Raw genomic sequence first — 72,089 nt, 5'->3', positions numbered from 1 at the left:
TCTACTGTACAACACCACTGCAAATAGTGGCTGACTTTCATTGGAAGGTTATGTATTGGGTGCAATTGAGTGTCTGGAAATATACCTGGAAAGTTATGGAAACAGTATGGAACATCAAGGCTTTTTGAACAACTTAGCATGAAAAAAGGTTAAACAAGAATTTAAATCTCAATCCTACTATAGGTATTCAAATTCTACAGAAATATATTATTCTATTTTATATGCCATTTCTTGCATCTTACTGATCTACAGACAATAAGGGGTTGGGTAGCTGGATAAGGCTGATATTATATATGGCTACTAAATCAGACTGTAAAGGATTTTATCATGCTACTATAGAAGACCTGAAAACATATAAATGTTTTTTATAAAGTTGATTTGATTTATTTTTCTATACATTTATGTAATAAAGAATACAATAAGCTGTACATGGCTTTTACCTTGTTTAAATGTTTCAGTTGTGTTGGACCTTAAAGGGGTATTCTCATTTCAGCAAATTAATGTTATTGTTTGCACGATAAAAAATTATAAATATTTTCAATATCATTTCTGTATCAATTCCTCACAGTTTTCTGGATCTCTGCTTGCTGTCATTCTATAGAAAGCTTCTATGTTTACTTCCAGTGAATAGAAATCTGACCCTGGTCTCACAGGTGCACAGCTCGTTATTATCACAGAGAGTAATCACATCTATGCGTTATAACGAGCCGTGCACTTGTGTGACGATGGTCGGATTTCTGTCCAAGAAATAAACAGTGAAGTTTTCTTTAGATTGACAGCAAGCAGAGATCTAGAAAACAGTGAGGAATTGATACAGAAAGTACATGGGAAAACTGTATAACTTTTCAGTATACAAACAAAGGGTCAGATTTACTTACCCGGACCATTCGCTATCCAGCGGCGCGTTCTCTGCGGTGGATTCGGGTCTTCCGACGATTCACTAAGGCAGTTCCTCCGACGTCCACCAGGTGGCGCTGCTGCGCTGAAGTTCCCCGGAATGCACTGATCTACACCAAGCCGAACCAAGTGAAGGTAAGCGCGAGTCCCGCGACCCTTTTTCTTTTTAAATGTGGCGGTTTATCAGAATCCGTCGGGTTTTCGTTTATGCCACGCCCCACGATTTCTGCCGCGTGCATGCCAGCGCCGAGGCGCCACAATCCGATCGCGTGCGCCAAATTTCCAGGGCAATTCAGGGAAAATCGGCGCAAATCGGAAATATTCAGGTAACACGTCGGGAAAACGTGAATCAGGCCCTTAGTAAATGACCCCCAATAACATTTATTGCTGAATTGCTCTAAAACAAATAAAGGGTAGAACTCATGGGATACTTTAATCAAGGGTGACCTTTAATTGTGTCCTAAATCACAGGACTACGCAATGTAAACCTCATGTTGGATGTTGCAAAAATGAAAAATACACCTATGAATAAAACATCACCAATTGGAAATAACTTGCCCTGTACACAAACTATAAAGGTAGTAAAAACTCCACCATAGTAATATACATTTAGTAATTTGATTATTTTTGGTATGTAAAGGAAAGTTATAATCATGTATAACATTTATTAATACCATAGAATGAGAAAAGCCCCGGAACTTAATCCAATGCCATAAATTAACTTCGGTGCAATCAGTTAACCAATGCCATGAGTACATGTATAATTTTGTGCAGGCATTTGCCATCTGACAAGCATTTACAGGCAGCTAAACATCCATCAAGATCAGAGTTCAGCTTGTGCATTCATTGAACATTTTTTTAATCATAGGTACTGTAAAGATTGATGAATGATTTTTGTGTAAGGGAGATTCTATGAGCAGTATTTCATTTGTTTTCCGGATAGACAACCCATGGGAAACTATTTTTGCATTCTTTTCATCTTCTCAAAGGTAATTGTTAAAACATATTGAAAATCATGACAAAAAATATGGAAAAGGTCGGTGGTTACAATTGTTAGGAAAATTGCTTGGTACATAGATCAACATAATGATTGATCAGTCAGACTGTAGTAGTTTTTACTCAATACTGTACACATAGGCATACATTTATCAAAAACAGTGCAAACTGCACTAGGTGCACTATAGTGCAGAGGACGCCAGATTCATGAGTTGTGCCACACGTTCTTTATGAATCTGGCGCCCCCTGCACTGCTCTATCAGAGTGCATCAAATTTCTTTGGTGCACCTTTAACATAGAGTGTAAAACACAATTCTGGTCCGACTGAGCGCCAGAACGGCCATTTCAGTGCAGAATTTTCAGGTAAAGTTGCTCACCCGACAGAATTTTGTCCTTATTTTTTGGCGTAAAGTAAGCCAACTAATAGGAGGTGAAGAGTACGACTAGACAGATTTATCATCCAGTACCAGACACTTATATGAATCTGGTGCAAAATAGGACTGTCTGGTCTAACTCTACACTGTCTAACCTTTTTTTTTTATAAATCTGCCCCAATATTTGAAAATTACATTCCGGATACTTCAACAGAATTTGGCCAGTATTGGAGACCAGTACATGTATACAGTAGGTGGGTAAGAAGTTCTCCAGGGGACTTGTCCTAGTCTGTGATGCTGGAGCCCAAAGAGCCTCTGGTGATGACTCCAGGAGCACTTGTAGCTCATTTACATATTTTTGTAACCTTGATTTTTAGATAATTGGGCCAAACCTATATCACTTTGAAGTGTACCCGTGCTAAGGGGTTACATTGGGAACATCTCCCATATTAGACTCCAACGTTACACAAATTGGAGGCAAAATTACAGTAAAAATATTAGTCTTTATTGTCAAATTACTTTAAAACATATTTCACCATGAATTTATAGTACAGAAAATTGAATATATTGCACAACAAAAAGAGGGGAACAAAAAAGGATTAGGATGACAGGTGAGCAGTCAGTTTAGTTTAGCCAAAAAAGTATCAAGGACCTGACATGAATGCACTATTTCCTATTCAGTAACATATGTTAATTTTTTTTTAAATACAACCACTCAAGTGAGTTACAAAAGCAGCACATATAAAGACCAGTAAATAAGGGAAAGGGTCTTACCCATGTGGATTGGCTGAATTTGGTCAGGAAGCCCCAACTCACATATTGGGCCTTTTTTCCTCAGGGGGTATGCATATACATGTGTACACATATGTATAGGTTTTGCCATGTTTTTCTCACATAGGATTACAATGGAAATTATTTAATTTTTTCACATAAGGAAATATTTAAAATTATAATAATTGTTCTCATCTGATGGCAATAAGTGAAATGCAAATCACTATTTATACAGTCTCTACTCACCATCTTATCATGAATGGGAGCAATACAATTGTGCAGTCCCCTAATATGCCACATGGGAACTACATGTAGGTACAGTGCATGGTTCATTGCTGTATATTCAACTCCCAAACATTCTGCACTGTATTTACTTGCTATGATCACTATTATAGGATTCTTTCACATTTTTTTTCATTCACTGGGTTCAAGTTTTTATCTGTTAAGTACATGATTGAGCATGTCCTAGCAAGTGTATGTCCTGCAGAATATGCCTACTGAAGAACGCATAGCATCAAGTATGTTAGATAATTGTATTGCAGGAATCACAGGAGCCCTTTTTTTTCACTTTTTGCCAAAGATCATATCGGTGCAGCTGAAATAGTCAGACATTACAGTATTTAGTGGAGTATTACAGTAGTTCTGCCATACAGGGTAAGAGACTGTAGTGCTCACCTTAGTGTCACTGACCTTTCAGCTTAAAAAAAAGTCCAAAGTAAGTGACCTCTGACCTTCTTTCAATACATTTAGTTTCACACACATGTGCCTGTAGACATCTGTACTGGAAAGAGGACCGTTGATCAGCAGGTTGCAAACATAGCGAGAATCATTATAGTGTAAAGCTAGAGACTTTCAGATTAAACATTTCCAACTTTTATTTAGATTCAATTTTAAAACTTCCAGAAGTCATGGTACAATGGTTTAAAGTGCATGATAAGTTAATAAAAAAAACAGCTTATCTACGCATTTTGAACTCCACGTTCTTTCTCAAGCAAGCTCCAGAAAGAACATCCTTGAGAAAGAACATGCAATTAGATACACGTAGCTAAGCAGCTTTTTCCTTTTTATCCTCTTCTCATGCACTTTAAACCATTGTACCATGACTTGTGGATATTTTAAATGGAATCTAAATAAAAGTTGGATATGTTCTATTAGAAAGACGCTGGTCCCGTACTAGTCTTTTTAAAACCATTCAGATATGATTAGGTGGGTGGAGAGATGGACCCTTAGTTTACCTTTTGAAAGTAAGATGCAATTGTGGCTTTCTTAATATGATATAAACCTGCTCATGCATTAGATCATTAATCGAAAAATGTCAGGGTTTACAGTGTGGCTTTACATAGTTATGACACATTGGCGGCAACACGCCCCCTTTTCGTGATATGGGCCCTCTACGAGCCAATTACACCCCTTTTCAGGATGTACGGCATATGAACAGTCTAAGCAGCCAATAGATTTGCCTACTTATCCATTTTGCCCACCTGTTAATTTAACTGGGGTAAACTCAATGCTCTTACTTTCTAAATACATAAAAGGAAAGTAATTTAGTGGCGCCTCATCCAAAATAAACATTACCTTTGGGGTTGAGTTCTATTGCCCCAAGTGTGCCCTGACATTTTACCAGGCCATGCATGTGCATAATCAAAGTGCCTATTATTCTTTAATGCAGGAACAATGAACATAGATATATTCTGTAATAGTTGAAGTAGAAATGATTATCTGTTTGCCTGGACAGAGCTCTAGGAGATGCTATACCCTAAACACTGGAACCATATCATGATAGTAATGCATATCATTAATTTATTGTAATGTGCATAGAACACTGTTCAATGTTTCCTCGTACAGACAGAATCAGAGTGAACAGTGTGGTTTTACAATTTTATCAAGAATTGCATTCCATTTGGATTAAACTGCTCCGGTCAGATAGTGACCTTCTTGGCTGTCCAGTAGGGACTTGACTTAATTTTGGAATAGATTTGAAGTCACAGAGCTGAAATTTTCCTGGATTTAAGCTAAGCCCTCCTCTACCTCCTCAGCATGCTGAGGTCAGATCAGAAAATGAATCTAGATAATAAAATATTGTGTGAATGAAACTAAAATATTTTGCCTCAATATACATGACAAAACTCAAGAACTTGTGAGTATAGGGAGTATTTAGAGTTTTAGATAGTTAAATATATAACATCATTTTGTCTTTGTATTAAACCAAAATGAATGTAGGCTGTCTTACTAAGACATTGCTTCAGCTATAAAAAGCCATACAGGGCAACTTCTGCTTGTGGCGTTGACAAAGATGGCTGCATGGTGAGGAGATCCTCCGTGCCCTGGCCGCCCACCACTCCTATTTCTGCCACACAATCCTTACCTGCTGCTCCTTCTTAGGGGATCTCTCTTCTATAGGTTGTCTTTATAGGACAAATCCAGTCTACTGGTCAGACACACAAGCTGACCATGTAAAGAAATCATGAAATACATCCTAAGATAAAATACATCATAAGATAAATAGAGCATCTCTTCCTGATATCAATAAAGCTAGCCATTGTGTCTCCTAAATTAGCACTCTATTAAAGCTCGGCAGTTCATCAAGTGTGTATCTAGGTACTGCCATTCCGTTGGTTCGAAGATGAATTGCTATACGGTTCCCAGATACTTTTAAAACTGTTAAATCTGCATTCTGGACTCCCAGCTAGCTAGCTCCTCTAGGCGACATATGTTGTCAACTCGATCAATCCATCCTGAGATCGTGAGAAGCCATTTAGCAGGAATGACCAACTTTACTGCTTGGACTCGCTATGTAGTTAGATCATCTTTAGATGGTGGACCATGATCTATTTGGTAACTAAAGTGAGACAAAATCTGGCGCTAAGATGACCTGTTTACCTACAATATTACTTATTTGGGTTTGGAATTATGCCAAAAAGGGGAATAGTTTGGGGCATCTGCAGAATATATGACATAAAGTGCCTCCTCCATTACCAGATCTCAAACATTTGTCTGCATCAAGAAGTTTCTTTTGAACCAGCTCTATAGGTGGATAATACCAATGAGTCAATAGTTTGTAAGATTTCTCTCGCGTTATGACACATCTGAAGAATCTGTGTTACCGGAGGTGAATTTTCATGACATGTACCCCTGAAAGAGACATTCCCAGCTTCAAATGTAAGATGGGGTTGTTCCACGGCCCTGTGAGAGGATATAGTTATATAGTAGAGAAATAGACCCTTTACGTAAGGTATCTTTCTGAATCCACTTTTCAACTTACATATTATATATGTAACCTGCACAGTTTTTGCTCTTTCACAGATCTGAATGGTGTAATCTGGTCTGTACAAGTGGACAGGACCCAAGTTTATTGCAACAAGTACATGGATCCATTAACAAACTGGGACACATTTTCTTACCCGTCCGTACTTACCCATTTTTATCTCTTTTTACATGTCTATCATTACTTGCAATAGGCTAAAAAAAGAACTTGAAACCTACAACTACATAAATTTCATGTTACAAAAACCAAGCGATTTGTTACTATATTTAAGCAAGCAACGTTTTCACCCATGAACTCCACACATTCTACTTGCACCTTGTCTCTGTGTTTAGTTCTTTATCTCTTACCTAATGACATAATAAAAATGCGAAATACAAAATCCTTTTCGTTTTTTAGGAGAAAAACTAAACATATTTTTCCATGGCAACTGCAAAAACAATGAGTTGGAACACAAATGCATTATTCATAGAATTGTGCCTTTGCAGACAGATGGATTACTTCATGGATAAATAAATAAGGCACATATCCAGGAAATTCTGTTCCTGAAAAGTTCATGGTGATTTGTATGTGACCTCTTATTGACCTGACCCGCAAGATATACCTCTTCATTGGTTCTGTTTTGTGTTACTGACTTTTTTATCATTTTAACTAAATTGTATCAGCAGCTGTGTATCCCCAATGACATAATTACCCAGCATACAATGCTCTTAGCACCCGTCTATTTGCAAAACTTCATCATGGATATGTTCAAAATGAAACCTTGAACACCTTAAACACAAGTACATGTAGGAAATTTCATTTTTTGAAGAGTAACACATTTGGTCACTTGTATTATAGTTTCCAAACTCTTCTATTGACCCCTTATTCATTTTTTGATTTTGTTGCTTTAATGAACATCCCTATCATCTAAATCTGGACATTTTCTGAAAGTGACTAACTCGGCTTTCATGACCTAATAACCAAATCAATATTCTAGAAGAATAAAGTATTTCTATCTTAGACATCGCTGGGCTCTAGGGCATAGCAACCACAATTCTATAATTACATGAGATATGCGTATGTTAATGACATTAATTTCAACATTGCACTGGAATCAACTCATCTAGGCCAATTCAGAAGGCTGGGTTGGCATTGTTCATTGGTCAGACAAGTCTTATCACAGGTCCATCAGATAGAGCTGGAAACTATTGCAGGGCTGTGCAAAATGCATTTATATTCCAGGATTGTAGCTGCACTTGGATCAGTCTGGTGCACTGGATTTTGAGAGCTCTTCAATGAGTACAGCATTCACCCTGCCCCCTGAATAACTACTGTTGTCTTCAAATAGAAGCAGCTATAGATGGGGAATGGGCTGTGTAGCAGTACATTGAAGAGCTCTCCCACAACAGTGCACCAATACAGCTACCATCCTGGAATATAAATGTAATTCACTCTCCTGCTGCTTGTAGCCGCACACACAAAGATATGGCAACACAGATCTCCAGGAACACTACCTAACACTGTCTGCAGCTTTGTTTGGTATATTACTGACAGATTCTCTTCATGCAGCCAGGTATTCAACATATAGGTAATGCTTCCTTTGCCTGCCTTGATCCAAATCTTGTCCAATCTCAGACAACCCCTTTTGTATGCACATGATCATCCATTTACTCTACTGGGAGGCAAGATCTGATTCGTGGCTATGTGCTTCTTTTCCAGTGGGAGCCACTTGTTCATAGCATGTCACTCTAGTTAATGAACTGTAGCATGTAATAGCTCTGCTTATTAAAATCTGTTATACTGTTCTCATTGTTGTCTACACAGATTATAGAGAAATATTCAATTCTGATTTCCTTACGTTTTTAAAAACACAGATATTTATTTAAGCTTGTCCTTTAACAATAATGTAGCTTCAGGCAACATTTGCTGAAAAGTACTCTGCTGGTTGGGCTTCAAAATAGAAAATGTTTCCCCTCTATGTACAAGATAATACATAAGAGAAAAATAACCTACCTGGTAGAGATGAGCGGATCTGACACTCAAGTTCGGGTTAGGTCACCTAACATGGACATATTGCCGGATTCATTGGGCGAAGAGCAAATCTGACAAACTGGCATCCCTAGCAACTAGCCATGGCTATGATTGGTGAGAAACCCCTGGCCAGTCGTAGCCAGGGAAAGTTTTGCTGTTCGTCCACCGATCCGGCAATATGTCCTATGACGCAAAATTCCTTCTGAATATCAGAAATAATACCTGGCTAAATTAAAACCCAAGGCATAAGACCCCAACATTTTGCTCTATGGTATTGCATTTTTCAGAAAAATAAAGTAAGTGGTCTGTAACTATTTATGATGAATCTGTATAAAATAAAGTCTGAATAGTTTTCTCACAAGAGTCTAAGAACATTTAGACAGTGACCACATATTACATGTACCGTTATGTAAATGTAAAAATTAATGGACTCATGGTCTGTTGTAAAACCTCTTTCTACATGAAAGGAGGCTATGAACCTGAAATCAACCATAAAGATAACAATTACATTGCCAAGGAACCTATGATCAGTGCATATTCTATATGTTATGTAATATAAATGAAACTCTGCATTTTATCTTGGTCTTATTAGACATGACACTTGCAGCGCATGTTGAGGTATCACTGCCTGTACTTTCACATATTTTCACATGCAATTACACGGAAACCTCTTCCTGACTAATGGATGTCTTTACCCAGAATTACTCTCCACCAGATGGCTTCCACGCCTGAGATGTGTTCCCAGTGTTATCAGCTGCGCTCATTTCCATGTAATGTGGATCTGTAGGACAGCGCACACATTGGCCTGGATTACGGAGATGATGTAATTGTGTTGCATGCAGTAATGAATACTTTGCAGAGTCATCTAGCAATTTATAAGATAAAGCAATGAACTCATGCTGGAGAGGTATGCTCTATGTTGTCCAACTTGTCAGCATCAGAACTTCTAATGATTTGTTATGAGAATCATATTATCCATTAGGCTATCGAGAGCCCGTGCCTAGGGCATCCAGTCCGGAGTGTCCACAAGAGAAAAAAATCATCTTTTTTTTTTTACATTTAATCCAAAACAATACTGTTGCCACAACCTTACAATCCAGACAAGAGGTTAATGGTATTTAGAGTATAAAGGTGTGGGGACATAGAGGTTGATGTACTAAAGGAGTAGGGACACAGGGGTGTCATAATGGAAAGTGGTAGCATATGGGTTCATAGTACTTTCTTGTATGACAGAGGTCACTTCAGGATTTTAGCCTAAAAGCCACCAGACACTGGAGACTCCCATGTGCCTGACGGTGCCAAGTCAACATCCATGCAGGACACATGGCAAAGGAGGTCTGTAACCTGAGCAGCTATGTTCATCATAGGGATAGGGATAAGTCATATTTGTTGTAATTTCAAATGTGTGAATGTATAGAAGAGATATTTCAACCATATAGGGGGCATTATTTTGATATTTCCTGCAACAATTTAGCATCATAACTGTGTAGGGGAAATAATGTACACTATTATTGTAAAGAGAGAACTAAAGAAAGTTATTGGCCCACATTTATTAATCGTGAGGCTCACTGGACTACATGCAGTTTGCATTGGAACAATGAAGACTGGAGCACAGTCTTCATGAATCTGGCGCACGCGTAACGCAGTCAAAGTGCCTAAACTGTGCCAGTTTTTTTTTCATGCACTTAGTTTAATGGGCGTGCACCACAATTATGGCAGACCTGCCGACATAAACGTGGTGCGTAGTGCAAATCTGCACCAGAATGGCCATTAAGGTGCAGGGTATTGCATCGCAGCGGACACAATGCAGCAGCGACACAATACTGGTTAAAACGTAACATACATACGTGTGCATGTATTTATGTGCAAAGTACGCCAGAAAACTAGCGCAGGCCAGTTAATAAATGTGGCCCATTGTTTTATAAAGAGGAAGTAACTGTGCATTATATCAGATTGGGGTAATTTTTAAAATGTTTTTAGGCACTTTTGGGGCATTTTTACCATGGCTCTTATGCTGTTTACGGCAAAAAGAAGTCAATATTAATTCATTGGACACAAAAAGGACACTATTATTGCATGAGAAATCTTTAATAATTGATGTAACTAATAATAAGGGTACTTGTAGAAAGTTTAAGCAGCACACAAACGAAGGTGCAGGTGGGTGCAAGCTCGCTGAGAACAGGCTCCAGGTCCTTCAAATGTAATACACGAGAATTAAGCAGCACTCCAGGGTGTCAATAGTTAGGTGAAGAAAGTGAAAATGCTTTATTCCATGTTCAGAAGTACAACAAGGTACAGCAGCAACGTTTCGGCTCCAAGGAGCCTTTTTCAAGCCTCCAAGGAGCCTTTCAAGGCTTGAAAAAGGCTCCTTGGAGCCGAAACGTTGCTGCTGTACCTTGTTGTACTTCTGAACATGGAATAAAGCATTTTCACTTTCTTCACCTAACTATTGACGCACTGGAGTGCTGCTTAATTCTCGTGTAATAATAAGAGTAGGGTTGGAAAGTAAAAGTTCTCCTTACAGAGACTGCCAATTGTAGGCGTGTGGAGTCTTGTAGCTATTGATGCTCCACTAGGAGGATTCTTTTAGCTACCTTGACATCAAGCATGACCTATAAGAAGCCTTATTTTTATGATACAGGATTAAAACCAAACCAGTATATCTATTCCAGAACTGTCAACAGTTGGGAATATGTTCCTTTTGGAATAGATATACTCTTTTAGTTTTAATACCGATTCATGTCATAATAATAATTCTTTATTTATATAGCGCCTACACATTACGCAGCACTGCACAGAGCTTGCCACATGTCGATCACAATTTAATCAACCTGCCAGTATGTTTTGGAGTGTGGGAGGAAAACAGAGGACCTGGAGGAAACCCACGCAAACAGATCGAGAATATACAAAGTCTTTGCAGATGTTGATCTGGGTGGGACTTGTACCCAGGACCCATCCTGGAAAATGTTGCATATTATTTCCATTAATACCGTATATACTCGAGTATAAGCTGAGTTTTTTAGCACAAAAAATGTGCTGAAAAATCCTAACTCGGCTTATACTCGAGTCAAGAAAAAAAAACCAAACCGTGTACTCACCAACAGCCACCTCCCTCCCCCCCCCCCCCCCCCCGGCAGGTCCTCTTCAATTGATCGATGCTCCGGTATCTTCTGGGTGTCCCCATGACGTCCATTGTGATGTCAGCTGCTCTCTTACATTGGCACACAGTATGATGTCCGCAAGCGTCTGACGTCATGATCCCTGCGACGGACAGCGCCGGAACATGCAGAAGATACCGGGGCATCGATCGATAAAAGAGGAGGGCGTCGGAAGGTGTGTACACTGTTTGTTTTTTTGCAGGTTACATACTACAGGGGCAGGCAAGCTATATACTACAAGGGCTGGCAGGCTATATACTACAGGGGCTTGTAGGCTATACACTACAAGGGCGGGCAGGCTATATACTACACAGGCTGGCAGGATGTATACTACAGGGGGCTGGCAGGATGTATACTACAGGGAGCTGGTTGGCTATATACTATAGGGAGCTGGTTGGCTATATACTACAGGGGGCTGGCAGGCTATATACTACAGGGGACTGGCAGGCTATATACTACAGGGGGCTGGCAGGCTATATACTGGGGGGTAGGCAGGCTACGTACTACAGGGGCAGGCAGACTTCCCACCCTCCGCTTATACTCAAGTTAAAAGGTTTTCCCAGTTTTTTGTGTTAAAATGAGGGGTCTCGGCTTATACTCGAGTCTGCTTATACTCGAGTATATACGGTAATTAGGGTAACATGAATAATCTTGAGCCAACACATGTTTCTAGAGATTGGTAGAGACCCAAAATGTCTTGCAATCACAGCTTTTGCTTACTATCCGTGGCCTGCACATTCCCTGTTTATCACCTCTATATTCTAGTATATAATCACTGTATGGAGGTGTTTATGAAGATTGGTCGTATCACTGTGTAAATGCTATGTGCACAATGGTCATATAAAAGAATCAGAACAACTTATTTAGGTTACAAGAGAAGATTGATGTTTCTATTAAAATCTTACAGACAAAGCTTAGACATGTTGGTAGGACCATGTGGAACTTATCTGAAATTTAGCAACAAATTGCAAATGTGATTAACAATTTCTTCTGTTTAGAACTACTGGGCCAAACCTTAGAAAACTCTTTGTTGTTTTCCAGCTGTTAAAGGATGTGTGCCTATTGATGAAAGTTTACCAAAACAGCGGACTTAGCTGTAATTACACTGAGTCATACTGATTAAAGACATCTCCGAATAACCCCTTCAGAGCTCTCTAAGAATCTACTGAAACGTGTACTTCAGTCATAAAAAATGTATATGGAAATATGCTGTCATGTATTTATATGTATTCTCTGTACTAAGTCATGCATAAGTAAATGCTGAGACACACACATTTGGGATGCGACGGAGAGTGTAGTGGCAAGTCGTGGCCTCATGACAGACAAGTTAAAACAAGACCTTTTTCTCCATTTTATATAAAACTAATTACATAGGGCACTTCCTAAATAATATCCAATAGACTGTTATTACTCTGTTACCTCTGCAATCTACAGGTTTTGTAGATTGCATATACATATATATATTTTGGGTTTGTGCCGGGCTTTGTTAATTTTCACCCTTGTTATTTCATACTACTATTGTTGCAGGGCTGTCACTCTTTGACCTTTGCGGCGGGGTCTTGGTAGGATTTGGGTATTCCAGGATAAAATGCAGTCTCTGGACCCATATAATGTGGGTTGTTTCCACTTTGGATGTATTTTTAACCTCTTGTGCGTTTTGTGACATATATCTAATAAAATATTGAACTGGTGCTATGTATGGAGACGGCTAGGATGATTTAAACTTTGTCTCAGGATTCAAATTACAGTCATGAGACCCAGATTATAGACCTTGATTCTTATATTGGTCATTTTGACAGATCTCTTTTTACCTTGTATGTTTTATATAACATCGTGAAGTGTAATGGCTGTGATTTGGTCTCAAAATTAGAATTTGCAAGTTTGGAGTATTACTGTATGATGCACAGACTTCTGTGCACTGCATTGTGTTTGGTACATGGAACTGGACCAGCACACATCAATTAGCTAGCATTGACGTGGTGCAGAAGCCCTGATCAATATGCCCCGCTGTATATTTCCGGCTATCTTGTTTCATCAATTGTATGGTCAGTATATTGTATACAGTATCATGTAAACTACTGGAATTTGTTTACTGTGCTAAATCATTTACAAGTACTGTAAATCCAGATATCTTATGGTAATCTAAATGTAGTTTTTGGGCTTATTATCTTGTATTGTTATCTCCATGTTTTGTGCTGCACTCTTTTTTTTTGCGAATTGGGAGAGATTTATCATATAATGGCGTTATTTATGCCCCAGCATATGATGTTCCCCCGGCACCTGCCGGATTTATCAGGAGTCTCTGGTCACACCCCTTCATGCCCATACTCACTTAACATAGAGGTGGCGTAAAAAGGAAAATAGGTCAGCATAGGCCAGATTTCAGGCGTACAAGACCTGATAAATATGACCCATTGCATGGTACTGATACAGTACATTTACATATAATGGTCATATACAAGTTTTCTGTCCTGAGTTTGCACAATTTTTTTAGTGAAAACTGTTTGCCCATGTATTTATAAAGTGTCCGCACTATACTCATGTAGGACCCTGGACCACATTTATCATGCAGAGTCCGAGAGAATTGTGTAGCACGTTTTATGTTAAAGGTGCACCAAAAAAAAGGGGTGCAGGGGGAGTCAGATTCATGAAGAACAGGTGCAACAATTCCTGAATCTGACACCCTCTGCACACTACACAGGCAAATGGCACCTGGAACAGTTTTTGATAAATGTTGGCCATTGGGATAATAATGGCCATTTGAAAACATTTTTGGTATACTTTTTGCCTGGCTTACAAAAACTAGCGCAGGCAGTAAGTTGAGGTGCATGATCAGATTTAGTTGTTACAGGACAGGTTGCAAACATTTGACCTGCGAGTAATGCAATACTGCTTCACAATCCCGTACACAGTGATGTCCTCAGTTTGTTGGCATATACACTTCATGTAATGAAACTATGTTGGGTGGTTTTATCTTTTCAGATTTTATTTCCACTACGAAGCATAATGAAGGGTTTTCAAGTTAATTTGGATTCATGACATAAAAGTCATGTTAACCCAGCTGTTATGTTTATTGGCATAAATCCAGTGTCAGATGTACTGATGGATTGCAGCTAGCAAGTAATACTTTACATTCTCATCACTAATGTTTTGTTATTTCTATTGGACCATGGATAAGGGCATGTTCTCCTGATGGTCAAATACTTGCAAAATGCTAATCCAAGGGCAATTGGACGGGTTTATAAGTTCTTAAAGTGACTAGAAAAAGCTGGATTCTATTTAAAACCCTTATAAAAATTGAATTTACACATGTTTTATATAATATGCTAAGCCACCAACAATTATATTGTTTCATTTACATGCTATAAATAATATGTTATAAATAAAATGTTCTGGAAATGGGGGGGGGGGGGTGTAGAATTTTATGATCATATTACATTTCTGGCAGAGTGAGGTCAATTCTAGAAAAGCATAAGATGTCCCAACACTTGAGATGATTTTTGGCTAGAATGGAGGGTAATCTAATGCAGGGATAGGCAATACATTTTACATGAGAAATTGGAATCGTTTTAGAGGGCCAGACTAAGATACGCAGTTCTAGCCAATACCTAATACTCCCATTCATAATGCCGCTTCTCAATAAGCCTCCATTTATAGTGCCACCTCAGCCTATGTCTCCTTGTGCCCCCTTTTATAACGCCCCCTCTCCTTGTGCCCTCTCTTTTTTGTACTCCATTCCATCCTCCCCTTTTTATGTCAGTGTAGGTTTAATGAAGAACAAAATAACAACAGAACTCAACTTTCCTCTGATTTCTCTGCTTGTGGCTGTTTTCTGTTCTAGTCCTGACTTCGTTACGTTGCCGGTGCTGGGAGTGGTGTGGTGCTGTGCATAATGGCAGAACAAGAAAGTGTATTCTTGTATTGCTTGCCCGTATTGCCCCCCACTGCGCATGTGCAATCTACTTACGCAAGCGCAGTACACATCCAATTACTCTTCTTTAAACTGGAACTGGAAACATCGGGGGTGTAGTTAACATGTAAGACAGAGGAAACAAGTCACCCCTGGAGAAGCCACTGTAGCTATGATACTCATGGGGACTTTGTCCCCTCATTCCCTCCTTGGCTACCTTGCCTTTCCCTGGACCCAATTTCTGATAATTACAATTCTTTGGCACCTGTAGCTTTTTAATCCGCATACTTTTTGACTTATAGGTATTACTCATTGTTACTGCAGGGCACCCTTTACTTACCTTAGATAACTTTTTACATACAACAGTATCCTATAGGGCAGTGGTGGCGAACCTATGGCACGCGTGCCAGAGAGGGCACGCCGAGCCCTCTCTGTGGGCACGCGGACCATATCCCCTGCTGTCTATATATAAATCATTAGAACTGGCAGACAAGAAAAGCTGCCGATCGCCGAGAGCTCCAGTGATCTCTTTCACTGAAGGCTGCGTCTGACCTGCTCTGTGCTCATTAGTGCTGCCTAGAGACACAGGAGCAGGTCTGTGCCGCCCCTCCACCCTCTCCCCCTTCAGCCCGGGAACATGAGGAGAGAGAGAGAGAGAACAGCCGGAGCACGCAGCAGCCGGTGCCCCGTGAGTACAGAGGAGTGCAGCAGGAGGGCAGGAGCTGCTCTGTGTGTATTACACAGGCAGCAGGCAGGCAGCTTTGGGACACTGAACAACTGTAGGTGCTTATTGTTTAGTGTCCCAAACTGCCCTGTATGACACATGTCTGTGGCCACATATATACTGCCCCTGGTCCAGTTCTCCTGTCACTGTGCTATGCTGCCAGTGACCCTGGGGTGCACTACACTGCCCTCACTGACAGCATGGCACAGGTGCCCAGAGCTCTGGACCAAGGGCAGTATATATATGTATGTGTGTGTGGCCACAGACATCTGTCATGTGGTGATTTGATGGTAAATTCACCTGCCTGATTCCATGTAGATTTGCTGTTCAGTGCACCCACCCTCCACCCTACAACATACACATTACCCTACACCCCCCCTCCCGAATTCAAAAATCCTTCATATTGCCCCTGGATGGGGGTAGTGTTCCTCACTGGATGGGGGTAGTGATCCTCACTGGATGGAGGTAGTGATCCTCACTGGATGGGGGTAGTGATCCTCACTGGATGGAGGTAGTGATCCTCACTGGATGGGGGTAGTGTTCCTCACTGGATGGGGGTAGTGTTCCTCACTGGATGGGGGTAGTGTTCCTCACTGGATGGGGGTAGTGATCCTCACTGGATGGGGGTAGTGATCCTCACTGTATGGGGGTAGTATTCCTCACTGTATGGGGGTAGTGTTTCTCACTGGATGGGGGTAGTGTTTCTCACTGGATGGGGGTAGTATTCCTCACTGGATGGGGGTAGTGTTCCTCACTGGATGGGGGTAGTGTTTCTCACTGGATGGGGGTAGTGTTTCTCACTGGATGGGGGTAGTGTTTCTCACTGGATGGGGGTAGTGTTCTCTGCTGTACTTGCTCCTGCTTTGTGATATAATTAGTGATGTTGGACTTTCTGTGGTCTGTTTATTATCAGTATGGTGGTATTTATCTTGTTGTACTGGTAATGGTCATCATGTAGCAGTATTATATATCCCTTATAGAGTGGTATGGTGTGATTTTAGGCTAAATAGACGTGTTGGCACTTTGCGATGATTACATGGACTTTGGTTTGGAGTTTGGGCACTCGGTCTCTAAAAGGTTCGCCATCACTGCTATAGGGGCTGTCTGTGCATGTGTCGCAGATTCCAGGGCTTCCAGGGGGTTAACCACATGGAAAGCTGCCTAACAGGCAGTGTGTTGTATTGTGTTGTTTGTTACAGCTTTTTCAGCTTTCTTTAATTGTTTTTACTATTTTTGGCACTTGTTCCTTATTTTTCCATGAATTTTCCTCTGCATATTTGTATACCCCTGCTGCTGTCTTTTTGGGGATGTACATACCCTGGTATTTACTTTATTTTTCTCTGCTGTGCACAATTTAAACATCACTTTGTTTTTTGTTTGGTCCTATTACTCCATGCTCTGCCATGGTGACAGCTGTATGCTCCACTCTCCCTGCGGGTCTGGTTGCATACCCATGATGCATCAGCTTCCAGGGGGTCAGGCAGGGGAACTTAATCATGCTTTTGTGGCTAATTGCCCACGTCTGATCTAATGTATATTGGGGGGACGTGGGGAGTGTTCTACTGATTCTCCCCTGATAGCAGATGTCAGGAGATCAATATTTAATGGATGATAACTGTCCTATCATAAGAGTCTAAGAGTAAATTAATCATAAGAGTAAATTTCACCTCACTCCAAGTTCATTCCCCAGGTAGTGCTTTACTTAGTCCCTGGTCTATGTGCTACGACTTTTGATGTTTTCGTTGCTTCTTTTTATTCTGTCGCAAACCCACATAGCATAAGAACACTAGCAACAGATTTATCAAGGATGAATCTGATGGGCAGCGGAGCTCCAAAGTCAGACGTTAGACTGTTTCAAGGTGCTGGCCTAGTGATAAATTACCCCCATTGACTTATAATGAGATCCTTACAGACAAAAGGCATTTCATAATTTTCCAATTACATGCAGCAATCTCTGGAATAATTACTAATTATTGCCAGAGGGCAGAAGGCCACTATCCCGTTGCTGCATTGGGGTCACTTTACTTCCTTACCCTATTGTAAACAACTTTATGACTAATGCCGACTTTATAAAAACTTGGTGATAATCAGCTGGTTGGCGTCCTGTAACCCCAGTGACACAGGGAACTAAAATCTCATTCAGCAAAGTTTTTTCCAGTTATTCCATAAAGCAAAAGACTGTCAAAGTCTGTCTTGTAGCAATATGTTCTGCAGATTGGACTGATAAAATATATGAGGCTTTTCCAGTCTTGTTTGGCTTCTGATCATAGGAAAACAGGAAAATGGACAACCATAGATTGGAATTATACAGAGACACTAAATAAACAGAAGTAAGAGAGAGGCAGAATCCTGAGTGAGGTCTGCTGTATGGCAGGAAATGACGGCCACTCCTTGACAGCGTCTCCCTACACTATGAACAGTCTTTGATGTGATGTCACTTACTGTTCATTTATACTCAGCTAAGAACTGTTCTCTGCACTGAAATAATACAGAATTATCACCACATTTTCAAACGATTCTCTTGGGTGTTTCCCTGCCACAAAACGCAAAGGGAATAGTTCCAGTTCCATGTAGACAGAGAGTGCAGTAATCACATTCACAGCTGCGCTCTACACAGACACCTGGTATTTGCATATGTGCGTCTGGCTAGGAGTAACATACAAGCTGTTTTCTGAAAGATTTGGAAGAATTTGTCTACAGAGATAAAGACATTTCCTTTTTGCCATTCAACCCTAATGTAAATTAAAGAATTGAATATACAAGAGAAATAATGATTTTTTTTCACAATTTGAGTTTCAGAAGTTAAAATTGATCCTTTTTAATGTATTTATCCTGTCAATCTCTCAATGTAATAAAAATCAATAAAATAAAAACTAGGATCCTTTGGATAAATTACATCATGATGATATGGGGGCCAGTAATAGATGGCGGTGCCATGCATCACTACAGCTAAGGTGCCATACCATCCCTTCCCATATCAGGAGATGCATGTATATCAAATGTCAAGAAGGGATTTGTAAACAAAATCTACCCTCAAAATCCATCATGATAAGCCAGGGACACTTACTCATAAATCCAGGCACCGTGACTGTAGTAATCTTTTACTTGTTATCCATGGCCTCCTCCCTTCTAAAATCAACTTTTATAATTATGTTAATACCAGAGCCCCACTATCTCACCCTCCCTCTGCATGATTAAATATCACTGCAGCAGAAGAAGCACCCCCAGACCCCTCCTGGCTCATTACCATATTTTTTTACGTGATTTTAGATGGAAGGAGGCCGTTGATATATAAGAAGATTGCCACAGTCACTGTATGTGAATCTATGAATAAGTGTCCCTGGTTTATTATGTTTGATTGTGAGATTTCCTGAAACTGTATATTTTATAATTGTAGATCCAGACAAATTTTTTTGGCCCCAGTGACAATTGGAGTTTCACAATTTTTTGCTGTAATGTGACCAAGGATTATCAATAATGATTCATTACAGACACCTTGCAGCTAAACACCAGAAGTCACAGTTGGCAGAGGGGTCCGTTTTCAACTATGAGTCGTCTGTAAGTCGGGTGTCCTTAAGTAGGGGACTGCCTTTACTGCATTAAAGTGCACAACTTTAAGTAAATGTGTTGTTTTATTACGAGGTTACAGGACGTAATTGTATAGTATGTGTCTGTCGCTGGAGCATAGGATTGTGGTACTGCACCATGTATAAATGCTGAATGTTTACACAGAGTGAAGTTGCACAATACTACACGTCAGCCGCAGGTACATACTAGTCGGATGAGCGTGTTGACAGTCGCAGTGGGACGAAACACCCTGTAACACAGTAATTAAACGACACTTGCATTCATTTCAAGTTGTGCTGCAGCCTATGGTTAAAGGGGAACTGTCACCATCTCCAACAAGGCCAACTTTTAGCATCCTTTAATGGGTGCAATTACACTAGTTGTGGTACAATTTGGAATTTCCTACAGCCAGCCAATATTCCTGAGCAGTAGGCTCTCTATTGTCAGGGAGGCAGTTTTGGGCTAACAAAGAGATCATCAGACTACACACCTTACAGTATAGAGCCTAATTGTCATATTTGGTGCCATAATTAACATTGGTGGAGACTACAGAAAAAAAGATTCAGCCGTACCAGAATCAGTGCAACAGGATCCCTTAAAAGATTCAAACTTTTAAGGTTTTCACAACAATTTGCTCAGTCTTTAAAGCCTTGTTGAAAGCTGTCTATAATTTTTACACCCCCCCCCCCCCCACCACTTCTTTGGAACAGGAAAAAAAATAAAGGAAAACATCGTAAGGGTTTCCCCATTAGGATATGGCTAGTATGCACTGCCATATTGGGGGTCATTTACTAAGGGCTCTATTCGCGTTTTCCCAACGTGTTATCCGAATATTTCCGATTTGCGCCGACTGTACCTGAATTGCCCCGGGATTTTGGCGCACGTGATCGGATTGTGGCGCATCGGGCATGCACGCGATGGAAATCAGGGTGTGTGGCTGAACGAAAACCCAACGTATTCGGAAAAACCGCCGCATTTAAAAACGAAAATGTGTCGCTTGGGAAGCGCTTACCTTCACCTGGTCCAGCTCGGTGTATTCCGGCACGTTCAGATGATTTTGAGCGCAGCAGCGCCACCTGGTGGACGGCAGAGGAACTACCTTCATAAATCCTGTCCGGATCCGAATCCTGTTCAGAGAACGCGCCACTGGATCGCGAATGGGCCAGGTAAGTAAATCTACCCCATTGTGTTTCACATTTACTACGAAAACTTAATGAAAATAAATAAAACCCAGGTTTCTTTTGCCAAGTACAACATTGGGGTAAATATATTAAGTCCAGTGCTTTATTAGCCAGAATTATTAAGAGGTCCGGACTTTTTAATAATTGTGGCTCATTCCTTGTCCAGAGTTGACATTTTAGCTTTAAACCACGGCAGTTTTCCATTGCTGGTTATTGTGAATTTGGCCGCCCGATTTTTCCCCTTCCTTACTCGCCCTGGTCTGTGCACTTCTTGCCACAAATGTTAAAAAAGCCTTCATTATTTGTACCACTCATACAGCAGAACTTTACAATACAAGGGAAGATAGATAGTCCCTATCTAGTCATTGAAGACAACGGTTTGCTTTTCCAAAAATCTGCGTGTACAAATGTGAACATGTTCTATGTGACATCATTTTATGGCTCAACTGCACACAAAACTTATCAGAGATTTACTGCATGATACAATATTGGAAAGGAATTCTCTAGGTTTACACATGCAGTTGACAGGAGTTTTGTATTAGATTTATGCTGTAGAACAGGCTAATGGAATTATATATTAATGACTACGTGTTCTTATTAAGAAATGCTGCCAAAAGATGGCTAAAAAGTTAGGAATCAGTAATAACTTGTCTCTAGCTGTCCCCTTACACTTTATGTGAGCATCAAATAAACTGATTATATTTTGCTGCTCAAATATAAAAGAATATATCTGGCTGAAAGCCAGAATGATACTGTGATAATGTAAGGTATTTTAATGGAAAAATATATAAAACTGTTTACATAAAGGACATCTACCACCAGGATGAAATATTGTAAACCTAGCACACTGACATACTGGTGTGTGCCCCCTCTGGCAGGATCTGATCATCTTTTAGCTCTGATGCCCTGTTTTTTTTTTTAAAAAAAAAGCTTTTTGTAAACTTATGTAAATAAGCATAAGGTGCTTTTAGGCTCCATAGGTGTCAATGAAGCCTGGAGCCACTCAGGCACATTTGAATAATTTTTCTTAAAAAACAAGGGCATAAAAAGCTAAAAGAAGTGTGGATCCTGCCAGAGGGCACACATCAGTATGTGTGTACTTGGTACAGTACATAGTGTACTTGGTTTACAATCCTTCATCTTGGTGGTCGATTCCCTTTAATTTAATTTAACTATGTATAAAAAAATAAACTAATAACAGCTCTTCAATGATGGGTCTTGATAGCTCTCTCTTTTCATTTATGATTAGGGATGAACAAATCTGTTCATTGGTTCATAGATTCAATATGAATCAGCCATTTTTCAGAACTCAAAGCAAATCGGAAACTTTTCTGTTTTGATTCTGACAAATCTTTTAAAATATCTTCTAACTACAGCTGTCATTCATCCCAGGTCTTAAGTAGAGTGTGGGTGGGTGAGGGAAAGTGAAAAATTAAAGAAAATAGAAAGGGGTTATATAAAAATTTCTGGGACATTTGGAGTAACTTTTGGCTTTGAACGAATATATTTGGAACTGAAGCAAATCTTTTAATCTTTTAATTAGGACGGCACGGTGGCTGAGAGGGTAGCACTTCTGCCTTGCAGCGCTGGAGTCCTGGGTTCAAGTCCCACTCAGGTCAACATCTGCAAAGAGTTTTTATGTTCTCTCCATGTTTTCGTTGGTTTCCTCCCACACTCCAAAACATACTGGTAGGTTGTTTAGATTGTGATCCCCATGGAGACAGGGACCAACTTGGTAAGCTTTGTTCAGTGCTGCATAATCTGTGTGCGCTATATAAATAAAAAATTATTATTAATCTTTTACAAATCAAATATTGGAGCATTCATTTATCTCTGTTTATCATGATTGTACAAATGATATTTAATGCTATGTACCAAACCTTATTCCGGAAATGCTTCCAGTGCTCCATCAGTGAGTACAACACATTGCATGGTAAGTGGCTGCAAAAAAAAGTCCTGGCTGATTTCCTGTTGGACCTTTGTCTAAGGTTTATTAAATTTAGTGTAGATTTTGAATGACAGTGTATTTTTATGAAGGTATATATATATATGTATATATATATATATATATATATATATATATATATATATATATAGGTTTATATATATTATATTACAATATAGTTATATATAATATAATTTTACATTTTGTATATTCTCTCTATGTACTTTATATTTTACATAATAATATATTTTCTTTTAATGGTTATAACATTGCATCTGAAAAACAAGGTATGAGATTCATATATGCTATATATACAAGATACAAGATGGATATGCCCATGAAGAAGCTGACAAGGTGAAACTTGAGTCGGTTTGTGAGGAGTTGATGTTTTTAAAAAGTTTTGAAGGCCTTTTTAAACTATGTTGTGTAATAATGTTGTTTAAGCATAATAAATTAATTTAATGCTTAACTATGGGTTGAAACAGTTTTACACTATTATCTACAGTTTTACTTTGGAACAAGACCTACCCCTTGGGGAGGAACTCCTGAAGCAGAATGATTTTATCTGGAGGACCTCACCTGGGTGCTGCATGTGTGCTTGCTGGAGGAAACTGGAGGCTTAAAGTGACCTTCAGGAGTGTACTGATATGTTCTTTTGACTGAAATCTCTATTCTAGATTTGGGGAGCAGCGGTAAAGAGTTAAAGGATTATTTGTTTAACTTGTGTATTGTTTTGGATGTTTCAGTGGATACATTTTTATACATCTCTTATTAATGCTTTTAGTCTGTAATATGCTTTTCAACCTGTCTTTGCTTGACCCTGTGATTCTTATCTGTTCTCAGTCTCTTGAATTATCTGTTTGATCTATGGCTTGGATTTGTCAATCTGCTTGTAATGACTCGCTGCCTCCTCAGTTATGACCCATGGCTGATGCCTGGCCATCTTGACCTTCACTCTTCAGACACATCTGTCAATCAGTGAAAACCAAAAAGAACCAGAGCGGCAAACAACAATTGTTAGCATACAACTGATGAGGATCTTAAAAAGAATGTCTAACCATCCATGTGGAAAGTGGGTGACAATATAACTTTTTAAGGTACACCATCCTAAAGCTAAATAGTAACTAGCCACTTTGAAAGGCCGCCTTTAACTCTTGGGCTCCTGTAAAGTTTTATTATATGCAACTACAATTTGGTGGTGGATCTGTCATGTAAGATTGTATCATCATGTGTATTGATGGGAAAAAGTTGGGGCTCTCCAGATTTAAAAATTGCCAATCCATAGAATAAGTGATACATTTTGTATCAGTCCTCATTATTACACCAGACACTCTCACTGATTGGCTGCCTGATGCATTTGCAGTGCTTTGGTGAGCACTATCTACTCTTTGCTAGTCAATGATGACAGTCATTCAACATGCGGCCCATCAAGTGAATGTGACTCAACTTAAATACAAAGCACCACCGCCATACTTTTTTGTCAGCTGTTTATTTTCCAAGACAGAAAGAACCCCTTTAATAGTTTAGAAAAGATAGTAATTGATTGATACAGTATAGCATTCACCATTGCTGGGGCTTATGCTTTGAATACCATTCCCATGATATTTCTCATCATTGTAGCATTAAAGGGATTTGCTGGGATCGGGGTAATTTCAGTGTTCATGTTGGATGACAACATGAGCACAAAACCAACTAGTATTAAGCACAGTTTGCCCCTTAAGGAGCTACTCACGGTATAGTACCGGTCCACACAGTCTTTGAAAAAGTCCACAGAAATAGAGAAAATAATTTCACTATGACCGGAGCTCCAAATATTCTTCTTCTCCCTCGTTATTCTATCTTAGAACATCGATGAACAGCACCAATCTTCAGTTTCTCCTGCTGAAAGTATGTCACCATTCAGACTAGCACCATCGCACTCTCATCATCCTCCTTTAATTATATTTGTAGCTGGAAGAAAATATGCAGGCAGATGGTGTGGTACGTTCCAACAAAGTTAAAATTTATTTCAGTTCATCATACTCACAAGAGTCCATTAAAAATGTGCATATCACAAATTCACATAACGGGACGCTAGCTTTCTATCCACCCGACCCAGCGTTTCGCCGGCAAGGCTTCTTCCGGGGCGTTGCTGCAATTGGTGCTGTTCATCAATGTTTTAAGATAGAATAACGAGGGAGAAGAAGAATATTTGGAGCTCCGGTCATAGTGAAATTATTTTCTCTATTTCTGTCAATATTAAGCCTTGTCTCTGAACATTGAAACTTCATAGAGTTAAGGTCTATGCAAGCGGCACTATTATAGGTAAGTAATTATTCACTAGGATGATGATTTGGCTTCTGCATCATGACTACCTTTAGCGATGTCCATCTTTTTGTTCCTTTAACAATAAACTATATAAATTGTATTTGTCAGGGAAACACATACAGCAATGACCAGAGGTCCCTTTCTATTCCAAGGCTTCGGGGATATTTTAAGACCATATAATTTAGAAGCAGCGTGGTAAATGATCTACATTGTATTAAAGTAAAAAAATCCAGCTGTTAAAAACAATTCTGAATAAGTGAAATGGAGAAATGTTTTCCTCGGATTTGCTTTACACATATGGAAATAGTTTATTGTATGCTGATGGATATTAATGGATATAATTCATTTCAACAAATCTAAATATTGTTTCTAAGTGATATGCATTCATCAATGCGTGACGTCTACATTAAACTATGGACGTCTTTTTATTTAAAGGTACTATAGCCAGCCAGTGTCTCAACTTTCCTATACATCTCAGTATGTTGTACTTTGTACTTCACATAATTGTTTATTCTTCAGGTCATAAACCAAGACTGTAAGATTTGTTATTTTCTTAGAAATGTCCGCCACTAAGAAAATCCTGTAAAAGTGGTTACTTTGTTTCATTCCTATTTGGGTAATGTATCTGAAAATGCATTAGATTATTGTCAGCACAGAAAAGTAATGGAGAAAAAAAAATTCTATATGTTGTAAGAATTGTATTGACACGGCCATGCCCTTGAGAGTGCTGGGGCTTAGAATCACTTGTTATTGCAGGCAATAACTTGGCATAATTGTATTTTGTAATAAATTGTTATACGAAGCAAATACGTGTTATAATCCACAACGACCAATAAAAACTGAGCTGGTTAGCAGGTTAAAGCCTTATAAAAAAGAGTAAACAGAGTAACTGGAGGCCATTTTTTATGGTATGGTTAGTTTTCACACAATATTACAAAAACTCTCTCTAGCCCCTCAACTTGCTAAAACAAAAATAAATACATTAAAATAAATCAAATATCCCAGATCTCAGGTTCTGTTTCAGGGGTCACAACTTAAATTTAATAGGTATATTATTTAGTCAATTGGAAACTAAGTACTAGAGTTACAGTTTTATTTTTTAAAAAATAAAAATGTCTCCAAAATGCTGCGATCTGTGTATTTGAGCCAACTTTTCCCTAATGTTAAAAAAAAGATCAAAATTCTGACTATTTATGTTATCTATTGTTTTATTTACCCCATTTATTGTATATATACGTACTTCCGCTTATTGTAAAATAAACTTCTATAGAGAACATAAATTGCCTCTTTTAGTCACCTTCAAAAAAATGGATAAAAAGTGATCAAAGGATGTGTAGATTCCAAAATGATATAAATTCAAATCTCAGCTTGTCCTACAAAATAATTACTAATAATTACAAAAATACTATTTAACTTGGGTGATTCTCATGATTATATTGGCCAAACTAATAAAAGGAATTTGTCATTTGGATCATATAGTGAAAATTGTAAAAACTAATTCCATGTATTTTCATGTCAACTCCACCAGATTTAAAATTATTGTCTAGCTACTCAGAACATTGATTGTCACTCGTGATTCTATGTAGATAAGCCTCAAATCCTTGCTTTCTACATCAGTCTTAGGCATCAACATGTACACTATGGAATTTGTAAGCATATTTTCTACATCTAGAACACATCCTCATGTCTTTGGCTCATGCACATTACTGTGGATGCAATGGCCCTGTGCTGGAGAAGACAGTCCAGGCCCCAAAAGAATAGGACAGGTCCTATTCCTGCTCATATTGTACACAGTCTTTTAGAAGTGATATCAGCAGGGGTGCCCATCAATTACACACAGGATGAGCAAGTTCAGAACAAAAAATTAGCTTGGTGCTCTGCCAGGATTTCCTGGACCCAACTTTATATCACTGGACTGAACTCAGCATGTCAGTTCAGCAGTTCAAGGTTTCTTCTGGGTAATACTGTCAGTGCACAAAGCAAGTTTCTGGGAACAAACGCACTTGTTGGTAACAGGTCTGAAGTTGATCATGGTACAATAAACTCAAAAATATTAGCATTGCAAAAAAAAGAGTCCAATCCCACCAGATGAATGCCTAGAGGACCATATTATGACTTAAGAAGGGTATATGGACATAGGTTAGACCGCAGTCTGTGCACAGTAGACAGTCAGTCTTTATGAGAACATATATATTATGTAAGTTAAAAAACATCATAGGGAGTGGGGCTTATAAACCTTTGGGTGTGTGCTATATGAAATTAACTATAGTTTAAAAATTCTTCCAATTTTTACATATATATTATAGCTATAAAGTGAAAACTACAAAATGTGTAACTATGCAGTAAATTAATTTGCCAAAGCTGCAGGTTTTCATTAACTGTTCAGATGCCCCATTTCCCTCATTAGCCTACGTAATATAAACATAAAAGCTGTCAGGACAGTCTGCGGTTTCCTGTCTTTTTTATGTCAGTAAAAGTTCTAACAGAAGCCAAGAATAAAGAAAAATAGTTCGTAGAAAGAAACAAGGGCCTTTTATTCTTTACTTATCAGCAGCTGATACCAGTCAGTATCTTTCTTTTTCCTTTAGAGTTAAAATGAAAGATTTTGTTTTCAAGTTGCTATTAATCAGACAAATTTAGAACTAAAAAAATCATTTAATAGTAAATATATTGCATTCTATTTTTAGATGTGGAGGCATTTAAATTTCCAATTAAAGTTTTTAAAACTTAATGCAAACTTTCAACCCCACTACAACCAGGTTAGTGGACATAACTTGTTAATAAGGAAGTGTTAAAGCAGTATTCCAGGAGTCCACATAATTCATATACAAATGGGTCCTTAAAATATAAAGTTAGATGTAATTAGTTGTAAAATTTTCTACTGGCCTTTTAATCAGTCTGGCCGCTGGTCACATGTCCGCATCACATGTCCTGCACTTGCCTGGGCAGGTCATGTGATCACCACTATGTTTGTCTGTAGTTGGTTGGTCGCACTGCATCCAGTATGACCAGTGCTGTGGTGAGATGTCATCTCAGTAAGGTAATGTGCAGTGTTGGCAGTTACACATCATTACTATGGTAACAGAGCAGGACAGTCTGTTAGATCATCACTTGGGGCAGAACATAAGAGGGAGGAGGAGTTATTGAGAACTAAAGGACCATGGGACTTGTAGTTTCCAGTGGTGGCCATCTTGGTAATAACTCCACCTACTTTAGAGAGGCAATGAAATTTTGTGATTTATAAAATCAAACTATTTAAGCTCCATTTTGTGACTAATGACATTGAGTTTTGTTATTTTCATTTATTTATAGCATTATGGGTTTTTGCATCACATGTTCATAATCCCAGAATACCCCTTTGAAGACAACAAAATGAAAATAGCAGTTTATAGAGGACAAAAACATAATGTAATTATATGAGCAATAGAAGTTGTAGTAGAGTATAAACCTATTTCTCAGCTTGTAAAGTAGAGGGAATCCTAGAGGAGACTGAAAGGAGCTGTGTGGAGTTTATGCCGAAAGGTAGCCTACTGGTGTATGTAGAATAGCCATTCAGGTTATCTTGACCATGTGGATAGACCAGAGGGCAGCTTTTCACAAGTACACGTCTTCTGAAATCAAGGGGGCTAGAACCTTAGAGGACATGGGTAACATAACATAATGAGGTAGATTTTATTTCCCCTACAAAAAGGTTTTCTAAAAATCCTGGTGGGATTATCTGTGGTAGTACTTGGTCTATTGAAGAGTTCTTTTTGTGAGCCAAAATTTTATAATACCCCCCAATGGTTTGATTAACTTCATCTCATACATCCATGAGAATTTCATGGAAGAAATTTATTTACTGATGATCAAATTGACAATTTAAAGGACATTTATGAGGAAAATCTATGGCCTCCTTCCTTCTAAAATCAACTTTAAAATTATGCTGAAAACCCATAAGGACTCCTTGAGGTGTTACCCCTCGTTACTGCAGCTTTATCAGGCTGCTAAAGTTCGAACCCTTCCAAAGCACTTCCCCCGCTCTCTGCCTGATGCAATCTCACTGCAACAGAGGAAATTTTAGCACACAGTGGAAGGGGGAAGTGCTCCTTGCACATTATAACAGTCTGTGAAGCTGCAAGTTGGAGAAGCTCTGGTAACACCCCAGAAGTCCTTCAGACTCATTAGTATAATTTTAAAAGTTTATTTTAGAAGGATTCCATGGAAAACACAGATTACCACAGTCACAGTGTCTGCAGTGCAGGTTTATCATGCTTGATTTTGATGGTAGACTTCCTTTAATATGTCAGATTAATTTTTGCAGTAACTGGACAGAAATATGAGCCTTTCTGTTTTATTAGTTGGAATATTTTTTATTTTTTGAAGATTTTATTCTTATTTTCTGCCCATTATTTTGGGACTGCCATCTTCCCTAAGATAACTGGATGTTGACTGTCCATTGACTATAGAAATTAGCTGATGCAGGGCTGCAGCAATGTCGTTCGGACATGAGCCAGTGACCCTATGAAAAAGGCATAAGCAGTTTATTAACACTTCTGCCTTCTCCTCTCTTCACTGTATAGTGCTGAAGAAGTACTATGCAGTGAATAGCAGAGCCGGCATTGCTTCTGGCTCTATAGACCCAGTGGTCAGTTGATCACCAGGTCTTGAGGGGTTAATCAAAGCTCTGATCAGACATCAGTCTCCACAGGGGGTCATTTCCTCAATTCAACTGGGGCTCTTATAGGTCCAGGGCAAAACATGAAAGGGTATCAGCATTTTCACCCTGCTTGCCTTAAACTATACATCCTATATATTAAAATGGGCATCACACAATATGGAAATAATTTATCATGGTCATTTTGAATTGATTTATATATTTTAAAAAGGTACTATACATTACAAAAAATCCTTTTTTTGTAAAATTAACCCTCTGAAAAACTATAAATTAAAAAAAATCATCCTTTAAAAATTTAATGGCCAAAAAGTTATGGCCTTTAAACCACTACATACAAAAACTTGCCAAATGTGCCCAGGCCTCGTCATTAAGAGTCTGCTATATATTTTACATTCAAAAAATTAGATTACTATTAATCTCACAAAGTCTTTTGTTCCAAAATTGTGACATATTTAACTAATTTAAACAAAACTGATGTTGCAGTTAATTTCACATAGCTATGTACTGATTTCACTAAATGTCCCTCTTCCAGTTTGATTAGAGGTTTGTACCCCTTGAAAGAGGCTTCTGAGACTGATGGAAACAAGTAATGTATGCAAAAGGCTAAATCTTACTAACTGGAATTTCTAGTGTGCCCTTCAATTTTCTCTAGACTTTCAGGAGATACTGAGTGTTTCTGTATTGTGATTTACTGAAGCTTATTTCCCAGTTATTGGATTTCTTTAACGTGAAGCAGATGCTGTGGTCAGATAATATTTTGGTTTATTATTGCAAACGTTGACTTAAAAAAATGTATTTAAAAGTAATAAACACCTGTGTTTAAGAGCTGTGACAATATAATTTCTGTACACATAGAGTTCTGTTTATCCTAATCGCAGAAGGTTGGAATTTTATTAAATTAAATCCGATGTAAAATTGGACAATTTACAGAAAGAGGAAATATATCACCTATGGTGTTTATGCTGTAACCATGCTATCAATAACTTCCTGTGCTGATACATGCAACCTCTGCCCCATAGCAAGATATCTAGTTATACATTCCCGTTATCCATGCCCCAATAGGAGTTCCCACACTATATAAAATTTGGGAGTGGGACCAAACATATTTTACTGAAGTGAAACATCAGATCAGTATAAATCATATTCTTAAACAACTGTACTCTTTTTAGGCTTTTTAGGAAGCCCCTCTAATTCAACATAATGCTGGCTCCAGACTCTTGAAACACATTTTCTGTGTTTAATTAAACTCATTAAAGGAAGCATATACCACAACAATAGTGGAGGTTGCATAAGGACAATCTATTCTTTTTTAGTTGATCCAAATAAGCTGTTAGATGTGTTCACCCTTAAAGGGAACCCGTCACCACTATTTTCACAAATACAGGTAGTGGCAGGTTCCCATAGAGCTCTAGTAACTATCTGACACCCTGCTTTTAGCTAAAAATTGTCCCCCTCAGATCCCCATAAAATCAGAGTTATAATCTTGCCTGGTATCTATGCAGCTTTGGAGCGAGTCCATGGGGGCGTGGCCTAATGTCATGTGACCAGGGTGACATCATCAAAGGTCCTTGAGCTACTTAATATGAAAACTATACCCCTATGTACATATCTGACCACATAAAACCATCACAGCAGCCTCCATGGACTTCTACTCCTCTCCATGCAGGCTGCTGTGATTTCATTTGATAAAATATGCTGTGATTTCATAGTGTACAGTTCCTAATGCTACAAAAGCTATAGGACCTGCGATGATGTCACCCTGGTCACATGACATTATAGCAGCATACAGAGATAGGGATGGGGAGGAGCTGCTGGATTCAGCCCGAGGAGGCCACGCCCACCTGGACTACATGTAGCCATGCTTAGTTACCAGATAAAACTATAAAGTTGAATATATGGGAATCTCAGGGGCATAATTTTTAGCTACAAGCAGGGTGTCAGATAGTTATTAGAGCTCTATAGGAACCTGTCACTAGCTGTATTTGTGAAAATAGTGGTGACGGGTTCCCTTTAACCGAGATCGGATTTGGTAAGGACTATTATTTCCAATAACATTAATCATTCACTAAATCAAGTGTACTCATAAGACAATCAAAGAGCAGAACAAGGAAAAAAAGATGTGTGCCTGAGTGGGTGCAATGTCAAATAAAGTCTGGCCTTCTGTATGCAGTATGTAAATAGAAGAAGACAGCACATTAAAAAATAAGGTAAAAATCAGTGGGGTTAATCCGTATAAGGTTTGGGATCATAAAGTACCAAGCCTTTGTCAAACTTAGCTTGAGAGAGACTCACTATGATCATATTAACAAAAAAGAGCATACTGATCTGGACATGTCCAGAGAATGCAAGGAAAGATATGCATGTACTATTAAAATTGTGAACAAAAACTTTCTGGTTTACAGGAGGAGTATGCAATGGGCCCAGATTCCAGCATAATAAAAGCATGAATTACTTATGTCAAGGTCCCCAAGAGACAACTCCTTCTGCAGTTTGGGTCTAGCACTGCTTGTATTGTTGGGGGTCTACCACTGCTTGGATAGTTATCATTAGTCTACGATACATTAAGAAAACCATGCAAATGTTTCATTCAGGATACAAATGTGATTCACAATTATTTTACACAGGGCAGTAGTGGTGCTGCTGTTTGGGAATGGACAATAAGATAAAAAAGGGAAGGACAGTCTTGGACAGTGACCCATAAAGCTATACCCAACTGTTACAGGGCACAGATGTTACACCACTGTCCTAAAATATAGATATTGTGTCAGATTTAAGTATTCTACACTGTTTTGGTAACTCCCATACAGTATAGGGCAGTGATGGCAGAACATTTACTTACAGAGTGTCCAAACTACAACCAAAAGCCACTTTTATGCTGCAAAGTGCCAATATGACAATTTGAGCAGTAACTTATTGATCTCTGCTGTAACACAAGTTTCAATCGTATTGGTGTCCTGAGGACACCAATACAATAGAAAGCAAAAGACATTTGGATTGTAGCTTCCCTCCAGGGTCCCCTGAAGAGGAAGCAGGAGCTTCAACGATAATCCATCTCTGTCCACACCTTATGGCTCCTCCTGTAGTCCTAGCAGCCAGGTAGGTGTCACTTTAAAATAGCGCTGAGCATGGCGCGTCCTGGGCTGTCTTGGACCGCAGGAAGAAGCCTTGAGTCCTAGCTGGTAAATTCTGTGCTGGGTGCCCTGAGAAAGGGCTCCGAGTGCCACTTCTGCCACCCATGCCATAGGTTTGCCACCACTGGTAGGAAATAGTAGCTATGGAGCAGAGTAGCTCACACTAAACTAATTATTTATAAACTGGCTATATAGACAGAGAGAGAAATAGTGAAGAGGTGTATGCAGGTAGATAGGCTGACAGACAGATAGAGGCAGACTAAGTCTTATATGCATGGCCAGTATCTTATCTATAGATAGCGTTCAGTTTATATCTTAGAGAAAAGTAGGAACTGTATTTCTTCAGGTCTGTTCAGATGGTTTCGATTTGAAGAAAAAGCTTTAGGTGATTCATTTTCAAATCATAGATTGTAAAATATGTTTCATTTTCAAGTAATAATTTTCAAAGTCTATTTGAAGTCTGTCATGAGGTTCAGTGCAGAGTAACTGTGGACAGGAAAACAGGGCAAAGGGTTACAAACTCCCAGCTGTCATAGTATGTCAGGCGTATGGAGCTTCAGATCTGTTTTTATTGTCAAAGACTGAGTTTAGACCATAATTCTGAGAGACTCTAGAAACATCCATTTATTTTTATTTTATAACTCATATTGTAAGTTGAACATCTATGTGCACAGTTTACTGTATATTTTAGAACTTCCACAAAATTAATTTATTTAAAAATATCATATGTGAAAGTTCTCCATGAACATTTCCATATAAAGTCTACAAGAAAGCTATATTTCCTCACATAAATAATGGCATAAGGGCTTTGTTAATCTGCATTTGTTTTTATGTGATATAGAGATATATATTTTTAGCATATAAACAGGGGTGTAACAAGATGAGGCAGGGCAGACTTCTGAATGGGGTCCCCCTCACACATGTTAATACAATTACACACATTTATACACTTATACACACATTTCTATACTTGTATACACACATACAGTTGTACACTCATACACACTCATTTATGAACATGGATTTATACACATTTACTTACAGTATATACACATCAAATACACACAAATATAGGGGGTTATTTATCATGTGCTCGTGTGTCAGCGTACAATACCCCCACCGCCCATAAGGCACAGCCGGCTACATCAAGATGGGGTGGTGTTAAGATTTGGTTGAATGGGATAATGGGGGCAGGTGGCTATTCTAGTCATGTTGGTGCTGATTGTTTTGTTAAACATTTCAATGGCTACTGTAGAAGGAGTTATGAAACCTGGCAGAACAGCAGTTTTTTGGTGGTAGAGCTCGCTAAATCTGCTCAGTTGATTCATGAATGGGTGTGATTTGATAGCAGCAAATTTATTAAAACATCTATCATGCCAGACCAGGGGTCCCCAAACTTTTTACATAGGGGGTCGCTCACTGTCCCCCTCAGACCGTTGGAGGGCCGGACTTAAGTCTAAAAATAAATAGCGGTACATGTGACCGCATCCATAATATACTGGCACCCCCTCAATTAATTGTTTAATATACCGGTACTGCACCCCCTTGTGAACTATTTTATATATTGGCCCAATTAATTAATTAATATACTGGGACCTCCCTCTCTCCATTAATTATTGAATATGCCTCCCCCCCATTAATTACTAAACTGCCCCTCATAATTAATTATTTCCTATACCCGCACCATTAATTATTTCCTATGCTGCCCCTCATAATTAATTATTCCTATACTGCGCCTCATAATTAATTATTTCCTATTCTACCCCTCATAATTAATTATTTCCTATGCTGCCCCTCATAATTAATTATTTCCTATGCTGCCCCTCACAATTAATTATTTCCTATGCTGCCCCTCATAATTAATTATTCCTATACTGCGCCTCATAATTAATTATTTCCTATTCTACCCCTCATAATTAATTATTTCCTATGCTGCCCCTTATAATTAATTATTCCCTATTCTACCCCTCATAATTAATTATTTCCTATTCTGCCCCTCATAGTTATTTCCTATGCTGCCCCTCATAATTATTTCCTATGCTGCCCCTCATAATTAATTATTTCCTAAACTGCCCCTTATAATTAATTATTTCTTATTCTGCCCCTCATAATTAATTATTTCCTATTCTACCCCTCATAATTAATTATTTCCTATTCTGCCCCTCATAATTAATTATTTCCTAAGCTACCCCTTATAATTAATTATTTCCTAAGCTACCCCTTATAATTAATTATTTCCTAAGCTGCCCCTCATAACTAACTATACTAGCCCCCAGTCGCCACAATCTTTTTACTGCCCTTTAATAAAAACCCTGTACTCACCTAAGTCTTCTATCTTCTTGCCGCGTCCAGGCAGGAAGGGGTGCGCCGCCGCGCGATGACGCCGCGCAGCCTAGTTCATGGAGCGATGTGCGCCGGGGTTGTATTCCGGCCACATCGCTCCAGTAATAGTGCTCGAGCGGCCGTTTCCGGCCGCACCGAGCACTATACAGTGACGGGCAGGAGCTTCCTGTCCGGACGGACGGAGGCTCCTGCCCGACTGTTGCAGGCCGCGAGGGCCCGGCGCTGGCGCGCAAAGTGTTGGGGGCCGGATCGAAACGGTCCGCGGGCCGCATGTGGCCCGCGGGCCGTAGTTTGGGGAACCCTGTGCCAGACCTCTTCAAGTCAACATAGTGGAGAGCCAATCCTACCCTGGGCCTTTATAATAATTATTGCAATTTTGCTCTCATCTCTTCTTTTGATAGTACCACCGAGCAGGTAACGGCGATGAATAATACGCTCACAGTCGTGGATTCATAAAACATTCTCACAATCTTGTTGCAAATATTGAAGCACTTAAGCTTCCTTGGAAAATAAGATCTTGAAACAGCTTTTTTGACTACCTGTTCGCTGTTTTTAGCTCACTCCACTTTGTAATCAATTAGGACACCCAGGTACTTGTAAGTTCTGACTTGTTCAAAGGTTTGGCCTTTGATGTTGATGTTGGTCTGGAAGCTGTTTTTTTTTTTTCATAGGTCGATTATCATTTCCTTGGTTTTTTCAATGTTAAGGGTACGGTTATTGCCCTCACTCCATTCCAAAAAGGAACTGATGATTTCCCTGTAATTCTACGCTCCAAATGACACTTCCTCTTCATTCTTTGGGTCAAAATGATCACAGGGATACTGAATTAATAGAGGTTTTATTTGGTTTTAAAAAGCCAAAGAACATTTGAAAGGAGGGGAAAACACTCCACAAAATTCCAAAGGAGAATAAAATACAATGATGACACGAATCAAAACACCAATATGGAGAATAAAAACCCTACATGGGATACCACCCGCTCCAAGTGAAGGACCACCCCAAAATATATGTGTCAATTAAAGTATACAACATAAGCTCCCACCCAGATATAAATCAACACATATGTATATAAAGAGGCGTGTAGGGGGAGGAAAGGACTGGGATGTAAGCGAATACCACACTCACATCACAGGTAGAGTACAAAATATTGATAGGCGGCTGGGGGTTCTAGCACCCAACACACGTGTCAGAGGAAACTCCTTTGTCAGGGGCCACCCCAGACAGTAATCAGAGCATAAGAACATTTATTAAATGGCCAAAGCCACCTTAATGCATCTGATGGGCAGCTGAGCTCCAAATTCAGACATAGAACTAAGGAGTCCTAAGGAGCTGCCCAATGATAAATAACCGCCAGTCTATGTATGCTTCTTTCATAATGCTGTCTCTAACACTATGGCCTGATTTACTAATCTATTTAGATCTTGCTTGCTTAATATTCTTATGCTTCTATCATATTTCCAGTCACTTGTGACTTGCACAAAGCCCCCAGAGGAATATAAATTTGAACAAGCTGACATAGGTCTCTGCATAGCAGAATTCCTCAACAAATGAAAAAGACATGGCGTACAGTGAAGGCCTTTCATTTAGAGAGAGTTATCCACATACATATGTCATTGATTTTCTTATAGAACAGCAATGTCATGAAAGCCATACTGTTTTACCATCTTATGACTCATTTTAATGTAAAGCTGCGGATACTTTAGAATATGGCCCAGAATTATAATTATATTATGCTTGATAACATATGTCACAGGAGACTAAACCATCTTACCTGGCATGCTTCTTTGTTTCCCTTACAATGCTAGATTTTATTTTATCCCCTTCCATTGAAAACGGAATAAAGGGATTCAAAAGCCAAAGGCCATTTCTGAAGTTTTGACATGTAAGGGAAATAGACAAAACATGTTACAGACTGGCTAGAAGGTTTATTTTGAAGCTAAGACAAAGCAACTGAAAACTGGTAATTTCCTCAAAAAAGGATCTATTCAGATTTCATTCAGCTCAGATTCAGTTACTGAAGGAAATCTTCTATTTGATTTGATGCATTATGAACCAAACATACCTTGAGAATGCTGTAATTACAGTGGTTTTGCTCAAAAAACAATTGTAAAATTCAGGACCTTGGGAAAGCTGGGTGCAGATTGGCTGCCATACATAAACACATAACTTCCACATACACAGGAGCTGCCTCAACTGTTCAGACAGGACTAATCAACCTGAGCTGGATGACTCATACACAGCAGTAGGTGGATGGTGCAGCGATTGATTACTTCTGCCTGTCAGGAACAACACAGTGTTGACATATTCTTGGCTATTGCTTGGCAGGACAATGCTGAAGCAGTGCCAGGGCAGCCACAGGAGGGACAGGGCCTCATTATAATAGTTTTATAATAGTTTTTTCAGAAAAACCATTCAGATTATGTTAATACAAGATATGTTTCTGTATCAGTGTATCTACAGCATTCTCAAGTTATGTTTGGTTCATAATACATAAAAACAAAGTCAAAGATGACCTAGGAAGTCTCCTATAAAAAAAAAACAAGAGTATCACCTATTTCATAGCAAAACATAGATTTATTTGTAAAAACATAGATTTTATTTTTAAATAAAATAGAGTCAATTCAATTACTATTTTCTCATAACAAAAAGTTATATACCAATTTCCACAACGGTTGGAGCAAGATCAGCTCAACGAAGATTCATTGGATCAAATTTTGAATGATTTTTCTCATCTTCAGTCTGAATGATTGATGTGTATTGTTTAAAATCATCAACATTTTTGGGGAAAAATTTACATATCTACAACCACAGATTTATACAGAGGTCAACTTAAAGCAGATTTAAAACTGGACAATACTTACCGTATTTTCTGGACTATAAGACACACTTTTCCCCCCCAGAAAATGGGGAAAAAAACAGTGGTGCTTCTTATAGTCCGGATGTAGCTGCAGGAGGGAATGGAGGGCACCCCTGGCAGTAAGCGCAGCACTTCACAGTGAGGGCGCGTTCACACATTGCGTTTTGGTCGCGTTTTCATTGCGTTTGAAACGCATATACAACAGCTGATGAGAGGTAATTTGCCTAATTACATTACCGTTTACGTTTGTAAATGCAATGTTAACGCATGCGTTAACAAAATGCATACGTTAACGCGTTATTAACACATGTGTTAACATCGCGTTTACGATGCGTTTTGTAAACGGAAATGTTAACAGTGATGTAATTAGGCAAATCACCCCTCCTCAGCTGTTGTATATGCGTTTAAACGCAATGAAAACGCAGGCCAAAACGCAACGTGTGAACGCGCCCTGAAGCACAGCGGCTGTGCTGAGTGCTGCGCTCCTCTCCTCCTCTCAGCCCTCCACTGCTGGAGGGTATGGAGGACGGGAGCCTGCTGCGCTCTGCCAGCTCTGCCGTCCTCAGGGCACCGATACAAATCTTTGTGGCAGAGCAGGAGCGCAGCAGCAGTGGAGAGAGAGGGGGGAGGAGAAAGGCATTGACTCTGGCCAATCCCCACTCGGCTTGTAAGTAGCCAGGGAGGCTCAGAGTGAAGACTGGTGGCAGTGTGAGAAGAGGAGCCTGTACAGCACTGCAGTGTCTGACCTGTAACTTCTCTCCTGACAGGATCAGATAAGTGATTAGTCCTCCCTTCCCCCAGGTCTCTGCTCTCACACTTTTAACCCCTTGTTGCCTGGTATGTAGAGGCTGCTGTCTTGTAAAGGTACTTTATCCCACAGAGCAAGCTCTTGTGGCCATTGTACAAGGACTGTCATCTCCTGTGTCCTCTCCTCCTCATAGATTGTAAGCCCTTGTGACCATTGTACAAGCACTGTCATCTCCTGTGTCCTCCTCCTCATAGATTGTAAGCTCCTGTGACCATTGTATAAGCACTGTCACATCCCGTGTCCTCCTCCTCATAGATTGTAAGCTCTTGTGATCATTGTACAAGCCCTGTCATCTCCTGTGTCCCCTCCTCATAGACTGTAAGCTCTTGTGACCATTGTCACATATACTCATACCTATACAGCCCGGTAACTCTTGAGACCCCCTGATGTGCCAGCATAATTCTATCTTAAGATGGACAACGGTGCCCGGGAGAGGAGGAGGGGGTGACCACTGCTTGCCCCTGCCCCTCTCCAGAGAGAAACATGGCTGCACTGCACCACCCAGTTACTTTACTGTTACTTCATTAAATATTTTAGCACACTATTTAGGAAAAAAAAAAATTCTCTTATTTTTCCTCCTCTAAAACCTATGTGCGTCTTATAGTCCGAAAAATACGGTAACTTAGTTCATTTACATCTGCGCTACTTCCAGGAAGGATATTAAAGCATGTGTAGGCTACCACATTAGTCTGTTAACTGTTTTTCCAAGCAAATTCATAACGCAGACCAGCACATGGTGAATTCCCCCTGATAGAGATTACATTTTTCCGGTTAATTATATTAATAACTAGCACAATGAAAGTAATGTGATTGGCCAAACTTATAAAACAAATGATTTGCCAAAGCAATCACGCCGGCTGAAAGCTATTATTTCTAGTCGTAGAAAGTACAGACTTGCGCATAAAAGTTTTTCCCTCTATTTTAAGAGGCACGGAGTTCATTGGTAGTTTCACCACCCAATGACATTTCCCTCTGCAAACATTATACTCTTGTAATATTTTCCATTTTTACCGTTTTGAATGGATTCACAGTTCATACATCCTCAAAGGGCCATTATGGGATATATCTGCCAATAATGTGGGAATGTTCATTATTTGAAATAAGACCTAGAAACCATTAGGAAACAAACAATGGTCGCTTTATTTACACAGATGCATAGGAAAGAGAAATCCTCTATAAAATATGCAACACTTGTTTTCAGTCCTCATTAGACAGAATTTCAACAGTAAACAGAAAGTACGTTCTGTTATAACACAAATGTAATGAGAGGGGCTATAAACCTTGAAAGAATCCCACCCCCTACCACAGTCACCATTAACATTTTATGTGAAAGTTTTTTTAAGAAAACAATGATTTATCTTAAGTTCTTTAGAAGGATTGGGTCAAGAATATTCCAGACACAAGTAACTTTTTGGGTGTTTCTGCAATTACCAATTTACAGTAACGATAAATAATCCATTAATACACAGTAGCTGTAACTCCTTATCTTAAGTTACTTTAAGTAGGTCTCCGCTATAGACGATCGCTACATTCTTTATACTTGGTTTTCTTAAACGGAACAAAAATCACCCCCACAATTTCAGCATAACAAACATAGATCTTACTGTATTGAAAAATGACATGTTAAAAAAGCGAGTCATTTTATTCTACAAGTTTCTTAATGACACACTTTTTTTTATAATTAGTTTTGCTACTTTTTCATCTAGCATTTTTTTTAAGAAAAATATAAAATTCAGGACCTTGGGAAAGCTAGGCTGCATGCTGCTTGCCGTTCATAAACACATTAAACGGAGCTTCCTGAACTGTCCAAACAGGGCAAATCAACTGGAGCTGGATGACATATACACAGCAGCTGCAGCAATTGATTACTTCTGCCTGTTAGGCACAACACAGTGATTACATGATTCTCTAAAGCAGTGCAAGAGGAGAAGCCCTGAGCCAGGCACAGAAGCGACAGAGCCTCATTATCCTGAATTTTATACAGGCAGTCCCCGGTTACATACAAGATATGTTCTGTAGGTTTGTTCTTAAGTTTAATTTGTATGTAAGTCGGAACTGTATACTTTATCATTGTAACCCCAGTCATAACTTTTTTGGTCTCTGTGACAATTGGATTTTAAAAATGTTGGGTTGTCATAAGAATCAGGATTAACACTAAAGCTTCATTACAGACACCTATGATAACTGTTATAGCTGTTTATTGTAGCCTAGGACTAAAGCACAATAAATTACCAATATCCAGTGGTCCGTTTGTAACTCGGGGTCATATGTAAGTCGAGTGCTCTTCAGTATGGGACCGCCTGTAATTGTTTTTCAGCAAAATCACTCAGCTTGGGGATTAAACAAGATATGTTTCTTCGTCAGTGTAGCTACAGCATTCTCAAGCTATGTTTGGTTCATAATGCTTGAAATCAAATGGAAAATTTCCTTTAACAATGACACTGTAAAGCGGGCATGTGGAACGGGGTATAACTTCAATATCGCTAAGCAAGCTTCTAAATAAAAAGTCATGGAAATGGTAGGAATAGAGATCATACACTTGTAATTTGGAGGCATTAAAGCACAGACGATGTACAGTAGTTGGGGCACAAATGTGCACAAGCTCTCTAGAGAAAACTATAGCGAACACAAGTTTTGAAAAAGCAACACATAGCCCAGATACATCTCCAAGGCACCTATAGCATAGCTTGAAATTTGTTAATGACTTCAATTTCTCAATAACTTATTTCAATACAACATCATGCTAGCAAAACATGTGAAATCTGTAATGTACAACACAACCACTGAGGGACACTCATAAAGATATATATTTTACTTATTGATGATATATCACAAAATAAAATTGACTTTTGTCATGACTCACATATCTGGACAACTCCTGCATCCACAGAAATAAATCAGCGCAGTGGGGTAACTGGAAGGTAAGTATATTTTATTAGTTTGTTAGTACAGTAGGACATAGGGCAAAAGGAGTATTTGCTTAAATGTCATAATATAAAATATGGGGGACTGTATAATTAAATAACTTAGAAGAGTGCTTTATATTTTTGGGTTTGCAAATAAATAACTTCATATTTAGTAATAAGGTAATATATGTGTGTTTGTATATACGTATATATATATATATATATATATATATATATATATATATATATATATATTCATTATGCGTCTGTTATATATTCATTACCATGATGGAGATGTACATAAAATCATTTGGGGAGCTCTATATAAAAAAGATTAATGAGGTGGTGCTGAGTATAAATTAATGGGTGCAGTATTTAAGTAAATGAATAAAGGGATGCTGGTTATTAATTAGGGGACATACTAAAGATTGGCAAAAGGAGCTATGTATAATGTAATTAAGGTGGAAATAAGAGAAATAAATAAATGAAACCTACCATGAGGAATCTATCATCAGAAGCAGATCAGATGGTAGTGTAGATTCTTGCTGCCTGCCTCTGCCCTAATCTGTAATTGAATAATCCTGGAATCTAACCCAACTCCTTAAAAACTTTATTTTAGTAATAAGTAAATTAACTGTAGAGGCTACTGGGTCGTGTACACTCAGCAGTGAGTGTGAATGAGCCAAGTATGTGTTATCTATTGTTCTTAAAGGAAACCTACCTACTTGAAGTGGTAGGTGTAAGATGCATATACCGCGGCATGGGGCGCCGAAGCTCCTTCGGCTGTAAAGAATAAAAAGTCTTTAAACCGTGATACATCGGTTTAGGACACTAACGAAAGTAAGCTCCGGCACCAGCTCACCCTGAGCTGGTGCTCGGTATATGCATCTTACACCTACCACTTCAAGTGGTAAGTTTCCTTTAATGTTGTCACCATTTTTGATTGGTTTTTTTTTAAAGATATGTCTCAAAACTTTAGTGGAGAGGATATAGCAGGAGATGTGGGATTGGCTGCACTATCTATGCTTTTAAAAATTTGAGACTAGTTTGGGTCCTACAAACACTATACAACATGGGAATCTCCATGCTTGCCATAAATAGATATAAACATTGAGTATTCTTATTTATAATATTGTTTTTCAATTTGTTGAGAGGTTTAGGTTAGAGCTCTCATCAAGGAGATCTTGAATTACGTGGTACATGTGCAATACCCCTGCCAACGTATAGGCAAGGGGGTAGTTGCAAATAGGGCCCTCTACCTGTCAGGATGCATCTGGTGAGCATGTGTAACTCACCCAAGGGATAATGCAGGAATATCTCATTTAATCTGCCTGGAAAGGCAATAGTTAAATGGGTGTAAGTTGTTATCCAATTATGTGGCTGTATTGTAAACTGGAGTGTGATTGGAAAGGTGCTACCACCTGACCAGGGGTAGTATAAACCCCCTATGCATGGGAGCACATGGTACAGTCTTAGTCTGCAGAAACTAAGTCTTAGTCTGCAGGGTCTTGTCTTACCACAGAGTATCCAGAGAGAGTGTGGAGTACACCATCAGTGCTACCACAGAAACCAATCCCAGGAACTGAGTCAGGAGACTCTGATCCAGAGATGCAGCTTCCACAGTTTGGACACAGCTCCAGCTCAATTCTCCCAGCCTGCATCTACTACCAGGCTGGTGCATTATTCCTGAGGACCACTCTCCACGACTACTCCAGTACCAGAATCCAGGTCTGCTATTTGACCATTAAATTAAATGTCTGCAACATATAGTAAGCGTCCACCCAGAAGTGTCCGGGGACTGCAATTTCACCAATAACATTAATCAATCAGCACTTCACGGGGTGAAAACAATAAATTCCTAAAACATAACTTTTAATGATAAGGCCTATAAAATATCATAGATAAAAACAGTCAAAATTTCTGGACCACAAGTAATTGCACTCACCCGTACAGTAAACCCGTTAATTACCGCCCATAATACGTTGGTAATGTTAGGATATGGTAAACACAATATAAGAACGTTCTTACCAATTGAGGGGGAGTGTAGAGGTGCTGGAGCTGGGTCAAGAAGATGTGCCTAAGGAGTTCTCCAGGTCAGGAAAAAGTTGTCTCCACTGCACTTAGAATTCCCTAGGGTAGTTCTCTCACTAACCCCCGAGAAATTGCTCCCGCCTTTACAAGGGCAGTACCAGGGTGACCCTAGATACTGCGTTCACCCTAGTATTCCCTACTATATAGTAGGGAATATAGTAGGGAATACTAGGGTGAACACAGTTTCTAGGGTCACCCTGGTACTGCCCTTGTAAGGGCGGGAGAAATTTCTTGGGGGTTAGGGAGAGAACTACCCTAGAGTAGGGAATATAGTTGGGAATACTAGGGTGAACACAGTATCTAGGGTCACCCTAGTACTGCCCTTGTAAGGGCGGGAGCAATTTCTTGGGGGTGAGGGAGAGAACTACCCTAGGGAATTCTAGGTGCAGTGCAGACAACTTTTTCCTGACCTGGAGAACTCCTTAGACACATCTTCTTGACCCAGCTCCAGCACCTCTACACTCCCCCTCAATTGGTGAGAACGTCCTTATATTGTGTTTACCATATCCTAACATTACCAATGTATTATGGGCCTGTGAATTAACGGGTTTACTGTACGGGTGAGTGCAATTACTTGTGGTCCAGAAGTTTTGACTGTTTTTATCTATGATATTTTATAGGCATTATCATTAAAAGTTATGTTTTAGGTGTTTATTGTTTTCACCCCGTGAAGTGCTGATTGTTCAATAAAGAACCGTGAGTTGATTTGCAGAACGTTTCCTCCGTCTGATCCCTGGATACGAATGTCTACTACCATGGGCTTCCCCATCCATTACCCAGGGATTCATCCTACAGACACTCAGGGGTTGCCCCAGGGAGAATCAGGTACTTTAGCCTCTCCCTCCTTATTTCTTGCACACACCCCCTGCTGGAGACCTGCCAGGCTGTAAGACAGAACCTTGGGTCACCACACCAAGCACTGTGACCACAGCATGCCCTAGGATGCAATTGCCAGCCACTCCAGTATTCTGGGCCCCAGCTGCCTCCAGACCCCAAGAAATGGCTAGGCCCCGATGGGGGATGTTGCACATGTTTCACTCTTCACTGCTATATTTCAAGAGGCAGACAGGTACGAGTGCAACTAATACATAATTTTACTTCCTGGCTATTATTTTACATGAAGTATTGGTATACAGTATTAGCAGAGGGTTCACTTTTATTACCATTATCAGTATTCTTATAGAATATAAAAAATCATCAAGCTGAATTTAGTTACTTAGCTCAGTGGCAGTGTCATTTCTTTATGAGCAGAAAATTCTAATATTCCAATATTCTAATATTTCCAAAGGAAATTCATCCAGATGATTTTAATGATATGAACTTTCCTAGATGTAATTACAATACCACCCTGTAATACAACCTGGAACAAGAGGAGTAATGCTTGTTACAGAGATATAATTTGGCAGGCCCCACTGCATTGTGTTCAATTCAGCCAAAGCTGTAGCTTGTCCTTCAAAATGACATGCATTTTCCAAGAGTACTAATTAAGTACATGGGAAGGAAAGCCAGGCCTGGGAAATTTCAAGGAACATGACATTAAATGATTAAATCATTTTTCTATGAATCTTTTTCAAATTTACATTTTATTTGATATGAATTAACCCCTATTGGTTAACAAGCTATGCGGTACAGAGGCGTAACTACAGGGGTAGCAGCCATAGCCTGGCCCCAACCAGACATTAAAGAATGGAGGATGTGCACCATTGTATACATATTATACTGCACATTATACAGCATACTATGTATAAAACAGTGCATTAACAGTGTTTTCTACAGTTAACAGCTGAGCTGGAAGCTCAGATAAGAAATGGGGAGGGAGAGCGGACAGCAGCTCTAGGAATCTCTCATTTCTGCTTCCTGCTGTCTGCTTCCCCCATGTGGTCAGCAGCTACTGGGCCCTCGGATAAGAAGACTGCCTGATAGTGAGTCAAGTATATATATACAGTAATATTTATGCTGTGTATAAACTGTATGTATGTTTGTTTATGATTTGTGTGTGTATAAGATGTGTATACTGTATATATAAGTGTATAAATGTATGTATGTGTGTGTATGAGTGTGGAATTGTGTGTGTATATAAATATATAAATGAGGGTATAAATGTTTGTGACTCTATAAACATGTGTGAATGTACAGATATGTATATTTTTTTTAAAGGGAAAGGAGGGCTACTTGCAGGCGCCAGCTCTGGGGCCCTGTCTCTCCTAGTTACGCCCCTGATTAGGTAGATTAGTTTCATAATTTGAGAAGCCATTTAGTTAAATGTAATTTTTCCTAATACAATTATGAAGAGCTAATTGCATGTAGATTGCAATAGTAGTTTTGTACATCTGTTTGGTTGAAGGTACTTTCCAGGATCTTTTAAGTGACGAGACCCTACTGTTTACATGAAGCATATATACCCCGATATATTCACTTGAATAACATACAGACCCCATGATGTGTGTGATATCAATAGCATGTGAATCAGAAGCCACATGCACAGAATTTTAAAAGCTGGAATACAGCTTTGATATAGGAGTTTAAAAAAAATGTAGTGAGCATTTTGATGAAATATAGTTAAATTATGGGTATTTTTATTCCTAAATAACTAACTAAATTCATCATTCTAAACATTCAGAAATGATAGTAGAAAAGAGGTGGCGCATCAGCAACACGACAGTACAGAGAAACCTGAAATGATGCAAAAGAGAAATGATAGTATACAAGGTATGAGGTATGGTCATCATTGTCACCAGGGAAGCAATACAGGCAGTCCCCAGGTTACGTACAAGATAGGTCCTGTAGGTTTGTTCTTAAGTTGAATTTGTATGTAAGTCGGAACTGTATATTTTATAATTGTAAAACCAGCCAAATTTTATTTTGTCTCCGTGACAATTGGATTTTAAAAATGTAGGATTTTCATAAGAACCAGGATTAACAATAAAACTTCATTGCTGACACCTTTAATAACTGTTAGAGCTGATTATTGTAGCCTAGGGCTAAAGTACAGTAACTTACCAATTACCAGAGGTCAGTTTGAAACTAGGGGTTGTCTGTAAGTCGAGTGTTCTTAAGTAGGGGCCCGTCTGTATCTGAATATTAACTTCTTAGCGACCAGGCCCTTTATCGTTTTTGTATTTCCATGTTTCACTCACAACCTTTAAAAATCTATAACTTTTTTATTTCTCCATGTAAAAAGGCTGGGGGTGGGCATGTTTTCTGCATGAAACATTGCATAGTACCTGTATTTGATATTCCATGCCGTGTACTGGGAAGTGGAAATTCCAATTGTCATGAAATTGATTAAAAAAAGAATTTCCGCTATTTTCTTGTGGCCTTGGTTTTTTATGGCTTACACCGTGCACCCCAAATGACATGTCTCTGTTTTTCTTTGGGTCAGTACAATTACGGGGATATTAAATTTAGATTGGTTTTATTGTCTTTAAATATATTTTTAAAAAATTAAATCTATTAAAAAAATTGATTCTGAAACTAATCATTTTTAATTTGGTGCATGGAGCTGTGCGAGGTGTCATTTTTTTTGCAGGATGAGATGACATTTTCTTTGCTGCGATTTTGGAGAGTGTGCGACTTTTGATCCCTTTTTTTTAAAAAATGTATGTGTTGCAAAACAGCAAAAAACATTTCTAAGGAAAGGTGAGTAACTAGAATTTTTTAGGATTTTCTTAATTTTTTTTTACTGTCTTTCAGACCCCCTACGGTTCGTTAACCATAGGTTTTCTGACCCTACTTTATACACTGCCATACCACAGTAAGGTAAAACATGGGGACCATCCACATGATCTATATTACAAAGTGCCACTGGCACATTATAACAGATCTTCATCAAATATACAGCCTTGTGACCACAGTTTGGGAACAGGTTGTCGCTCACTGACGATGTCACAAAGAACGACGATCTCAGCTAAGAAGGCAGGACCTACACACCGTTGGCTTTTGACTGCCACAGGCTTGTCTCGAATAACAAACCCCATTGAAGTCAGTGGGAGACTCGAGCATTTTTAAAGGGGACCAAGGGTCTGCACAGGGAAGCTTGGCCAAACACATGGAAACCTCAGAAAATGATGGAAACACCACGGAAATGGACAGGAAACAGCAGGGGCAGCATGCATGGATGCCTCTGAGGCTGCTTAATCGCACCATTATGCCAAAATTATGGGCAACAGCATGGCGATGACAGAGTGACCGAATGAGGCTAGATAGCATCTAAAACATCCAATAATTGACCCTGACACTATAGAAGACGGCATGCAGAGGCAGCGGCAGCAGCGGAAGGCTAGAGAGTGGCATGGCAACATACCCCAAATGGACTCAGGCTTCAAACCAATTTTAAAAATTCCTTTTGGCGAGGATAACGTGTAGCACTGTATGTATCAGTATTTTGCCTGGTTAAGGCGGCATAGAGGAACCAAAGGAGGTGAGCAAGAAGCGCTGAAATGATTTCCTATGTGAACAAAAGGTTGACGGTATATTTAGTCGATAACACAGCATGGTGGCGACATAGTGACCAAGTTCCATAACGCATCTGGTGAAACACCCGAAAAATGAGCCTGACACAGCTCGTTCAATAAGAGGACGACATGTGGAGGCAGTCATGGAGACGACTTCCATGATTAAGAGCGACAGTATGGGGCATCCATATTGCGCTGCTATGATTTCAACTTCAGGTCTCCAGCATGGAGGCGACAGATGCGCCGAGCTCCATTATGTATCTGGTGAAACACCTGAAAATTATGCCTGACACAGCTCGTTTGATAAGGGGATGATGTGCTGTATTTCCTCTTGCGCTCCAGCGTCTGGGGTATAGAGAGTTGAAAGTTGCGCATGGAGACATTGGTGGACGCTGTGGAGGATCGTGGAGGCGAAATGGACAGGAAACAGCAGGGGCAGTATGCATGGATGCCTCTGAGGCTGCCTAATCTTGGGATGGAGCTGGCGGTCCGCTGCCAGGCGAGCTCTCGCCTGTACAAGCCCCTGTCTCTCGGCTCCTCCCCACCCAAAATGGGCCTGGGGGCCAGAAGCGTTTACTTTGAAAAAATTATAATTTTCAAAGCAGGCGGGGTCGTTTGAATATTTCATCTAGGAATAATGGAATAGCATAGCGGTTCTATTTTTAATTGTTTTTTCGGAAATAGTTCCATGATTAAGAGCGACAGTATGGGGCATCCATATTGCGCTGCTATGATTGCCACTTCAGGTCTCCAGCATGGCGGCGACAGATGCGTCGAGTTCCATTATGTATCTGGTGAAACACCTGAAAATTCTGCCTGACACAGCTCGTTTGATAAGGGGACGATGTGCTGTATTTCCGCTTGCGCTCCAGCGTCTGGGGCGTAGACAGTTGAAAGTTGCACATGGAGACATTGGTGGACGCTGTGGAGGTGAAATGGACAGGAAACAGCAGGGGCAGTATGCATGGATGCCTCTGAGGCTGCCTAATCTTGGGATGGAGCTGGCGGTCCGCTGCCAGGCAAGCTTTCGCCTGTCCAAGCCCCTGTCTCTCGGCTCCTCCCCACCCAAAATGGGCCTGGGGGCCAGAAGAGTTATTATAATTTTCAAAGCAGGCGGGGGCACTTCTAAGAACCTTTTGTATAAGATCAAGTGTAGTACTGTTCTTATAAGTAAGTGGCTTGGTTATGGCGGTTATTTAGGTTGAGCTTCTTTCACCTGGTGGAGAATGGAAATCCTGAGAAATCCAGGCTTTATTCATCTTGATAAGCGTCAGCCTGTCAGCGCTGTGTTCACTTATCGGTGATGATGCCACCAGCTGCACTGAAAACCCGCTCGGACAAAACGCTAGCGGCAGGGCAGGCAAGAACCTCCAAGGCGTACAGCGCCAGTTCGTGCCCCATGTCCAGCTTTGAAACCCAGTAGTTGTAGGGAGCTGTGTGATCATTTAGGACGATGGTACGGTCAGCTACGTACTCCCTCACCATCTTTCTGTAAAGATCAGCCCTACCCTACGTAGACTGGGGACAGGTGACAGAGTCTTGCTGGGGTGACATAAAACTGGCAAAGGCCTTGTAAAGTGTACCCCTGCCAGTGCTGGACAAGCTGCCTGCTCGCCTACTCTCCCTCGCTACTTGTCCCGCACAAGTACGCCCTCTGCCGCTAGCGCTGTCAGAAGGGAAATACTGTTTCAGCTTGTGCACCAGGGCCTGCTGGTATTCATGCATTCTCACACTCCTTTCCTCTCCAGGGATGAGAGTGGAAAGATTTTGCTTGTACCGTGGGTCCAGGAGAGTGAATACCCAGTAATCGGTGCTGGAATAAATTCTTTGAACGCGAGGGTCACGGTATAGGCAGCCTAGCATGAAATCTGCCATATGCGCCAGAGTCCCAAAGCGCAAGAATTCATTCCCCTCACTGGCCTGACTGTCCATTTCCTCCTCCTCCAACTCCTCCAACTCCTCTTCTTCTGCCCATACACACTGAACAGTGAAGGACTGAGCAAAGGTCCCCTCTTCTGTCTCGCCAACATTCTCCTCCTCTTCCTCCTCATCCTCCTCCACCTCCTCCGATATGCGCTGAGAAACAGACCTAAGGGTGCTTTGGCTATCAACAAGGGAATCTTCTTCCCCTGTCTCTTGACTAGCGCAAAGCTTCCGACTTCATGCTGACCAGAGAGTTTTTCAACAGGCCAAGCAGCGGGATGGTGAGGCTGATGGTTGCGGCATCGCCACTGACCATCTGTGTTGACTCCTCGAAGTTACTCAGCACCTGACAGATATCAGACATCCACGTCCACTCCTCATTGTAGACTTGAGGAAGCTGACTGACCTGACTACCAGTTCTGGTGGAAGTTGACATCTGGCAGTCTACAATCGTTCTGCGCTGCTGGTAAACTCTGGATAACAGTTTCGAGTACGCTAATGCTCGAACGAGCATCAAGCTCGGACGAGTGTGTTCGCTCATCTCTAGATACCAACTATACATTATCTTTTGTGACATCTCAAGGTGGTTTACTTTACACTTGCAATGCCGAGCTCCTAGTTAAAACCCCCTATATCCCTTAAACGGATCTGTGTCCAGAAACAACCTCAAACAATGGATTTTTGTTATTTGCCAATATGACTTTAATTGAGGCTCAGATTCCCTTGGCTAGAAAGACCGTGTAGCAAAAGACTTGATTCCACAGATCCTTTAAAGAATCTTAGATCTAAGGTAAAAAAATGCTCTTAAATCAATTTTGCTGTTAGCCAGACATTTGGGACGGTAATTTGAATAAATATTTTATACCCGGAATGTTAACAAAAAGCCCAGTCTTAATATATTTGTAGCTGAATGTTAGTCTTATTACCTCAGTGATTGTACTTGTGCCAGGATTGATTAAAAAAAATTGGATCCAGTGTTTGAAATTAATCAGACGTAACTAAGAAAAGAACGACATAATCTAAGCATTAAACCCCACTGTACTGGCTGAATGAGGGATGAGATAATATCCTACCAGTCCCAAAAGGATGTGCAGACAAGTGAGGGCAAGGAAATGGAAAGTGATTAAAAATACATTTTTAGCTTATAAGGTTAAATAGTAGGTTCCAGTACTTGTAGAATATAACATAAGATATATACGGTAGGTAAAACATTTAATAGAACAGTAAAATATTTTTTTATCACTTATTGTATGCAAAAAGATGTTATCCCGCATTCCCTTGGACAAATGGCTTCTCCATATTTTATTAATTTGTGAATTTGCAATATAATTTTTTTTACTTAATCCCTTTTGGACCAGGCCTTAAAAGGGTTTACTGAACGGAGCCTTTCTAACAAATTTTCATACTTATTGGTTTAAGGGCTAAACTTACCTTTTTTTTGCAATATTGTAAAAACTTTTGCTGTGTTTTTTTTTTGTGACACATCGGATAGTTAAACAAAATAGTTAAGAGACTTAACTTAAATACATTTAAAGTATGTATTTTTGTTCAGTTTTCAAATTAACTCAAAATTACCATTAAAATTGATTCCCTAGTGTGTGATGGTCATTTTGATATATAATATGTATAGTCTGGAGCAAACTGTGCGACTATGGCAAAGTTTTTCGTACTGTAGCAGAAAATTGTTTTTAATTTTATTGGGGAATAATAATATTTATTTTTAAATATGGAGAATATCTGTATAGTTGGGTTAGCAATTGGTTTAGTGATAAAAAAAGAGGGTCGGCATTAATGACACGTTCTCAGATTAGGTTGATATTACCAGTGGGGTGCCACAAGGATCATTTAATATTTTTATCAATGACCTTATAGAGGGTTTACACTGTCCAGTATCAATTTTTGCAGATGATACCAAGCTGTGTAAAGTAATTAATACCGATGCCAATAGTGTTATATTACAGAGGCATTTATGGAAGCATGAGGAGTAGGTGGAGAAATGCTTGATGAGGTTTAATGTAGATAAATGTAAGATTATGCACTTGGGCCATGGAAACAAAAAGTACAATTATGTTCTAAACAGTCAATTACTTGGTAAAACTAAAGCTGAAAAAGACTTAGGGGAATTGGTGGATGGTAAACTTAATTTTCGTGACCAGAGCCAGGCAGCTGCTCTGCTGCAAATAAAGCAAATACAATTATGGGATGTACATCTTTTTGCCCTTATACAAATCACAGGTCAGACCACACATGGAATATTGTGTACAGTTTTGGGCACCAGTGTATAAAAAGGATATAGTAGAACTGGAATGGATGCAGAGGAGAGCAACCAAGATTATTAGGGGAATGGGGGGACTAGAATACAATGACAGATTACTAAACTTGGGGTTATTCAGTTTAGAAAAAAGATGACTGTGTGGAAGCCTCATTACAATATAACTGAACTGGCAGTACAAGGGGCTCTGCAAAGATCTTTTTATACCTAGGCCTGTGATCAGGACAAGGGGATATCCTCTACACCTAGAGAAGAGGCGGTTCTCCTATTGCCATAGACATGGATTCTTTACTGTAAGAGCAGTGAGACTATGCAACTCTCTGCCACAGAAGGTTGTTATGGCAGATACTTTCTACATGTTCAGGAGAGGCCTAAATGCATTTCTGGAGAGCAAAAAATCACAGGTTATGGAGAGGGAGGCATTTGTGTTGGACATCTTTTCCTTGTGTTCCGTAGAGCTTATTATAAGTTTCTTTTCTTCCCACCGTGACAAGACTAGTGATGGACAGCGCCGAGATCTGGACTTCATGGCCTTTTTTTCTTGATGGGCATCTTTCTATAACCTTATGTATGATACTATGATATGTAATGTGTGTGTTTTAACTTTTTATGTCTCCCATGAGGTCATAAGAGACCCCTGGGGACATTTCCACATTTTTATTACTTCTGGTTTTTACTTGTAACTGGGACATCTGTAAGAGCCCCAGTTACAAGGGAACAGAACCACCTGTTGGGGCAGATGTTTGATCAGAGCTGGACAGGGTCTGATCAAACCCAGCAGCTCTGATTCACCTTTACAGATCTGGCGTTCAAATAACTAATTCAGCGGGGTGCTGTGAGGATCATACAAGGGAAGAAGTGGTAACCCTCTTCTCCCTTCTCCCTAGGGACTCCTGCTCTTATGCTTCTTGATGAAAACTACAGTAAAAAGACGCCGGAGACTTCGGACCAGCGCCCGCTGGTGTCTTTTGTTACTGGGAGGTCAGGGAGGCGTTAAGCATTCTTATATGTATGTTAATACTTTTAGAGTACTGTGAAAGACTTAAAAGGTATCATTTAAATCAATTTTTATTTCAGAAATGAATAGAACATGGAATAATAGTAAATGTTATAATATTCTTCATAGGTGACTTTTTTCTGTCTCTTCTTTCTCCTGTAGAGAGGTGGCCCATACACCACTGAGAGATAAAAGACAAGCGGCTAATTAAGAACTCTTTTCATATCTAGATAACAATTCCCTTAACGATTAGGCTTTAGTTGATTACCTTAACTCCAGTTATACACGTTATCACATTCTCTATAAACTGGAGTAAGGGACAGAAAGAAGACACAGGAACATATATCTTTAATAAAGTATATAACGCAAAGTCCATTACAGGCAGTCCCCAGGTTACGTACAAGATAGGTTTCGCAGATTTTTTCTTAAGTTGAATTTGTATGTAACTGGGAACTGTATAGTTAATAATCATAACTCCAGTCAGAATTCTTTTCGTCTCTGTGACAGTTGGATTTGAAAAATGTTGGGTTGTCATAAGAACCAGAAATAACAATAAATCTTAATTGCATATTCATGAGCACTGCCTCTTCTCCGGACCTCCTGCTCGCTCCATAGGCCAGCGATGACTGCTGCGCGTCATGCCGCATGGCTTTGAGAGGGGTCCGGCGTTAGTAGGGTACAGCGCTGTTAGATAGCATTATAGGAGGTTTCCGATAACACTATCATTGTAACAACGCTGCATTTGTTTTAGCACTAGGAGCTGCTTACTTTAGTAGTGCCGAATTTCTGGGCGAAAGGTCCTCTTTAAGGCTTGCTTCACATCTCGATTTATGTTTACACTGAGTGTATATGCTAGGAGAGCTCCTGACACATCCGTTCCACATATATATAGAATAATCCATCCTGCAGCCTCCTGCTGAGCGAAGGCAGTGGAGGCTCTTGAAGTTTATGGGTGGGGGATGCAGCAGTACTGCGCAACAGTGGGGAGGACCCCAGTGATGTCACAGTCTATATAAGGACTGTGACTTCACTGGGGAAACACCTTGACCTCCTGAAGCAGCCAATTCAATCCTTCCTTTGAATTCAGGGGGAGGAGCAAGCTCCGGCTAATGTATTACACTATATAAGCACCACAGCTATGCAATATGGTGTAAGGATTTCTGATGTATCCTTACAGCGCATGGCAAAAATGAGATGGGAATCCATTTTTAATACAATAAAGCCTGACTACTTCAGACAATCGCTGACTGTACTGTGACACAAAAAGATAAAATACAAAAAGGAAAAAAGATCCCATAGGGTAGTAGTTTAATCAGATAAAACAATGCCCTCAGGTGTCCTGGATCCTAGAGTGTGGGGGGTGGTTACCTGATGCAGGCTAAAGTTAAACCTGTAAGATATAGTGGTAGCACACAGTCCTATGTTCTGGATGTAGATACCCAGTAGAAAAATTCTGAAATAAAGTGCAAATATGGAACCCACAGGCACCACATCCAAAAGAAGCAACTATTTTTAATTTTCAAAACAGATTCATAAAACAAATGACATGTTTTGAGTGAATGTTTTGTTGAGTGTTTTGTTTAGTTAACATGTGCATCATGCATTACAAAATGTGGTTCTTTTTTATGTATATTATTTACTCTTTACAGGTTCAGTGGTTCTGCAGTTATGATAGCATATTCTTACAGGATTCTGCTGCCCTTGGCCTGTACCTGTGGCTCTAGGAAAATATAGCTTTCTAGTAGATATCTATGCCAGGACTGTTTCTTAGTTCCCAAATGACCCTGTTGGCTGTCAGATCTTATTCCTACAGTTTTTGGCAGTGGTGGCAGTCGCTGGCTTCCCTGGCTCCCTTTCTTGAAACAATCACTTTAGTCTATACTTTTAAGTATTATGCTATTATATAACATTATAACATTTCTGATATTATGGATAACAGTTATTAAGGTAGCTGGAAATAACAGATGAACCAGATCAGGACCTGGCTCGCATACAAAATCAACACCTATAGATCTTATCTATAATATAAAGTAATGCAATGAGTTGTGAAGGTATACTCTTTTCTTGAAGCTTCTACAATGCCCACTGGTCCATCCAAGAAATCAGCCACATAGTTTTGAGCATAACTTAAACTTAATTTTTATTCTATTTCTATGTCTCTAAATATGTATCGGTTTTTCCAATTGTAATGGAATCTCTACTTTGGGCAACTTGAGAGAGACGGTAGAAAGTACTGGACCACAAACTTAGCAAACATCAGCAAATCTTTCCCAATACCCTATTAGTAGGTGTAAAAACTATATAATCATATAAGTAGATGAACTATGTTGTGTGTCTATCATTTACAATTGACCTAGATTCAATGGCTTTAGGAAAATAATTCTATCATTTTTATTCTTAAAATTCAATTGTAAACTTTATATCGTGTTTTTCTATAGCTGCAATAGCTGTAAGCTAACATTTGTGACATTTTTGCATTTTTTTTCCCTGTTATTCCTCTGCTATCATTCTGTCTGAAAGGAGATGCTGTCTATGGACTGAGGGTTCACAGAAGGGTTATCAGGCTCCAGGGGTAGTGAACCCACTGGAGTACCGCGGATGAGGATGTAACCCGACACCTGGGAACGGAGTCTAAGCAGTACCTGGTTTTCACCAGAGCCCGCCACAAAGCGGGTTGGACTTGCTCCAACATGGTACCACCAGGCCGTGCTACAGATGCGACTTTGTCAGTGGTGGCAGCTAAGGCGAGGTGCAGAGATGTTGAGCTGAACCATGGTCAGGGCAGGCAGGAGGTAAGGACAGGCAGCACAGGATCGGAGTGGGGGTTGTAGTAGAAGGTCAGGACAGGCAGCAGGGGATTAAAATCAATAACGGAACCAAGGTAGTGGAGGGAAGGGAAATTATGAAGCTTCAGCTCGAGGAAACTTTGGTAATGCCCCCAGGAGCTCTTCTGGCTCAATATAATTATTTTTAAAGCTCATTTTGGAAGGAAGGAGGCAATGAATTACAAATATAAGAAGATTATATAATGTTCAGGCATCTTCACTTTCAACATATAATCGTCCTTAGGGAAGATAAGTGTCTGTTTTTGACACTGCTTACTTACCTTCTCCATAAACAATACAAAACATATGTTTGACCAAACCAAGCATGCATGCGTATGGAGTGATCAAGATGAATGCAGCTCACTGCAGCATCAGACAGGAGAAAAATATGTCCTGCCTGACCCTAGACTTCTGATTTACGTTCAGATCCTGGAGCAACAGAAATTGTGTACACTAGTACTGATAGAGACAGGTTGGAATGATATCTGTGAAAGGCTGTATTTCTGTTAATAACAGTGAATTAGAGAATGTGTCATTTTGTTATCCTGAGTATATTTAAGTATATTTTTTTCGTAGGAATGCACCTTTAAGGCCAGACACACCCGTTAAATCTTTTTGATTTCTTATTTCCTTTTAATACACTGCTTTTTTAAAAACTGCATGAAAAATGTATACAAAATGTTTTTCTTAATCAGGCTGTTTGTGAGTGTTTCTAGCCATCTTGAGACATTTAAGCTTTCAAATGTTTAAGCTTTCAGGATTTCAAATGTTTTGCCTACTGAATGACACATTCATGACTGAACTTATATAAATAAATTATTATTATAATAATATGAAACATAATTTTCTACAATAAACTGTCATGTAAAATCCAAATCAACAGCATAAATTGTGGTCTTTTTCTAAACCAACCAGTACACAGCATCCGTTGTTTCTCAACATGACAGGACAGGATGGCTGGTCTAGACATTTAGACACACAGTAAATGACCATGTCCTGTTTTATACAAGGCTAAAGTACTTTGGGATCAGCTTGAAAGCAGACAGCGAATATTTTCATAGTTAATCTTAATTGGTAACAGTTAAAAAAGTGTAATGACCTAAAAAGTGTGTAAAGAAGAGCACCAATGAATTAAATTGGATGCAATAATACAGTACAGCCACTACACACAAAATGGAGCTGTGCTTCCAACTGCGTTCTTTATGTTGATTCCAATGCTGGAGAAAGCTGGAGTCACCCAATCAGTGGGGGTGTGAATACCCCCAATGATATCTTATATTTATAGGTATACAGTAGCATAAAAAAGGAAGCACACTTTTAATAGTTAAGCAATTGTGCAAAAATATTTTTATATGGATCCTTGAATGGATCTATACATCATGATTAGAGATGAGCGAACATGCTCGTCCGAGCTTGATGCTCGGTCGAGCATTAGGGTACTCGAAACTGCTCGTTACTCGGGCGAATACTTCGCCCGCTCGAGAAAATGGCAGCTCCCGCCGTTTTGCTTTTTGGCGGCCAGAAACAGAGCCAATCACAAGCCAGGAGACTCTGCACTCCACCCAGCATGACGTGGTACCCTTACACGTCGATAGCAGTGGTTGGCTGGCCAGATCAGGTGACCCTGGGATAGACTAGCCGCTGGCCGCGCTGCTCGGATCATTCTGTCTCTGGATGCCGCTAGGGAGAGAGCTGCTGCTGGTCAGGGAAAGCGTTAGGGTGTTCTATTAGCTTACTGTTAGGCAGGAGTGATTCTCAAAGAACCCAACAGCCCTTCTTAGGGCTACAATAACGTTCTACTTTTTTTATTTTAATTTGCATCTTTTACCATTTTGTGAGGAATTAGCAGGGGGACTTGCTACCGTTGTGTTTAGCTCTTAGTGGCACACATATCCATAGCAAAGACCGAAGTGGGAAAATTCAGTAGGGGTTGGATTTCTATTAGGCAATAACTCAGTGTCATCTCATCTGGCATAGTACTGTGCTTCCTTTGATACTTGGCTAGAAAATAGCCATAGGAGAATACAAACAGCTTCTTGAAGCCTACAGTAGCGTTCTATATATTTGATTTCTGGTTGATCTGCTGGTGGCTGTAGTTTCTGCAGTGCATGTACTTGCCAATTCTGAGCAATTTGTAGTGAGACTTGCGACCGCTGTGTTCTGCGCTTAGTGGCGCACATATCCATAGCAAAGGCCGAAGTGGCAAAATTCAGTAGGGGTTGGATTTCTATTAGGCAATAACTCAGTGTCATCTCATCTGGCATAGTAGTGTGCTTCCTTTGATACTTGGCTAGAAAATAGCCAGAGGAGAATACAAACAGCTTCTTGAAGCCTACAGTAGCGTTCTATATATTTGATTTCTGGTTGATCTGCTGGTGGCTGTAGTTTCTGCAGTGCATGTACTTGCCAATTCTGAGCAATTTGTAGTGAGACTTGCGACCGCTGTGTTCTGCGCTTAGTGGCGCACATATCCATAGCAAAGGCCGAAGTGGCAAAATTCAGTAGGGGTTGGATTTCTATTAGGCAATAACTCAGTGTCATCTCATCTGGCATAGTAGTGTGCTTCCTTTGATACTTGGCTAGAAAATAGCCATAGCAATAGGATAGGATTGTTTGGTTTTAAAAACTCAAAAAAAAAAAAAAAACACAAAAAAAAAAAAAACACAAAAAAACACCAAAAAAAACAAAAAGAAGTAAAAAAAAAAAAAAAGTTATAACTCTCATTTTAAAAATGTTTAACCCGAGGGCTAGGGGTAGAGGACGAGGGCGGGGACGTGGGCGTCCAACTACTGCAGGGGTCAGAGGCCGTGGTCCTGGGCGGGGTGAGACACCACCTGCTGATGAGGGAGCAGGGGAACGCCGCAGAGCTACACTCCCTAGGTTCATGTCTGAAGTTACTGGGACTCGTGGTAGAGCACTGTTGAGGCCAGAACAGTGCGAACAGGTGATGTCGTGGATTGCCGACAATGCTTCGAGCAATTTGTCCACCAGTCAGTCTTCCACGCAGTCCACCCATGTCACCGAAATCGGCACTCCTCCAGCTCCTGCACCTCAGCCTCCTCCCCCCCAGTCTGCCCCCTCCCAGCAAAATTTGCCATTTGAACCGGCATACTCTGAGGAACTGTTTTCTGGACCCTTCCCACAGTCACAAACCACTTGTCCGGTTGCTGATGAGCAATTTTCCGATGCCCAGGTTTTCCACCAGTCACAGTCTGTGGGTGATGATGACCTTCTTGACGTAGTGGAAGTGTGTAAAGAGGTGTCCGACGATGAGGAGACACGGTTGTCAGACAGTGGGGAAGTTGTTGTCAGGGCAGGAAGTCCGAGGGGGGAGCAGACTGAGGGATCGGAGGATGATGAGGTGACAGACCCAAGCTGGGTTGAGAGGCCGGGTGAACACAGTGCTTCTGAGACGGAGGAGAGTCCTCGACCTGAACAGGTTGGAAGAGGCAGTGGTGGGGCCAGACGGAGAGGAAGGGCCAGAGCTGGTGCATCAGCGCCACTGTCAACTAGTGAAGCTCCCGTGGTGAGGGCTCTTGCGGCGAGGGCTAGATCTTCAGAAGTGTGGAGGTTCTTTAAGGAAACACCGGATGACCGACGGACTGTGGTGTGCAACATTTGCCAAACCAGGCTCAGCAGGGGTTCCACCACTACTAGCTTAACTACCACCAGTATGCGCAGGCATATGAATGCTAAGCACCCCACTCAGTGGCAACAAGCCCGTTCACCTCCGGCCGTGCACACCACTGCTCCTTCCCCTGTGTCAGCTGCTAGTCAGCCCCCTGCCCAGGACCCTGGCACAAAAACCCCATCGTCGCCTCCACGATCCTCCACAGCATCCACCAGCGTTCAGCTCTCCATACCCCAGACGCTGGAGCGGAAACGCAAATATAGTGCAACCCACCCGCACGCCCAAGCCCTTAATGTGCACATCTCCAGATTGCTTAGCCTGGAGATGCTGCCCTATAGGCTAGTAGAGACCGAGGCCTTTCGCAACCTCATGGCGGCGGCCGCCCCTCGGTATTCGGTCCCCAGCCGCCACTACTTTTCCCGATGTGCCGTCCCAGCCCTGCACCAGCACGTGTCAGACAACATCATCCGTGCCCTGACCAACGCCGTTTCTGACAAGGTCCACCTGACCACGGACACGTGGACGAGTGCTGCCGGGCAGGGCCACTATATATCGCTGACGGCACATTGGGTTAACTTGGTGGAGGCTGGGACCGAGTCTGACCCTGGGGCTGCTCATATACTGCCGACGCCGAGGATTGCGGGGCCTACCTCGGTCCAGGTGTTTCAGGCCTACTATGCCTCCTCCTCCTCCCACCCCTCCTCCACCTCCTCCTCCGAACTACCATCCGTGGGCACGGCGCCATCAGTCGGTAGCTCTAGGCACAGCAGCAGTGCCGTCGCTAAGCGACAGCAGGCGGTGCTCAAACTGCTGAGCCTAGGCGACAAAAGGCACACCGCCCAAGAGCTATTACAGGGCATCACGGCGCAGACTGATCTGTGGCTGGCACCGCTGAACCTCAAGCCGGGAATGGTTGTGTGTGACAACGGCCGTAACCTGGTGGCGGCTCTGCAACTCGGCAGACTGACACATGTGCCATGCCTGGCCCATGTGTTAAATCTGATAGTGCAGCGTTTCCTCAAGACATACCCCAATCTGTCTGATTTGCTCACGAAGGTGCGCCGCATCTGTGCGCATTTCAGGAAGTCCAGCCCAGATGCTGCCACTCTCAGGGCAGCGCAGCGCCGCCTCCAACTGCCCGCTCACCGACTGTTGTGCGACGTGCCCACGAGGTGGAATTCAACACTGACCATGTTATCCAGAGTTTACCAGCAGCGCAGAGCGATTGTAGACTGCCAGATGTCAACTTCCACCAGAACTGGTAGTCAGGTCAGTCAGCTTCCTCAAGTCTACAATGAGGAGTGGACGTGGATGTCTGATATCTGTCAGGTGCTGAGTAACTTTGAGGAGTCAACACAGATGGTCAGTGGCGATGCCGCCATCATCAGCCTCACCATCCCGCTGCTTGGCCTGTTGAAAAACTCTCTGGTCAGCATGAAGTCGGAAGCTTTGCGCTCGTCACAAGAGACGGGGGAAGAATATTCCCTTGTTGATAGCCAAAGCACCCTGAGGTCTGTTTCTCAGCGCATATCGGAGGAGGTGGAGGTGGAGGAGGATGAGGAGGAAGAGGAGGAGAATGTTGGCGAGACACAAGAGGGGACCATTGTTGAGTCCTTCACTGTTCAGCGTGTATGGGCAGAAGAAGAGGAGTTGGAGGAGTTGGAGGAGGAGGAAATGGACAGTCAGGCCAGTGAGGGGAGTGAATTCTTACGCGTTGGTACTCTGGCGCATATGGCAGATTTCATGCTAGGCTGCCTATCCCGTGACCCTCGCGTTCAAAGAATTTATTCCAGCACCGATTACTGGGTGTTCACTCTCCTGGACCCACGGTACAAGCAAAATCTTCCCACTCTCATCCCTGGAGAGGAAAGGAGTGTGAGAATGCATGAATACCAGCAGGCCCTGGTGCACAAGCTGAAACAGTATTTCCCTTCTGACAGCGCTAGCGGCAGAGTGCGTAGTTCTGCGGGACAAGTAGCGAGGGAGAGTAGGCGAGCAGGCAGCTTGTCCAGCACTGGCAAGGGTACGCTTTACAAGGCTTTTGCCAGCTTTATGTCACCCCAGCAAGACACTGTCACCTGTCCCCAGTCTCGGCAGAGTAGGGCTGATCTTTACAGAAAGATGGTGAGGGAGTACGTAGCTGACCATACCATCGTCCTAAATGATCACACAGCTCCCTACAACTACTGGGTTTCAAAGCTGGACATGTGGCACGAACTGGCGCTGTACGCCTTGGAGGTTCTTGCCTGCCCTGCCGCTAGCGTCTTGTCCGAGCGGGTTTTCAGTGCAGCTGGTGGCATCATCACCGATAAGCGTACACGCCTGTCGACTGACAGCGCTGACAGGCTGACGCTTATTAAAATGAATAAAGGCTGGATTTCTCAGAATTTCCAATCTCCACCAGGTGAAGGAAGCTCAACCTGAATAATTGATCCACTCCTCCTCCTCCTCCTCATTTTCCTCCTTCTCCTCCTCTTTGTACAGTAAAGCAGAGGAAAATGGCTATTTTTTGACAGGGCCCACTGGCTCTTGCTATAGTACTTCATGCATTTAATTTTTCTGGAGGGCCACCTACCCGGTCCTCTGTTTGAAACAATTTTTGTGAGTGCCACATACAGGCACTCAATCTATTCCATTTTTCTGGAGGGCCACCTACCCGGTCCTCTGTTTTAAAAAATTTTTGGGACTGCCACATACAGGCACTCAATCTATTCCATTTTACTGCAGGGCCACCTACCTGCTCCTCTGGTTTGAACAATTTTTGGGACTGCCACATACAGGCACTCAATCTATTCCATTTTACTGGAGGGCCACCTACCTGCTCCTCTGGTTTGAAACATTTTTGGGACTGCCACATACAGGCACTCAATCTATTCCATTTTACTGCAGGGCCACCTACCTGCTCCTCTGGTTTGAACAATTTTTGGGACTGCCACATACAGGCACTCAATCTATTCCATTTTACTGCAGGGCCACCTACCTGCTCCTCTGGTTTGAACAATTTTTGGGACTGCCACATACAGGCACTCAATCTATCCCATTTTACTGGAGGGCCACCTACCTGCTCCTCTGGTTTGAAAAATGTTTGGGACTGCCACATACAGGCACTATCCAAATTAAATTGTCTCCATAGCAGCCTCCACACGTTGTCTCCATTGCTACCTCCAAAAGTCGTCCATATAGCTGCCTCCATACATCGTCCCTTTATCAAACGAGGTGTGTCAGGCAGAAATTTGGGTTGTTTTCATGGATTCCACATCAAAGTTGTTAACTTTGTCGCCACCCTGCTGTGTTATCCACAAAATATACTGGCAAACTTTTACCATTTAGGGATATTATTTCAGCGCTTCTTGCGCATCTGTTTACATTCCCCTCACCCGGCATATCCTAAACTTATAAGAACGCTACTACACTTGATCTTATACAAAAGGTTCTTAGAAGTGCTGTTTGGGGAGTAGCCTAGAGACAGGGGCTTGGATTGGCGAAAGCTCGCCTGGCAGCGGAACGCCAGCTCCATGCGCATCATGCGCTTCTTGCGCATCTGTTTACATTCCCCTCACCCGCCATATCCCAAACTTATAAGAACGCTACTACACTTAACTTGGTGCAGGCTGGGACCGAGTCTGACCCTGGGGCTGGTCATATACTGCCGACGCAGAGAATTGCGGGGCCTACCTCGGTCCAGGTCTCAAAGGCCTACTATACCTCCTCCCACCCCTCCTCCACCTCCTCCTCCTCCGAATTACCATCTGTGGGCATGGCGCCATCAGTCGGTAGCTCTAGGCACAGCAGCAGTGCCGTCGCTAAGCGACAGCAGGCGGTGCTGAAACTGCTGAGCCTAGGCGATAAAAGGCACACCGCCCAAGAGCTATTACAGGGCATTCCACATCAAAGTTGTTAACTTTGTCGCCACCCTGCTGTGTAATCCCCAAAATATACTTGCAAACTTTTACCATTTAGGGATATTATTTCAGCGCTTCTTGCGCATCTGTTTACATTCCCCTCACCCGCCATATCCTAAACTTATAAGAACGCTACTACACTTGATCTTATACAAAAGGTTCTTAGAAGTGCTGTTTGGGGAGTAGCCTATAGACAGGGGCTTGGATTGGCGAAAGCTCGCCTGGCAGCGGAGCTCCAGCTCCATGCCAAGATCCAACTAACATAGTTTTAACTGCAGCACCTTTAATCTACTACTAGTTCACTGCCTCCATACATGGTCCCCTTATCAAACGAGCTGTGTCAGGCAGAATTTTGGGTTGTTTTCATGGCTTCCATGTTAACTTTGTCGCCACCCTGCTGTGTAATCCACAAAATATACTGGCAAACTTTTATCATGTACCGATATTATTTGAGCGCTTCTTGCTCACCTCCTTTGGTTCCTCTCTGCCACCCATTGGTTTGAAGCCTGAGTCCATTTAGGGTATGTCGCCATGACACTCTCTAGCCTGCTGCCGCTGCCTCTGCATGCCGTCCCCTATAGTGTCAGGGTCAATTATTGGATGTTTTAGATGCTATCTAGCTTCATTCTGTCACTCTGTCATGGCCATGCTGTTGCCCATAATTTTGGCATAATGGTGCGATTATGCAGCCTCAGAGGCATCCATGCATGCTGCCCCTGCTGTTTCCTGTCCATTTCCGTGGTGTTTCCATCCTTTTCTGAGGTTCCCAGGTGTTTGGCCAAGCTTCCCTGTGCAGAGCCTTGGTCCCCTTGAAAAATGCTCGAGTCTCCCATTGACTTCAATGGGGTTCGTTATTCGAGACGAGCACTCGAGCATCGGGAAAAGTTCGTCTCGAATAACGAGTACCCGAGCATTTTAGTGTTCGCTCATCTCTAATCATGATGCCATTAAGGGGGCTGTATGAAGAGCTCCCATGGGCCGATCCAACATACACCAGCAATTCGTGCTGTTATTCACCATGTTGGTTCAAATCGTCCCATCCATTGGGAACATCAGAGGTGGTGGCAATCCATTGCTGTGACAGCCGAAGTCTCTTCAAGACTCCCATTCCTGTCATAGAGATATTTGAATTCAGATGCAGTAAATGCACCATATTCTGCAATAATGTAGTACTGCAGTAAATTGTATGAGCATTCGGACCTTCTAAAGTCCGAGTACCTTAGGATGCCTAAAAAAACTTTTCAAATGATCCCTTTTTGCCTAAAACTGAAAGAAAAATTAATAAACATGTAACATATTCCATGTCCCAAAATGCCAATATAAAAATATTTAAAAAAAATATTCTTCTGTATTGGAAGAAAATACTCTCAATACTATGATCTTTTTGCCATTGAACCACACAAAAAAATAATAAAAAGTGATCATATTGGTTAAAATTAAAATATCCTGCAAAAAATGCCACTTATACATCTCTATACACAAATTATAAAAACATTATAGGTGTTAATGATAATATGGCGAAATGAAGACATTTATGTTTTTGTAAAAGAGATTAAAACATTTTTAAATGTACCAAACCATAATAAAACCTATACTAATTTGGTATCTATGTGATCGTACCGCACAAAAGAATAAAGGGGAGGAGTCTTTTAAAGAACACACTCTGTAAAAACAGCCCACAAGAAAATGGTGCAAATGTATTTTTATGTCAATTTCGCAGCATTTGTGCTATTTTAAATCTTCCAAGATGGGATATTAAATATTGACTATAGGCAGTAAAATTAATTACATAGAAAACATGCTATCATAAAATAGAACTAAATTATGGCTTTCGTAAGATGCCAAGGGGTTAATTTGATACATTTTCAATAGTTTTAAATTATATAGTATATTTTATATATTTTGCCCCTGTCCTGTAAGTGGCTCTTAGTTTGAGAGTGGTCATCTCCAGAGGTTTTACTTTACTATACATAGAAATTTACTTTATTATAATAGAAATTATTCTCAGAATTGTGTGATCCAAATTCCAGTTGAGTGCATGGGTCCCCCCTGTATTTTGTATGGAATACACAAAGGTCATCTGATCTGCTCACAAGGACTTTGAGTTTGTACACGGTCAGCTCTGTGTGTGGTCCTTGACCTGGATTACTCATGAACACTGCACTAATGAGGAAGATTAAAAGTAATTTATGAATTTATTAAATACTATTCAGAATTGATGGTGTTTATGGTTATCAGAAAAACAATATAGTAACAGCAATGAATGAGCTTGGTGGTTACAAACTATTAAAGGTACAGAGCTCGGCAGTTACTATGGCCAAGTGAACTATTTTGTAAATGAAGGGGCAAACTGCACAATGTCATCGATTTTTGGTAAGGGCAAAGTGTTATAGATATAGTATCTAGAGACTAATATAGTTTACTAGTTCCATTCTGTCTCAGTAACTTTCTTTTATTGATATGTGTTGGGATACATTGGTCTGGTACTACCACAATAAATGGTCAAAAACAGAAGTAAAGTAAATTCAAGGGACACCTCCTGTCTTCAGAACGGGTAATCTACAGACCAAGAGATAAATGAGATTGGCCAGCACCATAGGAAACTATTTTGTATAGGTTGCACCATAAATTGTGCAAATTTCAGAAGTTAAGAAATAAAGAAAAGAGCATCAAAGAGAATGACTAAAAAAAAAGCAGGTGCAAATTGCAAGACTTAAGATACATCTGCCCCAAAGTGTTTGGATGAATATTTTTGCAGCATTTGTACATTATACTACATGTCACTGCTACTAGTGGTAGCTCCCCTTTCATTCGAGCTGTCGTGTACTAATATTACACATCCATGCCGGTGAACAGCAAGCATATATCAGCTGTTTAGATCCGTCTTAGACTTCTGGCAGGCAGCCGCCTCCTCTCAGAGGTTGACGTATTTACAAGCAGGGCAGGGTCTGATTAACTGTCAGTTCGTAAAGTTGTTCAAATATGCAATCCTTTTGGGGTTGTAATTTTCTGCTCTATTCTGCTATTTTACCAAGACCAAGCCAGAGAGGAAAATGCTCACATCCCATTCACTTGACTGATTAAAAATGTAAGATTTGGGTGTGACCATGAGCTCATCTGACATTGCATGTCAAAATGTTTGTAACGATCAAAGCAACATAACGCACATCGGGACCCAAAAGTTTATTGTCAAGGAAGCTGAACTAAGTTTTCCTATTTCACAATGACAAGATTGATTGGATCATGGTCTAAAGTTATTTGAGCCTATGAGAAATCTTGTATGCTTCCCTTGGTATGCAAATATAGTACAAGGCTGCCAATTAGTCGTAAAACTAGTTAATTAAAAGCCGGGATATTCACTACTGGAACACATCTTGTGGACAGTTATCCTTTAATTCCTTTTGTAGACTCAATAATAACATTTACTGTAGGTCTGATGCACATAGCTGGAGTAGGTTCTCTCAATATTTTGCTCTAGAAGCAGTACAAGGAAAGAATACCTATAATACTGTGGGATGTCATGAATTTGGTACATTTATCAGGCATGTACACCACAAAACTAACCAAAACCATCATTTACCCCCTCGCACCACCTCAAGTCAGGTACAACAGCACAGCCGGCCAGAACCCAATGATATATCCAGGATGGCGAAGGGGACATTTTTTCCAAATATTCAGTCTCACAATATGCCTGTGGACTCTTTATGGATCTGTGTGCCTCATAGATCCATATAGATACAAACGGAAGCTAGCAGTGATGGGCGGCGTCACGGGAGAATGGGTGCGGGGAAAAAGGTAAGTATATGTTCTTTTTTATATACCGTATTTTCCGGGCCATTAGGCGCACCGGAATATAAGGCGCATTAGTCCGATGCGCCTTATATATGTAATAATTCCATATATAAGGCGCAGCGGACTATAAGGCGCGTGGTCCGGGGGCGTGTCGGAGGTCCGGGGGCGGAGCGGAGACCCGACGGGACGCGACGCGGAGAAGAGACGCAACGCGACCCGAAGACGAGACCCGACGAGACGCGGCGACACGGGGAAGGTGAGTGGGGAAGGGGAGGGGGAGGTGGAGGAGGGCAGCGGACCATACTTACATAGGTCCCCGCTACCGGAGACAGCAGATCTCCAGCGGGAACTGCAGACCACGCGGCAGAAGTTGTTCGTGCCGCGTGGTCTGCAGTTCCCGCTGGAGATCTGCTGTCTCCGGTCTCCGGTAGCGGGGACCTATGTAAGTATGGTCCGCTGCCCAGCGCCATACATAGGGCGCACCGGACTATAAGGCGCACTTTGGATTTCCACGGAAATCCAAGGCTTTTAAGTGCGCCTTATAGTCCGGAAAATACGGTAATACAAAAAAAATTTCCTTAACTTCCACTTAAAGGTGGCTGAATGGGTAGAAGTTGTTTCTAATAAAATTCAATGAATATTAACTCGCTGCACACTGGTTAAAAAGCTGTTAAAATTACCAATTTATTCGTAAACTGACAGAAAAATAGGGTACTAGGGTAGGGCTATTGAGAAATACATACGGTGTGTCCTGTAGTACTGATCTTTCATACAGTAATGTGCATGAGCAGCTAGTAGAATAAAATCCATTACTTTCTCTTTATCTTGTTTCCATTTACAGGCAGCAAGCAGAGTTCTAAAACACTGTAAAATTCTAAAACACAAGATTTAATATATATTTCACCCTAGTTTGTGATTTAAAGGTGCAGGGTCTTTTTACACCTTAACTTGGCATTTAAAAGGGTTGTCCACATACAGCAAATAAGTGATTTATGTAAGGAAACTTATACAATTTTACAATATACTTTCTGTATCAATTCTTCATTTTTTCTAGATCTCTACTTGCTGTTCTGCTATGGGAAGCTTCTATAATTACTTTCAGTGAATAGAAATCTGTCCATGGTCTTCTTCCCACCAGCATGGACAGATTTCTATCCACTGGAGTGACAGCAAGCAGAGATCTTAAAAACTGTGAGGAATTGATACTGAATGTAAGTTGGAAAATTGTATAACTTTTCCTTATACAAACAATATAGACTATTTGCTAAAACCTGCTTTAAGCCACATCTCTGCCCTGCATGCTACTTCAATGAGAAGGAGGCTTAATGTGAGGGGTGTGGCCTCCACATCTTCCTAAGTTTACTTTCTTTTAGATAGATTTTCAGATCCACGAATCTCCCCAACTGGAGCAATGTATAGTAGAAGAATGGGGCACATTTACTTGGTACCTGTGCCCATTTGCCGCAATTCATGAAGATCGTGTGCCCGATTTCCTGCATGTGTCGCTTCCCCGATCAGGTCCGCCAGAGATCACCATCTTCCCCCTGGTGTATGTAAGTGCACGGCTTGCGACACAAATTAATTTTTTTAAATCCTGCGCGTTGTCCAAATCCGATGCCCCCCCCCGATTTGTGTCGCGTAAAAGCCGGCGTGATTGCAAGACATAAGGGTTGCGTGCGACACAATCCCCGACGCGATGCCCAACAAAAATGTGGCCGCAGGACCCTTTGTAAATAAGCCCCAATGTGTGTAGAACTTATACAGAAAATATAATAAATAGAGATGAGCGAACACTAAAATGCTCGAGTGCTTGTTACTCGGGTCCAACTTTTCCTGATGCTCGAGTGCTCGTATGGAATAACAAACCCCATTGAAGTCAATGGGAGACTCAAGCATTTTTCACTGAAAGAACACATTGCAGATGTTTGCAGATGTTTTCACTGAAAGAACCCATTGAAAGAACACTGAAGAACACATTGCAGATGTTCCGTACATATGCTAACTTATCCGAAGACACGCGTGCCGAACGGTGTTCTTCACAATAGTATGTGAAGAACAATATGTGTGAAGAACACATTGCAGATGTTTCCATACATCTGCAATGTGTTCTTCACACATATTGTTCTTCACATACTATTGTGAAGAACACCTTTCTGCACTAATGTCTTCGGATAAGTTAGCATATGTACGGAAACATCTGCAATGTGTTCTTCACTGTGTTCTTCACTTAAATTATCCTGTGTTCATTGTGTTCACTGTATTCATTGTATTCTTCACTGTTCTTCACTGTATTACGTTAAGTAAATGCTCGATCTCGAGCCGGCGAGATACTCGTCCGAGCAACGAGTCGTTTCGAGTACGCTACTACTCGAACGAGCATCAAGCTCGGACGAGTATACTCGCTCATCTCTAATAATAAGCATTACAACAAATAATAATATAAAATGCACCATCTGCTTATGCATAATTCAGGTTCCAGTTATTGATTTTCTTTGTTTTATTGTTTTTTTGGCACAATAAGTAATATATACTATTTTTAAAGCATAAACTTTCACCCATGTGCCCTACGTTACATGCATTTATTACATTAGATCTTCAAACCATTTATAATCAGGGTAGGACATGGTTATACTGTGGTGGAAGTATAATGATGTGCACATGTCAGTAATAGCATTTACAGATTATACTGGTGATGAGTGTCTGCTAAAACTTATGCATGTTCTTGGCAGATTCTCATTGATATCAGACAACGGCTCCCCTAGTGGCAGAGTATTGCCAACAGACTCCTGTCTATATTTGGTTCTTTGGCCTCTGACATAAGGCACATTGTCCCCAGGTGGTGAATTCCAGCTGTTACTTATTTAAAGGGCCTGATACATGACTGCCTCTCTCACAATATGAAATCAATTCATTTACGTCCATATACAAGTTTTCTTTCTCTGAGTCATACGTAATTTAGATGATGTTACTAACACTAATAATTACGCCAGCCCCAGCAGCTGCTTCACTACACTGCTGCCAAGGATACAGAAAATCAATCTATTTTACTATGTGTATTATTACAGGACTGGGTTGTGAATATTCTGTCATTTTTATCTTGGAACAATTATGAATTAGTGGTTTTAGCACATCCTTTGATTTTACACTGATTAGCTTGATGTTTTACTCTGAGATGAAGTATTTAGGATTTTTTTTATTATGAGGCACAGGGATATATGTGAATAATTACCCTATGACCCTAAAAGAAGGCCAAGTGCAGACTATTAAACTGCAGCTGCTGCGCCCTAATACACAATCTCAACCTCCCCAACCATAATATATAAGTTATAGACACCATGGGGCCCCTAAGGCAAATGTGCAACCCCAATTTTTTATGTTCTGTTGTCATTGTACAGTATAAAGTGATAATGGCTGGCACATAATACAATCATTTGTCTACAGTGACAATTTTACCACAGTTATCCACCATAATGTCAGCTATTTGCCAGCAGTGTAGTAGGTGCAACCTAGTGTATCCAGCTGGTGACCCTGGCACCTCCACTTTTACCTTGTCTGAGGGACAACCCGCATAATTAAACAGGGTATTACAATGGACAAAACATAATCTCAATAACAATTTTAATGGTTGTTATGTAATACATAACAATTACCGTATATACTCGTGTACAAACCGAGTTTTTCAGCACAAAAAATGTGCTGAAAAACCTCACCTCACCACGAGTCAATTAAAAAAAAAAAAAAAAAACTTACATACTCACCCTCCGGCACCCCAATGCTCGGCGCGCTGGCAGTATACTACATGGGGCTGGTTGGTTGTATACTACACGGGGCTGGTTGGTTGTATACTACACGGGGCTGGCTGTCTCTATACTACAGGGGGCTGGCTGGCTACATACTACAGGGGGCTGACTATATTCTACTCAGGGATGGCTATATACTATATACAGGGGGCTGGCTGACTGGCTACTGGGAGGCTGTGACCAATGCATTTCCCACCCTCGGCTTATACTCGAGTCAATAGGTTTTCCCAGTTTTTGGTGTTAAAATTAGGGGTCTAGGCTTATACTCAGGTTGGCTTATACTCGAGTATATACGGTAATACATGAGTGAAGTAGCAGTATTTTACGCTTATTTCATAAACTGTATATATTCTAAAGCAGAGCATAAAAATGTAAATTAGATAATGGTAAAATAACAAACTAAGAGAGAACTTTTAGACACCTGCATGTTATTGGTGTTACTCTGCCACCTAGTGCTAATTTCCTTAATTATCTGAAAAACCTGATATTACTAGCAGTCTAACTTTCCAGTTTTATTGACTTTGCAAAAGTGATGTGGTGTACCAGAGTGACTGAAACCCTCTGATAGCAAGTTGTCCAAATGATTGCCAAAAGC

This window comes from Engystomops pustulosus, chromosome 1, assembly GCF_040894005.1.
Source record: "Engystomops pustulosus chromosome 1, aEngPut4.maternal, whole genome shotgun sequence".
Lineage (NCBI taxonomy): Eukaryota > Metazoa > Chordata > Amphibia > Anura > Leptodactylidae > Engystomops > Engystomops pustulosus.
The sequence above is the reverse complement of the archived record's forward strand: the minus strand, read 5'-3'. Positions refer to the sequence as shown.